Source organism: Neophocaena asiaeorientalis, unplaced genomic scaffold, assembly GCF_003031525.2.
Source record: "Neophocaena asiaeorientalis asiaeorientalis breed wild unplaced genomic scaffold, Neophocaena_asiaeorientalis_V1.1 scaffold156, whole genome shotgun sequence".
Classification (NCBI taxonomy): Eukaryota; Metazoa; Chordata; class Mammalia; order Artiodactyla; family Phocoenidae; genus Neophocaena; species Neophocaena asiaeorientalis.
In genome coordinates this window covers 864,309-929,515 of record NW_020173773.1, presented here as the reverse complement: position 1 = coordinate 929,515, position 65,207 = coordinate 864,309, and the positions used below count along the sequence as shown (strand labels likewise).

General features: G+C 40.9%; 2 protein-coding genes across 8 annotated transcripts in view; one reads left to right on the top strand and one right to left on the bottom strand.

Annotated features, from left to right (window-relative positions):
• The first annotated feature begins 5,549 nt into the window (after window positions 1–5,549).
• Window positions 5,550–40,736, top strand: SH2D1B (SH2 domain containing 1B). Of its 3 annotated transcripts, XM_024751645.1 has the most exons (5): window positions 5,550–5,585; window positions 8,811–8,980; window positions 34,934–34,997; window positions 37,259–37,424; window positions 39,125–40,728. In XM_024751645.1, exons 2-5 carry the CDS (start codon window positions 8,832–8,834, stop codon window positions 39,154–39,156), a joined length of 411 nt encoding a protein of 136 aa, XP_024607413.1. In that variant the 5' UTR covers window positions 5,550–5,585; window positions 8,811–8,831; the 3' UTR covers window positions 39,157–40,728. The 3 variants fall into 3 exon arrangements, with proteins under 3 accessions (XP_024607413.1, XP_024607414.1, XP_024607415.1); XM_024751646.1 differs by lacking the exon at window positions 5,550–5,585 and having other exon boundaries at window positions 8,761–8,980; window positions 37,259–37,415; window positions 39,125–40,732; XM_024751647.1 differs by lacking the exons at window positions 5,550–5,585; window positions 37,259–37,424 and having other exon boundaries at window positions 8,761–8,980; window positions 39,125–40,736.
• A 17,308-nt stretch (window positions 40,737–58,044) lies between these two features.
• The window catches only part of LOC112403901 (carboxyl-terminal PDZ ligand of neuronal nitric oxide synthase protein-like), a 301,211-nt gene continuing 294,048 nt past the window's right edge, over window positions 58,045–65,207 (bottom strand). For 4 of the 5 annotated variants that reach the window (XM_024751627.1, XM_024751628.1, XM_024751630.1 and 1 more), the window contains 2 exons: window positions 62,413–62,722; window positions 58,045–61,593 (listed from right to left, as the gene is read on the bottom strand). In XM_024751627.1, the coding sequence (XP_024607395.1) occupies window positions 61,095–61,593; window positions 62,413–62,722 (809 nt within the window). In that variant the 3' untranslated portion in view covers window positions 58,045–61,094. The remainder of the gene's footprint in view (window positions 61,594–62,412; window positions 62,723–65,207) is intronic. The other variant, XR_003004013.1, reaches the window with a different exon arrangement.

The window sequence follows — 65,207 nt, the reverse complement described above, 5'->3', positions numbered from 1 at the left end:
CTCCTTATTTCATAGTCAACAAATTTCCATGTATCTTTCATCTAATTGCAGGATGTTCACTTTATTAGTTATCCATAACTGGAATCAGGCTGGCTATCAACATCACTCTCAGCTGCTTCTGGGGCATCCCACAACATGTGGAGCAATCGAAGATCCTTAGCAGGTCTTATGAGAACCTGCCATTGTCTGATTTGTCTCTTGAGCCTCATTCTTACACCTCTTTGCCTTGCAGCTAACGCCCCAACAAGCTTAAAATGCCTACATCTTTCCCTGTGCTGTATTCTCTCATCTACATTCCTGGCTCCTGCTATGCTATCTGTCTAGAATGCTCTTCCTCCCACCCCTTATTTCTCCTTCCCCTACAAAGGGTAACTCTTAATCATTCTTTAAGGATTAGCTAAAAATAATTAAAATAGAAGCTAACATTTATTGAGGGCTTACTAAGTGCCAAGCACATGAATGTTCTCCTCAAATCCTTTCAGCCCTCAAATGTGGTAGGTTTTATTATTTTTCTCATTTTCTAAATGAGGAAAGTAAGGCTTTAAGAGTACTGGGACCTATCCTGCCCCTAGGTTCATCAGAACCTTTTTTTTTTAGATTCCATATATATGTGTTAGCATACAGTATTTGTTTTTCTCTTTCTGACTTACGTCACTCTGTATGACAGACTCTAGGTCCATCCACCTCACTACAAATAGCTCAATTCCATTTCTTTTTATGGCCGAGTAATATTCCATTGTATATATGTGCCACATCGTCTTTATCCATTCATCTGTTGATGGACACTTAGGTAGAGAATAGACTTGAGGACACGGGGAAGGGGAAGGGGAAGCTGGGACGAAGTGAGAGAGTAGCATTGACATATATACATTACCAAATGTAAAACAGAGAGCTAGTGGGAAGGTGCTGCATAACACAGGGAGATCAGCTTGGTGCTTTGTTACCACCTAGAGGGGTGGGATAGGGATGGTGGGAGGGAGGCGCAAGAGGGAGGGCATATGGGGATGTATGTATACATATAACTGTTTCACTTTGTTATACAGCAGAAACTAACACAACATTGTAAAGCAATTATACTCCAATAAAGATGTCAAAAAAAGAAAAAAGCACTGGACCTCTTTCTCCAGGAGGATCCCACCCACCAAACAGGTTCCCATATTATCCTATGCATATTTTGTTTGTTTATTGTTTTTTGTTTTTTGCGGTATGCGGGCCTCTCACTGTTGTGGCCTCTCCCGTTGCGGAGCTCCGGACGCGCAGGCTCAGCGGCCATGGCTCACGGGACCAGCCACTCCGCGGCATGTGGGATCCTCCCGGACCGGGGCACGAACCCATAGTCCCCTGCATCGGCAGGCGGACTCTCAACCACTGCGCCACCAGGGAAGCCCCTATGCATATTTTTATCATTGCACTTAGTACATAGTATTGAAATAATATTTGTATATGTTTTGTTTTTTCACTGGGCCAATGAATTCCTTGAGAGCAGAGATTGCTTCTTACTTATCTGAATTCTTGAACCTAGAAAGATGACTGGATCAATGAGTATTTGCTGCATGAATAGCTCACATTATGAATGGATGGATGGATGGATGGGTACCATCATATAGCCTGTTCAACTATTGTGGAAACGTAGAAGAGGTAGAACAAACTGCTTAGGAGCAGTAAAAAAAGGACTCAGGGAGGAGGTGTCCTTTCAAATGAACTTGAATAAAGAGTAGGAGATGTCAGACAAAAGTCTACCTAGTTCTCTCTTGAGGTTAAATTCCTAGAAATAGTATTGTTTGGTCAAACACCTGTACATTTAAAACTTCGATATGCATTTACAAAATTAACCTGCTGCCCAAATATTGTACCAATTTACCAGATGGAAAATTCTTAAAGTATTTTTATTGACTTGGATTCCCCTGCATGGGTCATGTCATGGAAAAATGAAGGCCACATAAATAACATCACACACACACGCATTCAATTTTATTTCCTCCAAGTGACTTTCCAAGTTTGTTTAGAACAAAAATTAAAAGTCAAGCATGAACATCAGAACAGAACGTGAGTAGGTTTCCCCTGAGATACTGGTCCTCTGCAGCTGTTGAGGAAATAAGCACAGACTCAGAGACACATGTACAGCTCCTACATTTACTCTATAGAAACAGGATAGACTTCCACCCCAAATGTGGTTCAAATGTCAGACTAATGGTGTCACACACATATACCAAGAGGGTCTGAAAGGCTTATTACTTCTATAATGAGACTTTCTGGCTAGAGGAGCAGTCTTCCAGAACTGGTCTGAAAAGGTGGAGAGAGCAATTAAAAGTGTTAAAATGAAACACAGAGACCAGACTTAAAAATTCCCTGAGCAGGGCTTCCCTGGTGGCGCAGTGGTTGAGAGTCCACCTGCCGATGCAGGGGACACGGATTCGTGTCCCGGTCCGGGAAGATCCCACATGTCGCGGAGCGGCTGGGCCCGTGCGTGAGCCACGGCCGCTGAGCCTGCGCGTCCGGAGCCTATGCTACGCAACGGGAGAGGCCACAACAGTAAGAGGCCCGTGTACCGCAAAAAAAAAAAAAAAAAAAATTAAGTCCCCAGGAATTTACAGAAACGCTGGAGAAATTTCCCCAGGGCACGGACTTGGGGAATTGAGGTCATTCTATCTAAATTTCGAGTGCTGGGGAGGGGTCCACTGCAAGCTGTGTTGTACACCACTGGAGTTATTCCTACATTAGCCAATCAGGCAGCTGTATCGTCTCTGAAGTCCCCAAGAAAAACATTTTATACTTGGAAAAAACCCCTTAGACCTCTGCCATTAGTGCCTTTGGGTGGACATTAATTAATTAAATTTATTGAACCAATGGTCTTGTGTCCAGAAAACCTCTCAGGACTAACCCTGCTGAGCACTCACTGCCTCGAGTTAGTCACACTGGTTTGCTGAGCCTCTGGAGGGACTGCCCTGACCAGAGCTAGCCAATTCCTAGAGATACTAAACAGCTCGCATCTCTTTTCAAATGTAAAGACAACCAATCCAGAGCCCATACTCCTAACCATCTCCATTATCTCACACTCCCAGCCACTATCCACCAGTCCTAACCACCCAGGGTGAGGTACCAGGCAACTAGGAACAACCCCTATGCTCCAGAGTCCACTGAAATGATTCAAACTAGCCAATTCTAGAAACAGGAAGCATTCTGTGCTTTGGGATACAAGGGGCCCTAGATAGTTAAGATGCATGTCTAGCGGAGAATTTCACTGACCCCAGATTCTTGCATCTTCCTATACATAGAAAAAGCACTAAAATCATTAAGTTGAGATATCTGCTCTTTATGATTAGCATTAATAGTTTTATGCTTGACTACATGTATTTCCCAGACCCCACCCCACCCCCCAAAAATCATATATATCCTGGCTCCTCTCCCACCTCTTCAGAGCAGTTCCTCATAGCTATCTGAGAGGCTGCCTCCCAGGTTCTAGTCCTCAGTAAGGTCCTCGTATAAAACTGAAACTCACTGCTCTTACATTTTGCGTTTTTTTTTCAGTTGACATTCTCTACACCAGTAAAGAAATGGACCAGCAAAACATTTCACTGAATTCAAGTTATGTGGCCAAAGAAGAGCATAAAGCTAATTAGCTTAGATAGAAAATTAGCTCATCCTTTTCAACTCTTTAGAACTATGGTCTAACTACTAACAGAGATAGTTAAATCATAAAGCAGTTCTTAAAACTGCCAAGACATTTGTTTTTAATATCAAGTGTAATCCATGGTTACCGTTTGAGATTCTATTTCTCACCTAACAGTTATTCAACTAGATAATAAACTATCTCTCAGTTAGAAAGCACCAACATACACCACACACACACACACACACACACACGCACTTTCTCTTCTCTGTATACTGTGTAGGCAAAAAAGACCTGTGATCTAAGGAATGTAAGTTAGAGGAGATGCAGATAAAATTAGTTTTATTTGGAATGAAGGATTGTGGGACTTGCACCTGACAAGTAATAGAGACTTCTTAGAAGAAATAAACAAACTAGCCAATTCTAGACCTGCTTACCCTGCCTCACCTATTCCTCCCCAGGGAAACCACAATAGAGGCTATGACCTCAGTTCCCCCCCACCCTCTCTGCTCTTGTGCCTGTGACCTATGTTTTCCCATGTGCCCCCTCCTCTTGGGAACTGTGAGAAAAAAGGTGTTTTTTCCATGGCAATGGTCTCCTGATCTGTAGGCCTTACTGATCTTCAAATTTTCTATGTAGTCACTATATTTTAGAATAGCACAGTACCTGGATATGCCAAGTTCCTAAGATGTCCAGGATCACAGGGAGAAGGGGCACTTGTCCCAGGAGAATTTACATCACTGGGCAGTAAGTACCTGCCACTGCCCTGACCTGAAAAAGAAGTGAGAGAGGCCAGAGCACCTATGTGGACAGTGGGGCGTGTGTGTGTGTGTATGTGTGTGTGCGTGTGCTAGGAATGGGTGTGTCCTTTTCTCAGCACTCCCTGACCTTCTCAGAGCATTTCCCAGGGGTCCTGGGGATGCCAGAAGGATCAATTACCTGCACAAGGTGTGTGGATGGAATACTTGGACCTTTGACAATCATCCTGGGACCACAAGAGCCAGGCTGCCTGCTGAGAAGGCCAAACTGGAAAGAGAGAAAAAATCTGGGTCCTCAACAGTGGCACTGAGCTGCTTTACCAATTGGCCTAGGAACCCATGCCTCCTCTGGACTTCCAGTGGGATGGAAGATGAATTTCATCCCTGTTTAAGCTATTTGAGTTGGGACTCATTTTTGCAGCAAAAAGGATCCTAAGAGATACACTGACACAGGGCATTGAATTGTTAAATTAGTTTAGATACTATCTTAATTAATCTGTTTTTTTTAATGTGGTAGATGTTACTCATCTACTAACAGTGTGTAGATGTCACTACAATGTTGAATTCCCCCTATTTTCTGATTTCCTCATATCTTGAACTATCAGCTTTCCTAAAGTCCCTCTACCACAGATTGACTATCTCTCATTTTCTCCTTATCATTCATCAAATAAAATTTTAAAAGCTGTGTTATAATTGTATTGAATATTGAAAATAATAACTTGGTGTTAAATTAATATGAGCATACCTATGACATCTAAGAGGTGAAAACAGATAATGTATCTGTCTTACTGCTTCAACTATTTTGTATAATGGAAAATAGTTTTACATGTATCACTTTATTTAAAAATTGAAATACTCAGAAGTAAACAAAAGGAAAAAGCAAATAATTCATCTGAGGTCATTTAATCTTCAGCCAGGATCTGTAGGTGAGTTTTATCACTGAGATAAATCCTTTCTCTGCTCTATAGTTTCTCTGGGGGCCTTGGAGCTCATTTCTACAGTTCGTATTTAGATGGTGCTCATCTCATAAACCACTCTGAGGTATTAGAAGAGGAAGAGGAGGTAGAAGAAGAGGGGAGTAGGAAAGTACACTGGGTTGGATAGTGTCCTCTGAAAATTCATGTCCAGCATGAATGAAAAAAGAAAACCCTGAAGAATGCAAACAAAAATCTCAAAAGCAGCTGAGACACTCCAATCACATATAAAAGGTAAACTTGGTAAGTATGAATTTTAGGAGAAGATGTGATTAGGACATTTGTTCATTTGGCAAGTAAACATTAGGTAACTTTTTTTTCATGCAGTTTGATTTAGATGAACAGGCTTGACTGTTCGTGGAGCAGTATGAGAGAAAAGGAAGTTAAAATGCTTTTCCTGCAACAAGGCTTTGTTGCTGGGCTAATTCATAGTAAACAGGATCCTACTCTTCAATGTAACTACAGATGAGTGAGGAGAGAAAAGTTAAGGGAAGCTGCTTCATCCTCCATGAGAGAAATCTGGATTTTCTTCCTGAGGGAACCAGATTTGTTAGGTGTATTAGTTTTCTATTGCTGCTGTAACAAATTACTACATATAGTATTTGTCTTTGTCTGACTTATTTCACTTACTATAATGCTTCCAAGGCCCATCCTCGTTGTTGTAAATGGCAGGATTTCCTTCTTTTTTAATGACTGAATAGTATTCCATTGTATATATTTTTACCACATCTTCTTTATCCATTATTACGTTGATGGGCACTTACGTTGTTTTCATGTCTAGGCTATTGTAAATAATGTTGCATTGAACATGGGGGTGCAAATGTCTCTTCAACATAGTGATTTAGTTTCCTTCAGATATATGCCCAGAAGTGGAATTACTGGATCATATGGTAGTTCTATTTTTAATTTTTTGAAGAACTTCCATACTGTTTTCCACAGTGCTAGTACCAATTTGCATTCCCACCAACAGTGCACAAGTGTTCACTTCTCTCCACATGCTCACCAACACTTGCTATCTCTTGTCTTTTTGATCATGGACATTCTAACATGTGTGAGATGACTTCTCATTGTGATTTTGATTTCCATTACCCTAGTAATTAATGATTGTGAGAACCTGTTCATGTACTTGTTGTCCATTAGTATATCTTCTTTGGAAAAATGATTGGTGAAAGATGTTACCTCAGTATGGATTTAATTTTCATTTCTCTTATGATGAGTGAGGGTGAAGGAACTGGGTTTTGAAACAGGAAAAAAAGGCATGAAAGCCCCTGTGATGATAAAGACCTTGAGTGTATATCCAATTATTTCCTCTGTTATGCCCCAAAATATCCTCACACCAAGCTCAGTACCCAATTTCCTATTTCATGAGTAAAAGTTCTCTCCTCAACTGCCATAATTCTCAAAAAAATTATACACCAAATGGCCTGAGTTCACACAAGAGAAACTGGAGTTTGAAAGCATATCTCTCTGATACAAGCTCCTCAGTTAGTGTCACTCCATTACACTACATTAAACCAAGAGCAGGGCAGTGGGACTTCCAAGGAAGAATAAAAATCTGCTACAGGAAAGTTCAATGTAAGACAAATCCCCAAGAGTGGGTAGACAGCTGGTAAGCAAAGCAGTAAGATAAAATAATCATCTGAGTTAAGAAGGAATTAAGGGAAGTAAGGATGTGTCCTGAGCACACGGTTCTATTTTTATAGATAGGTACTTGAGATATGTACAAATTCCTATAGATATTTGGATAAGGCAGGTGAATAGGGAGAGAAATTTACATATAGTTCATACTAATTGACATTGTGTGATGGTAATTGTTAAAGTTAAGTAAACGTAATTCAATTTAAAACGTTGGATTATAGATATGTTTACATGGCTTCTATCTGAAATTAATTAATTATAGCTAATTAAGTAATACTATGTAGGATGCTAATCTATATTGACACTAAATTTAGTCACATGGTCACAGATAGGAAAAATAGCCTTTAGCTAGGCAGTCATGTACTCAGTTGAAAATTTTACTACTCTAAATCAAGGATTGACAAACTATAGCTGGAGACCAAATCATGCCAGTGTCTCTTTTTGTAAATAAAGATTTATTTGAACATAAAACAACACTATGTAGGATGGTTTAGTTGCTCAAAAAGCCTTGGAGGAAATGGGGAGATATTGGTCAAAGGGTACAAACTTCCAGTTATATGATGAATAAGTTTTGGGAATCTGATGTACAGCATGGTGATTACAATTAATATTGATAATACTGTATTATATACTTGAAAGTTGATACAAGAGTAGATCTTATATGTCCTCACAACAGTAAAGAAATGGTAAGCATGTGACAAGATGGCAGTATTAGCTAATGCTACGGTAGTTATCATTTGCAATGTACCAAATTAACACGTTGCACACCTTAAACTTACACAATATTATATGTCAATTGTATCTCAAAAAAGCTGGGGAAAAAAGGCCGCAGAAATTACTCTCAAGACTAATTTTGATTCTCAGATAACAGAAACCATCTTTTCCAAGCATATCATCAGTTGACCAAGGTAGAAAAGGCTCAGCAGAAAAAGAGAGATTTTTCTCATCAACACCAGGTTGTCTAAAGGGGGCTAAGTGTCCCAGGCTAGATAGACTTTCCTTGGTCATCACTGCTGTCCTGCAGGATGCAAACTTCAAAGGACCTGAGACTCTTCAAACCCAAGCCTAATATATTCTTTTCTTCCACCTGGAGACGTATCCCTGCACTAATTTTGCATATCCAGATATCCCTTGCACATGGACCAGCTCCTTCCCCAAAAGGCACAATGCTTCAAGATGTTAAAAATGGCATTTGTTCACCAGTGGCTAGGAGCCTTAGCCAGGTTATATTCCCCCCCAGCCATCCTCCCCCGACAGCATCCAGTTGCTTTCTATTCCCATTGCTGTCTTACATTTTTCATGTCATTTGACCCATAGACCCATCTTACCTTCTCAATTGTTCCATTGAGTCTGGACATATTTGGATTCATTCAGCATCTGAACGGTTTGTGAGCACCTGTTCTGAGCTAAGCATAGCATAATCATAGGCAGCTTCAGCAGAAAATGGGCATCCATTTCAGCCAAAATCAGTGATGTGATCCCCAGAAGGGATGCAATGAGCCAGAGAAGGTAAAAACTGGTGATTTAGGGTGATATACAAGGCTGCAACCCAGTTCTGGGGGGCTTGTCTTTGGCATTGAGCTCGAGCCATAAATATCATTGATTCCAGTGTGTACCCAAATGCACTTTAACCCACTTCTATGAGTCATACTTGGTCTATTTACAGGCTGAAAAGTCTTGGTCACTTCACTACCCCACCTCTCACATTTCCTGAATCTTGTGAAACTATCTGAGTCCCACAAGTAACCTCATCTCACTCCCACAAGTCAGAGAAGGAAGAGGTATTTCCACAGGCTTCATTAGGCCAACTGCTTCCTCTTCTCTCCTCAGAGTTGTCTCTGAACTTGGAATATGAGAGTGCTCACCATGGATCTGCCTTATTACCACGGCCCTCTGTCCAAGCGAGACTGTGAGACCTTGCTGCTCAAGGAAGGGGTGGACGGCAACTTTCTGTTAAGAGACAGTGAGTCTATGCCCGGAGTCCTGTGCCTCTGTGTCTCGTGAGTAGCCTCATCTTCCACACATATGGAACCTTACGCTAAGTGTAGGACTGATAACCAAGTAGAAAAGAAATTCTACTTCACTGACTTCGCAGCCCCAGTGAGCAGAATGAGAAATAGTTAGACTGCCAGGAGGGGATGGAAGGAACGTGTCTGTCCAAGCTCCTCCACCTGCCCTTCTCTCCCTGGTGCAAATGCCATGCAAGCAATGAGCACACTCTGTGAAGCAGCAGAAATGGGGGTGGGGGTGAGGAGAAGAGTGCAGGCAGCATGGGAGCGGAGCGGGGAGGCAGAGAAGGTAGCCATGTGAGAAAGGTCCTCTCCTATAGAGGTTGATTTATTTGGTATGGAAAAGACTAGGTGCCCTTTATAAAATTTTTATCTGAGAGGCCAACTTTTTACATGGATTCTGCTGGCTCCACTTGTGATTCTTAAAATACTAATAATATTTCAAATTTCGTTGGATTTGTAAAAGCTTCAGCGTACATCATCTCCTTTCATCCTGCTTTTAGCCTATCAAGACAAGCCACCATTTTATAGATGAAGAAACAGAGACCTGGGATTTCTCAAACAACTTGGTTGTGTAACAATTCATCTGGTGGTTCCAAAGGGGCTGAGTTCTGTATGCAGGTCCAAGTCAGAGCATCAGAGCTACACTGCTGAAGGAACTTGTTTAGCCCAGTTTAGAAAGCAATCCTGAACAGATATCAGGGGAAATCTACTGTCTTTAAAGACTCTTGTTTTTGTGGAGACCACTGAAATTTTTCTTTACCTGTTATAGAAATTAAAATCCAAGTATCTCCATGGATGCGCTTCAGGGCTTCTTAGAATTCGGGAGCTATAAGGACAAAAGAGATTGTCATTACTAACAGAATAGACCGGGATATATTTCTTTCTCTATATGATATCAGGAATACAGATATAAGAAAGGCAGCCTTAAGGTGTTAGCAGTTTGAATTTTCAAGTCACAGGTGAGGTTGAGGGTGTTTTCATATATTTTTAGCCATTGTTAATTCCTCTTTTGAGAATTCCATAATCATATCCTTTACCCATTTTTAGCTTGAGTTGTTCGTCTTCTTACTGATTTTTTTCAATTTCTATGTATGAAGGTAAAACTTTTTTTTTCTAGAAAAAAGACACACACAGACACAAGAAAACTACAGACCAATTTCTATTTCATTTACTATCAATTTTCAATAAACTACTAACAAAATGGAAGCCAGTAAAACATTAATGGAGAAAATACACTATGCTCAAGTATGGTCCAATCCAAGAAATCAAGGATGGTTCCCTGATAGGAAAATTATTAGTTTAATTACATATTAATAAGTCAGAGGTTACAAACTGCATAGCTGATTCAAATTTGCTTAAAAGGTATTAGATAAAATTCAGCATCAACCTCTCAATTAAACACACACTCATGTGTGCATATGCATACACACACTTACATACTCTTAACCATGTAGAGCTAGAGAGGTGCTTCCTTAAACAAAGGCCAGATGAAGTACTAGAAGAATTACCCCCCAAATCATGAATGAGCCAAAGATGTTCATTATAAGCACTACTATGTAACATTTTCCAGGAGATGTTAGCAAGTGTAATTAGTCAAAGGAAATACATGTAAAAATTGAAAACAAAGATGCAAAATTATTATTATTTGCAGTTGACATGACTTTATACCTGTGAAATATAGATTTAACTGAAAAGAAAAACTACTAAAAACTAAGAAAATCCAATAAGAATATCTGCTTATATTATTGAAATCTAAAAAATCAATAGCTTTTTCATACAGAAACAATAGCCAGTAAGTAAATATAATAACACATCTTATTTACAACAGCAAAAAATTAATAATACCCAGGGATAAATGTAATATGAAATGTACAAAATTAAACAGCTCCTGGGGAGCTTACTAGAAGACTTCAGTGAAGGGAAGGATTCAGTTTGGAAGCATATCAGTTCACCATAATTAATCATAAATTCAGTATGTTTCCAGTGAAAAATCAACAGAATTTAAAATGTTTTCTTCAAAGATAGTAAAGTTTATCCAGGTGGGAAATGAAACACAAGGAACCTGTCAGAGAGCCATAAAATATTTAATTTAAAAAAAGGGGAGGCTTCCCTGGTGGCGCAGTGGTTGAGAGTCCGCCTGCCGATGCAGGGGACACAGGCTCGTGTCCCGGTCCGGGAAGATCCCACATGCCGTGGAGCAGCTGGGCCCGTGAGCCATGGCCGCTGAGCCTGCGCGTCCGGAGGCTGTGATCCGCAACGGGAGAGGCCACAGCAGTGAGAGGCCCGCGTACCGCCAAAAAAAAAAAGGGGGGACTAATACCAAATATTAAAATACATTATAAGACTGCAGTAACTACTACAGTAATTAAAAGAGTTTCGTACTGAGAGATCAATGGAATTGAATATAGAATCTGGTAGAAATGAATCCAAATACGTATGGAATTTAGCATATGTGTAAAAGAGCATTTCAAATCAATGAGGAAAAGATGAGCAATAATTGTGTTGGGACACTTGGCTGGTCACTTAGAATAAAATAAACCTGAATCCCTATCTTACTTCTTGAAGTAAAATTAATTCAAATTGGTTCTAATACAGAACTTATTTTTCTAAATGAAACTGTGTGTACTAGAAGAAAACGTGAACTATTAAAAAATATTCCTGGAATTGAGAAAGACTTCCTAACAAGATATAAAACACAGAAACCAAGAAAAGATTGCTAAATATGACCATTATAACAAAAAACTGTTGTTAAAAAAAACTTATTGACAAACAAACAGAAAAAAATCAAAACTTCATTAACATATAATGAAGCTTTTAAAAAACAATAGAAAACTAGGTAAAATGCAAGAGGAGGAGATTCTCTGAAATGGAATGTGAAAAAGAAAGATAAAAAAATGCTAGATCTCACTCATAACTAAAAAAACACAAATTAAAAGAATAATGTGGGCTTCCCTGGTGGCGCAGTGGTTAAGAATCCACCTGCCAACGCAGGAGACCGGGGTTCGAGCCCTGGTCTGGGAAGATCCCACATGCCGTGGAGCAACTAAGCCCATGCGCCTTAACTACTGAGCCTGTGCTCCTAGAGCCCACGAGCCACAACTACAGAGCCCAAGTGCCACAAACACTGAAGCCTGTGCACCTAGAGCCCATGCTCCGCAACAAGAGAAGCCACGACAATGAGAAGCCTGCGCACAGTGACGAAAAGTAACCCCTGCTCATCACAACTAGAGAAAGCCTGAGCACAGCAACAAAGACCTAACAGAGCCATAAATAAATAAATACATTTATTTATATAAAAAAAAGAATAATGTCATACCATTTTTACCTCTTCAAGGGTTTAGAATTAAAACTATGAAAATACCCAGAGGAAATTCAACTGCTGGGAAGCAGAAGTGCTTGCACATGCTAAATACAGCCTCTTTGAATAGAAATGTGGTCAAAACATAAAATGCACAGGTATAACCTTAGACTCAAAATTTCATTAATAAAAACGTATCTTATAGTTATTACTGCATACGTATGTGCAAATTGACATTAACAAGATTGAGTAAATCTGTATATGGTATGAAAAATACTCCAAGATCTATTGTTGTGTGAAAAAGGCAAGATGCAAAGTATGATCCCATCTGTGTAAAAAAAAAAAAAAAAAAGTATGCCTATATCCTTGTATATTCATAAACAATTTTTGAAAGTTATATAAAATTTATAATAGTGGTTACAGCTGGGGAATTTAGGAGGAATAAATAGGAAAAAAATGTTGTGGATTCATTCTTTTTATTTGATAACTTTTGCACACTTTAAATGCTTACATGCATGCATTACTTTGGTAATTAAAAAAAATGTTTATAAAAATGTAGTGAATCCCTACTACCTATTCAAACACTGTGCTAAGGCCTAGGGAGATTCTAAGGGGATTCCAATAGAGGACTTGCAATTTTTTTCAACATGTAAATAAATAAAATAAGGGTAAGACAATATTATACAAATTCAAGGACAGAGGAGATGAGCAGGAAAGTTTTCTTAGAGGAGGTGGTATTTGAGCTGGGATTTAAAAGAGTGGATAAGATTTGGTTACACAGAAGTGGGATGGAAGGCATTGTAGGTTGGGGAAAAGGCAGGAACATAGGTCTAGAAATAGGATATTTTAAAACACATAAGAATCATACAGGGTTCTGGAAAGGTAGTTTGGAAACCAACTTTTGGAAAAGTCAGTTTGGGGTAATATTATGGGGTCTTAAAAGAATGACTCTGTAGCTAATGGGGAAACATGGATGGTTTCTAAGCAGGGAAATGACAAGATTAGTGCTGAGTTTTAGGAACTCCAGTCTAATAAGGAGAGTGTACTGAAGCTGGCAGATGATGATGGCAATGCAGATGGGAGATGGTGAGGGACTAGCTACAGTGGGGCAGGCAGTGCGAATGGAGATTAGAAGAAGTTGCAGGAGATGTGGTAGAGACAGGAGAGACCTTGGTCAAGATTTCAGGGTAGATAGTCAACAGTGGGATTCTCTTTAAAAATTGACATTTATGCTCAACTGCTCTGTGATACATCATGTTAGCTTATATATTCATTCAAAGCAAAATTCATTGAGAAATGTAATACAAATAATAATAACTAATCAAATGGAGAGGCAGAAATAAATATTTGTTAAACACCTGCACTTGATCGGGGCTCACCCTCTTCCCTGCCCATGTCACTGAAAGGCAAACAAAATTTCAGGCACCCTCAGGCTTAAGGCTCAGATCAAATGGTCCCCATCAAAACGGCCTTTTTCATAATTCTTGTGAAATTTTGTTGTCACAAAGATCAGACAGACCATTCAGTTGTTATTGTTCAACACTTATTTAAAGTCTCCCATGTCAAGCACTATGGTAGACACTCAATTGATGCCTTCAACACAGCTCAGAGTCTAGTGGGGAAAATAAAGAAGTAAAAGGACCCTGTGACGTGTGTGATAACTGATGACTGAGAGCAAGGAGTGATTCATTCATCAAGGAGTAGAGCGCCTACATGGGAGCTGGGACTTGGAGGATGACTAGAAGCTTCATTCACTCATTCAACAAGCACACACTGAGCGCCTATTATGTTCCAGGCATGTTCCTATGCATTGGTGAGACAGTGATAAACAGTACAGGCACTAGTCCTGCCTTCATGAAATGACATTCCAGTGAGAGGAGACAATATAGTGAAAACAAAACATAGGGGTATTACAGGGAGGGACAAAGAGTCTTCTTGAGGTTGGGTACAGGACAGATTCCTCTGAGAAGGTCACATAAAGCAATTCGTATTCCAGTTCGTACAACCCTAAGTAAGCAAAGCCAAAATTATCTACAACACAAGTATTAGACTTTCTACATCTGTGCAGCAAGAGCCACTATGAAGGTGCTTTCTATGAGTCAAAAATTGTGCTAAGCATGTTACATCAATTACCTCATTTATCTTTTGCAAAGCCATCTTCCATAGGTGATATATCTCTATTTTGTGGGAAAAGAAATGGAGCTTCTTATTAACTAAAGTGTCCAAGGTCAACCTGTTAATATGTTGTTATGTTCCCTCTCTTATGAATGTCCCCAGTTCCACTGAAATGTGTTCAATGTGGTCCCCTTGGAACTGTGTTATAAAGTGCTCAAGCAGGGGACTTGAGGGCTTGGCAGTAGATCCTAATATGTAGAATTTGCATTCTGCTTCCTAGAAATGAGCTACCCTCTCTTCTTTGTTGTGTTAGAATGGCAATATGCCAAATTTCATGCTTTCACAGATCTAAATGAAGATATTATGGAGAAGGTTAGAAATAAAGGAAGGAAGTCACAGAGGAGAGTTGGCCCAGCAGCATATAGCACTGACCAGAAAGCTACATATATGGTAACCATGGACAGGAAATGTTACTTGATCTCACAGCCTGATAGAGCATGAAAACACCAATGTGCAAAACACTGTCTGTGTAGGCGACGTTGTGAGTGTTAGAAGTTGCAACTGGGTCTGGCTTTATAATCAGCAGAGTCAAAATGGAATAGATATTCGGAGATGCAAGGAATTCACCTGCAGTTATGAAGGCAAAGGAGGGACTTTCTGTAGTCACATATAGGAAGGCTGCAGATGAGAAGAACCCAAGCCCTGACTTAGGGCAGGTCCTCACTGAGGAGGAAACAACAGAAAGAGTGAATGAGAGAGAACCCAAGAGTCATTTCCAGCTCTCAGGTTCTGAGATCTTTGGAAAGACTTGAGTTCAGAAAGAAAAAAAAAATTCAAACTTTTTTGTTGTTTTAGAAAAATCAAATGTTGATAAAGGTATAAAAAAGAAAGCAGAAATTATCTCAGTCTCACCACTCAGAAATCACCTTTTCTAATCTCTCCAGACTGTTCTCTATTCATATGCATGTATAAACAAATATTATATATGTACATAAATGGTTCATTATATATATGATCATCTGCAACCCTTTTTTTCAGTGTATAACGGGTATCTTTCCACTTCAAAGAAAGCCAATACACATCATCCTTTCATGATTGCTTACTATTTTGATTGCATATATCATAATTTATATATAAACTATACATTTAGGTTATTTCCAGTTTGGTCCAATGGACCCAATGTAATTTGAGAAGATTAACATTTTTGTGCTTACATCTTTGAGAGTTTGCCCAACTTTCTCCTCAGGATAATATCCTAAACATTTTAACATTTTTACACACATTGACAAATTAGTACAACAAAAGGTTATATGGATGCACACTCCAATCAAGACCAGTGAGAAAGCCAGAAGTTAAAAGTCTTAAAACATTCTGTATTGACTTGTAACTGTTTTATTCATTGTCTTAGCAGTATATTTCAAAGAACAGAAGTTCTTGATTTTGATGAAGTCAAATTTATGATGTTTTTCTTTCATGAATTGTGATTTCAGTGTTGTATATAATAAACCCTTGCTTAATGCAATTCATAAAGATTTTCTCCTTGTTTTCTTCTAGAGTTGTATACTTTTAACTTTCACATTTAGTGTAGCCTATTCTGATTTAATTTTTGCAATCTGGGGTAAGGTTGGGGTTGGTGTTTTATTAAATATGGTCACCTATTTGTTCCAGCTCATTGTTGAACAGACTATCCTTTATACCAATAAATTGCTTTTGTGCCTTTGTAAAAAACAAAAACTATTGACTATATAAGTTTGGATCTATTTCTAAGCTCTCACCATGGATCTTTTTTTTGGTCTTTATGCAAATTCTGTATTGTGTTGATTACTATCACTTTATAATAAATCTTGAAATAAGATGGTTGAAATCACCCAACTTTTTCAGGGTTATTTTAGCTATGTTAGGCCTTTTGCATTTCCATACACATTTTAGATTCAGCTTTTCAACTACTCCCCCCCACCAACACACACACAGACTGATGACATTTAGATTGAGATTGCATGAATCTAGAGATCAATTTGGGGAGAACTAACATGGTAATATTAATTCTTCTGATCCATGAACATAGTTTAATCTCTTCATTCATTCATATCTTTTAAAATTTCTCTCAGAAATGTTTTGTAACAGGTCTTGTACATCTTTTGTCAAATTTATCCCGAAGATTTCACACACTTGATGTTATTTTAAATGATATCAGATTTTAATGATTTAAAATTTTAAATTATTTTATTTTCACTTTCCACTTGTTCAATGCAAGTGAATGGAAACACAGTTGATTTTCATATACTGAACTTGTATCCTGAAACTCATTTATTGGCCCAGTGGCTTTTTTTGTAGAATCTCTGTATGATTTTCTACATGCCATCTGCAATTAAAGATGATTTTATTTCTTCCATGCCAATTTTTCTGTTCCATTTTTTTCTTGCCTTATTGCACTAGCTAAGACTTCCAAAACAATGTAGAATAGAAGTGATGAGTGCAAAAAATCCTTGTCATTTTCTGATCTTGGGGTAAAAGTATTCAATCTTTTCCCACTAACTACATCTTTAGCCCTCCTGTTCCTAGTAGGGCTGAGAGTATTTTTCTGCATCAACTGAAATGGTAGTACGAATTTTTGTTTCTTGTCTGTTAATCAACAGATTAAATTTTCTAGATTCCACATTTAAGTGATACCATGCAGCATTTATCTTTCTCTGTCTAGCATGGTTGAAAAATATTCTATTGTTTATATATACCACATCTTCTTTATCCATTCCTCAGTTGATGGACACTTGGGTTGTTTCCTTATCTTGGCTTATGTGAGTAATGTTGCAATGAACATGGAGTACAGATATCTCTTTGATATCTTGTTTTCATTCCCTTTGACTGTATACTCAGAAGTGGGATTACTGGATCACAGTTTTTACTTTTTTGAGGAACCTCCATACTGTTTTCCATAGTGGTTGCACCAATTTACATTCCCACCAACAGTGCACAAGTGTTCCCTTCTCTCCACATCCTCACCTATATTTGATATCTCTTGTCTTTTTGATGATAGCCATTCTAACACATGTGAGGTGACATCTCATTGATTCTGATTTCAATTTCCCTGATGATTAGAGATACTGAGTTCCTTTTAAAGTACCTGTTGGCCATTTGTATATCTTTTTGGGAAAAACATGTATGTTTTATGTATTTTGAAACAAACATTTAGGTGCATAAACATTTAGAATTGTTATATCCTCTCGATTAATTGACCCCTTTATCTTTTTGAAAACCCCGCTTCTTTATTACTGGTTATAGTCATTGCTCTGAGCTGATATTGCTAGCTTTCTTTTTATTAGTGTTAATAGTATATACTTTCCCCATCAATTGACTTTTAATCTAGTTGTGTTTTCATTTTTATATCAGGTCTCTTGTAAGAATCATACCCCTGAGTCTTGCTTTTTTATCCAATCTGACAATAACTTCCCTTTAATAGGGATGATTAGGCCATTTGTATTTAATGTGATCATTAATATGACTGTGTTTAAATCTACTATCTTGGTATTTATTTTCTATTTGTCCCATCTGTTCTTATTTTCTCCTTTCTGCCTACTTTGGAATTGATTGAATATTTAGATTATTTCCAAATTATCTCTTTTGCAGGCTTGCTACCTATAATTCTTTGTTTTTTGGTAGTTTATTTAGTATTTATAGTATTCATGTTTAACTTATTATAACCTATATTTGAGTAATATTATACCACTTCACCTATAATACAAGAACCTTACAATAATATCCTTTCATTTCTCCCACACTCTAATCAAGCTTTTGTGCTCTTATTGTCATCCATTTTATTTCTATATATTTTATTACCCCTATAGTAGATTGTTATTACTTTTATTTTTAGCAATCAATTATCTTTTAAAGTGATTTTAAATATAAGAAAAATATTTTTTCCTTTACCCACATAATTACTATTTCTGGTACTCTTCTTTCCTTTGCATGTACCAGGGTTTCTCAACCTTGGCATTATTGAAATTTGGGGCCAGCTAATTCTTTGTTGAGGGGAAGGCCCTGTGCAACTTGTGATGACTAAAAATATCTCAAGACATTGCCAAAAGTCACTCCTAGTTGAGAAATATTAGTATTGTTTCAGATTTTCACCTGGTACCATTTTCTGTCTGTCTAAAGGACTTCCTATAACATTTCCTGTAGTGCATATATACTGGTGTAAATTATTTCAGTTTTTGTGTATTTGAAAATGTCTTCTTTTCACCTTCAGTTTTTGAAAGATTTTCCCTGGATATAGGTTTCGAGGTTAATTTTTTCTTTCAATACGCTTAAGATTTTGTTCCACTGTCTCCTGACTTGCAGCGTTTCTGATAAGAAGTTTGCTGTCCTTATATTTGTTCTTCTGTAGGTATGTATTTTTTTTCTTCAATTGATTTTGAGATTTTCTCTTTATCATTGGTTTTAGGCAATTTGATTGTGATGTACCTTTGTGTAATTTTCTTGTGTTTCTTGAGTTTGGGGTGAATTTAATTTTTTGTACATGTGGGTTTATAATTTTCATCAAACTTAGAAAATTTTTGTCTGTTGTTTCTTTAAATAGTTTTGTTCCCACTCAGGGAATTTAATTACAGGTATATTAGGCTACCCAAAGTTGTTCCACATTTCACAGGTTCTCTGTTTATCTTTTTCAGTCTTTTTTTCTCTCTGATTTTCATTTTGGATAGTTTCTATTGCTTTGTCTTCCAGTTCACTAATTTCTGTCTGCTGTAATGTGAAATTTGCTGCTAATCCCATCCAGTGAATTCTTCATTTTATACAATGTAGTTTTTATCTCTAGAAGTTTAATTTGGGTGTTTCTTTAATATCATCCATGTTTCTACTTAGCAAGCTCTCTTTTCTCTAGATTCTTGAACATCTGAGATAATAACAACTGTATTAATGTCCTTGTCTACCAAGGTAGAGCTTTATGTCTCCCTAAGTTGATGAAATAGAGCTAGGAGTCCAGGAAGGCCAAGGTGCCTAGAGTTTATGGGGGTGAGAACACAGAAGAAAAGATACACTAAGAAAGAGCTCCTGGGATCTGCAGAGGGGTTCCTTGAATCTTCAGCTTAGTGTTGAATAGCTCATGTGCATGAGGTAAATAACCAGGCTGGGTAAAAAAAATCACCCTAAAAGCCAAAGGAACAATCTCTGGAGCTCACGCTGGTCTGGAAATAGTTTGTATTCTCACCAGAGTAGAAAATTTTATAATTCATGGACCTCAGTTAGAATAATCAGAAGCATATTGACTCAGTAGTGGGATAGAATTAGCTCTGAACTAAAGGCTGCTCTTGTATCACCTAAAAAATATTTAAAACAAGTCTCCAAAAGATTGAACTATTTCCAAGTAGCTTAACTGCACCCTAGAAAAATGTTCAAGAATCTTTATAGGAAAATGAATATATCCAGCACCATAAAGATAAATTTGCTACTTCTGGCATCGAATCAAAATTTACCAGGTGTGGGGACTTTCCTCATGGTCCAGTGGTTAAGACTGCATGCTCCCAATGCAGGGTGCAAGGGTTCGATCCCTGGTTGGGGAACTAAGATCCCACATGTTGCATGGTGCAGCCTAAAAACAACAAAAACAAAATTTACCAAGCACGAATAGAGGCAGGAATTACAATCCATAAAGAGGAGAAACGTTAATCAATAGAAACAGACCCAGAAATGAACCAACATCATATTTTATAGGATATTAATATAATCAATGTCCTTCTGTGTTATATTATGCCACAGAAAGAGAACTGACACATCTGCGTGATAAGGCCATGACTGTGCACTCTTATTCTTATCAAATGAAGGCAACTGGTTCTGACTACTTTGCTATTAGGAATTTTAGCTAGATAGCTAGATAAGTTGATTTTGTTTGATCTACAGCAAAGCTTTTCTTAAATCTAGATGCCAGATCTGTGATTATTTTATCCACAAAAATATGCACAGTTGAACTGCAGTTGAACATACAATAACCTTTGATTAAGGTTGTAATAATCCATAGTCATTCTTCAAGATATATCTGGTGCTTGCACTGGCCAATAGGTCAGTCAAATGAGAATGTGGTAGGAATCAACACACCGTACATTTCATGATTTGATGGTGCCCTTAGTATAGAAATCTCTTCCAGGGATGTGAAATTGCTTTAGTTTACTGTCTCAGCAGATGAAACCAGTTATAGGAGCTTCTGCTTTGTCCTTTCCACTACAATAGTCCTCATTCTATGATTCAAAGAACCAATGAAAAGATTTTGACAATTCCTAAGTCTGTAAGTGCATTCTGGAACTGGGGAAATAACCATAGGATGGTCCCGTGGTCCCATTGGATCCACTTGAAGTAGACTCGGGCCAAGATTTCTTCTATCACCTGACTCCCATGAGTTCTACCTCTGACTGCTGGATCATGGGAACATTTGAGTCTCCAAAAATTACTGTCAGTTCAGAGCCAGTATCAAATAACCCTAAAAAACATTGGGTATTTTTCCTTTTCTCAGTACACAGTGCCCCTAGTAAATGTTGTACGTTCTGGAAAAGGCTTGGGGAAGTGTGGTCACATTCCTTCCTTAAAGGAATCCAGAAACCCAACACCACTCTCCATAAAAGGGATCTGAGTCTGTCAACTGGATTAAATCTGTAAATTGGGTAAGACATCCAAGAATCCCTACTCTGTGACTCAAGTCAGTGTTGTGCCACAAGACCTAGAAGTTCTCTGCTTACTTTATATCCAACAGAACTTTAGGCTGTCCATCATTCTATGCTTTGGAATCCAGTGAATCAATTAAACATCACCACAGATCCCTGTACAGCAAATTGCTCTTACACTGTTACATCCCTCTGGCTTATGATAATTGTGCTGTCTTTGTCTCTCATTGAGTGCTAACACCTAACCTCTACTATTCCTCGATCCCATTATTTCCACTAAAATCAGGGCACCCAACCATTTCAGGATTTCCCACTGTCAACTCCAGCTTACAGCACAGAGATACAGTTTTCAAAGATGCTGGTTCTCTCCTCACAATTTATTTTTTAGTTCATCATGAAGGTGCTGACCTTCAGACACCTTGAGTGGGGGTGAGGAATAACTAGACAGTTTGCATTAATAGATTTATTATAATATTCCCATCTTCCTGAGTTTTCATATTCCTTTCTCTATAGAATTCCAGGGAAGTTTTGGCATTTTGATCTCCATTGAATGTGAGCCATCATTAAATCCATGCTTCAATTAACCAGTCTAGCAGAATGTTTATGTCACTCCCCAGTGCATGAGCTAGCACATTAATTCCGAATCCTGGGTGAGTGTGCCTTTATTTATGAATTCAGCCAACAAATCTTCTATTTTATCCTTCTTGGTTTAACATCCTAATATCCATTTCTGTATATACTCTTTTTTATAAACATCTTTATTGGAGTATAATTGCTTTACAATGGTGTGTTAATTTCTGCTGTATAACAAAGTAAATCAGCTACTTTATCCTTGGTTTAACATCCTAATATCCATTTCTGTGTATACTCTTTATATATGTGTCTCCCACTGACTTAACCCAATCAGAGGCCTGAGAGCAAGGGAGCCCATAGAGGTCAGAGCACAGAGCAGAGTGGGGAAAGTTAGAAAGAGGATCTGGAGATACAGAAAATATCCGGCACATGTATATACTAGTACAGTAAGTCCCCTACATAAGAACCTTCAAGTTGTGAACTTTCAAAGATGTAAACATGTGTTGGCATGTCCAATCACGTAAGTTAGTTCACATGTCTGGTGTACCTTGCCACATGCGTGCATCCTCTACAAGTGGTTGTGCTTTTGTGTACTTTACTGTACAGTACTGTATAGAGTATAGTAGTACAGTATCTTTATTTCAAGCCCAGGATGTCTGGTAGCAAGCATAAAAGCAGCGGTGATGTAGGTGGTACTGCTAAGGAGAGATTCACGACACAGAAAATGGCAAGGGAATTTTCTTTATTTGAGGAGGCACTGTTAGTTTTTGAGGCATAGGACCTGAATGTAGAATGGTACACGAAGGTTGCAGCAGCCATTCAGAATGCAATCCAGTGCCACCGTGTCGTCTATGGTGAGAAAAAAAGAGCTACCCAGACATCACTGGATCATTTTTTTCAAGAGGGTAGATAGAATTGAATCCAGCAAGGAACCAGAACCTGTGCCATCAACGTCAGGCATGAGTGAAACTGCAGCTTGCCCTCCGTCTCCTGTTGCTGACGATCCTTCAGCTCTACCATCTCCTACCCCCTCTCCCTCCTCCAGTCAGTAACTCTTCTTGCCTGTTCTTTCGATGCCAGCCCCTGGAAGCCAGCAATTGTACTGTACTACTGTACTTTTCAAGGTACTGTACTGTAAGATTAAAATTTTTTGTTTATTTGATTGTTATGTGTTATTTGTGTGAAAAGTATCTTAAACTTATTACAGTACAGTACTGTATAGCCGATTGTGTTAGTTGGGTACCTAGGCTAACTTTGTTGGACTTACGAACAAATTGGACTTACAAACAAATTGGACTTATGAACGCACTCTCAGTACAGAACTTGTTCGTATGTAGGAGACACTGTTCTGGACACGTTAAGCTTGAAATATCTAACATCCAAGAGGAGGTGTTAAGTAGTTAATGTTAAGTAGTTAATGTTAGGTAGAAAAAATGAGTCTGGAGTTCAGGGGCAGGTTGGAGGTAGAAATACAAATTAAAATATAATTTGATAAGTAGTTTCACTTATCATATTTTCACAGTAGTCAGTCTTTCCATTCAAAAACATTCCACCTCCTTTTATTTTGTTCATTTATGTCTCTTGGTAAGATTTTTCATACACACTTGGCACATTTCTTATTAAGATAATTCAATGCAACTCAGCAAACAGTTATTGAGAATGTATTGTAAGACTGGCAATGGTGCTAGAGTGAACAAAGCAGACATGATTCTGGCCCGAGTATGAAATACAGATGAGGAAATGGATAATTAAAAATCGGTATGATAAGTATGTTTCGATAGTAATGGACTACTTTTTCCAAAGGTTCCCCTCCTTTCCCCCTGATGGAATGCCCCACCCCAGGGTGCCTTACCTGAAGCACTAGGTGCCTTGAATCAATTCAGCTGCCTTTCTCTGCCAAGTCTTTGAGCAAAGCCTGGGTGGCAGAGGTGGCATGTGGCTGGTTATCGTGGTATGTAGTATGTAGATAGTGAGGTTCTTGTGATATTATCACTTGAGACCTGTTAAGACAGGAATACATACACCGATTAAACCCCATCTACCCATCATTCCTCTTCTCTCCCCATGAGAATCAGCCTGAAGTCACCCCATCCCCCATTCCATACTCTTAAAAGCACAGGGGGAAAATCAGGGATACAAATTTTAAGACTATATTCATTTTAGGTCTGTTTTTTGAAAAACATAAAAATTTTCTTGAATATTGAAAAAAGTAAAACCACTCTAAAAGAGAATTATTAGAGAATTAAAACATAGCCTTTACCACAAAATAGTGTACTTCAAAAGAAGTGAGGTTGTTGGCAAAAATAACAAATACTTAGTGGTGAGCACTTTTTATCTGTTTAATTGTTTTGCTTTTGTGTTTGGATAAAGGCTGTTTCAGAGCAGTCAGTAAGCATCTGGAATCTAGAAAGTTAACCACTGTGATTACTAAAGTCTTAAATAACAAACTCTGTAGCTTGTTTTCAGTAAAGAGATATCAGCTCCCACAAAGAGCCAAAATGTTCATAATAGATTTTTTTCAAAGTTGCAGAACAAGAGATGTTTGTTGAAGATCAACAAATCATAGGAAATTTACTTAGCCTATTCTTACATCTTTAGCATTTCCCAACTAGTGTAAACAGATAGAACTTTTCCAAAAGATGGAAAAATTTGCACCAAAACCCCTCAGAACTCAGTGAGGACACCACTGATACCCCTTCCTCCCCGCCTTCCTCCCTCTCCCTCCCTCCCTTGTTCTTTTATCTTTAATCTCAAAATTGCACTAAAAAAGCTATTTTACTTTAAACTTTCATTATTAATTATAATTTAGTAAGTTTTATAGAGTATGTGTTATTTTTGAATACTGTATTTTGATTAAGTTAATCTAATAATCATTCATATTAGAAAATATGTATTTTTCATTAATTTACACTTTTATTTGTACTTTATAATATACTTATTTTTAAAGTATATTTAAATGTAATAAATACACAGTTTCACTGATCTTTGTTTTGTAATAAGGAATAAAATATTGGCATTATCAGTTTTGTTTCAATAGTGCCAATCCGAAAGAGTAGACACTTGGGCTCATGGATTATACACATTTCAACTTTACTAAATTTTGCCAAATTGTTCTCCAAGATATTCATATCTAATTATACCCCAATTCGTAGTATATAAAACCTTGTATAGCTCCAAATCACAGCCAATATTTTGAATTAGTTAACTCTTACATCATTGCCAATCTGGTATGAAATTATATCTAATGTGGTTTCATTTCTATTTCCCTGATTGTTAGTGAAGTTGTCTTTTTCTTATTGTACATTAATGTTCCCATTTTATCAATATATTAGGGTTGCAATTATCTTCTCCCAACTTGCAGACTTCTTCACTTTGTTAATAGTATATTTTGATAAATAGAAGTTTTAATTTTAATATAGTGAGTTTATTAATCTTATCTTTTGGCTTGTACTTTTTGTGATTTAAGAACTCCTTCCTTAACTCAAGGTCATTAAGTCGGTCACTTATATTTCTCCCAAGCTTAGTGTTTTGTTTTTTCATAATTGGATCTTCAATTAGAGTGTGAAGCAGGAATCCAATTTTATTTGTTTACACATGAAAACATTACCATTATCATTTAAAAAACAGTCTATCCCTTTCTCATTCATCTGCTATGCCAGCTCTGTCCTATATCAAGTTTTTATACATATATGGGTCTGTTTCTGGGCTATTTTAGTCCATTAATGTCTTCTTGACTCCAGAGCCAGTTCCTCACTTCTTTTTTTTAAATACATATTTATTGGAGTATAATTGCTTCATAATGCTGTGTTAGTTTCTGTTGTACAACAAAGTGAATCAGCCATATGCATACATATATCCCCATATCCCCTCCCTCTTGAGCCTCCCTCCCATCCACCCTATCCCACCCCTCTAGGTGGTCACAAAGCACCAAGCTGATCTCCCTGTGGGATACAACTGCTTCCCACTAGCTATCTATTTTACATTTGGTAATGTATATATGTAAATGCTACTCTCTCACTTCGTTCCATCTTACCTTTCCCCTTCTTCGTGTCCTCAAGTCCATTCTCTACGTAACCATCTTTATTCCTGTCCTGCCCCAATGTTCGTCAGAACTGTCTTGTTTTTTAGATTCCATATATATGTGTTAGCATACGGTATTTGTTTTTCTCTTTCTGACATAATTCACTCTGTATGACAGAATCTAGGTCCATCGACCTCACTATAAATAACTCAAATTCGTTTCTTTTTATGGCTGAGTAATATTCCATTGTATATATATGCCACATCTTCTTTATCCATTCATCTGTCAATGGACACTTAGGTTGCTTCCATGTCCTGGCTATTGTAAATAGTGCTTCAGTGAACATTTTGGTACATGACTCTTTTTGAATTATGGTTTTCTCAGGGTATATGCCCAGTAGTGGGATTTCTGGGTCACATGCTAGTTCTATTTTTAGTTTTTTAAGGAATCTCCATACTGTTCCCCATAGTGGCTATATCAATTTACATTCCCATCAATAGTGTAAGAAGTTTCCCTTTTCTCCACACCCTCTCCAGCATTTATTGTTTGAAGATTTTTTGATGATGGCCATTCTGACCTGTGTGAGGGTGATATCTCATTAGTTTTGATTTGCATTTCTCTAAAGATTAGTGATGTTGAGCATCCTTTCATGTGTTTGTTGGCAATCTGTATATCATCTTTGAAGAAATGTTTATTTAGGTCTTCTGCCCATTTTTGGATTGGGTTGTTTTTTTCATATTGAGCTGCATGAGCTGCTTGTATATTTTGGAGATTAATCCTTTGTCAGTTGCTTCATTTGAAAATATTTTCTCCCATTCTGAGGGATGTCTTTTCATCTTGTTTATGGTTTCCTTTGCTATGCAAAAGCTTTTAAGTTTCATTAGGTCACATTTGTTCGTTTTTGTTTTTATTTCCATTTCTCTAGGAGGTGGGTCAAAAAGGATCTTGCTGTGATTTATGTCATAGAGTGTTCTGCCTATGTTTTCCTCTAAGAGTTTGATAGTGTCTGGCCTTACGTTTAGGTCTTTAATCCATTTGGAGTCTATTTTATTTTTCTTTTTTTTTTTTTTTGCCGTACGCAGGCCTCTCACTGTTGTGGCCTCTCCCATTGTGGAGTACAGGCTCCGAACATGCAGGCTCAGTGGCCATGGCTCATGGACCCAGCCACTCCGCGGCATGTGGGATCCTCCTGGACCGGGGCACGAACCCGTTTCCCCTGCATCGGCAGGCGGACTCTCAACCACTGCACCATCAGGGAAGCCCTGGAGTCTATTTTTGTATACAATGTTAGGGAATGTTCTAATTTCATTCTTTTACATATAGCTGTCCAGTTTTCCCAGCACAAATTATTGAAGAGGCTGTCTTTTCTCCATTGTATATTCTTGCCCCCTTTATCAAAGAAAAGGTGACCATATGTGTGTAGTTTTATCTCTGGGTTTTCTAGCCTGTTCCATTGATCTATATTTCTATTTTTGTGCCAGTACCATACTGCCTTGATTACTGTAGCTTTGTAGTATAATCTGAAGTCATGGAGTCCGATTCCTCCAGCTCCATTTTTCTTTCTCTAGATTGCTTTCGCTATTCAGGGTCTTTTGTGTTTCCATACAAATTGTGAATTTTTTTGTTCTAGTTCTGTGAAAAATGCCATTGGTAGCTTGATAGGGATTGCGTTGAATCTGTAGATTGCATTGGGTAGTAGAGTCATTTTCACAATGTTGATTCTTCCAATCCAAGAACATGGTATATCTCTCCATTTGTATCATCTTTAATTTCTTTCATCAATGTCTCATAGTTTTCTGCATATAGGGCTTTTGTCTCCTTAGGTAGGTTTATTCCTAGGTATTTTATTCTTTTTATTGCAATAGTAAATGGGATTGTTTCCTTAATTTCTCTTTCTGATATTTTATTGTTAATGTATAGGAATGCAAGAGATTTCTGTGCATTAATTTTGTCTCTTGCTACTTTACCAAATTCAAACTACTACTAGCTCTAGTAGTTTTCTGGTAGCATCTTGAGGATTCTCTATGTATAGTATCATGCCATCTGCAAACAGTGACAGTTTTACTTCTCCTTTTCCAGTTTGGATTCGTTTTATTTCTTTTTCTTCTCTGATTGCTGTGGCTAAAACTTCCAAAACTATGTTGAATAACAGCAGTGAGAGTGAGCAACCTTGTCTTGTTCTTGATCTTAGAGGAAATGGTTTCTCTTTTTCACCATTGAGAACAATGTTGGCTGTGGGTCTGTCATATATGGCCTTTATGATGTTGAGGTAGGTTCCCTTTATGCCCATTTTCTGGAGAGTGTTTATTATAAATTGGTGTTGAAATTTGTCAAAAGCTTTCTCTGCATCTATTGAGATGATCATATGCTTTTTATCCTTCAATTTGTTGATATGGTGTATCATATTGATTGATTTGCATATATTGCAGAATCCTTGCATCCCTGAGATAAATCCCACTTGATCATGGTATATAATCCTTTTAATGTGCTGTTGGCTTCTGTTTGCTATTATTTTGTTGAGGATTTTTGCATCTATGTTCATCAATGCTGATAGTTTTCTTTTTTTGTGACATCTTTGTCTGGTTTTGGTATCAGGGTGATGGTGGCTTCATAGAATGAGTTTGAGAGTGTGCCTCCCTCTGCTATATTTTGGAAGAGTTTGAGAAGGATAGGTGCTAGCTCTTCTCTAAATGTTTGATAGAATTCACCTGTGAAGTTATCTGGTCCTGGGCTTTTGTTTGTTTGAAGATTTTTAATCACAGTTTCAATTTCAGTGCTTGTGATTGGTCTGTTGATATTTTCTATTTCTTCCTGGTTCAGTCTCAGGACATTGTGCTTTTCTAACAATTTGTCCATTTCTTCCAGGTTGTCCATTTTATTGGCATAGAGTTGCTTGTAGTAATCTCTCATGATCCTTTGTATTTCTGCAGTGTCAGTTACTTTTCATGTCTAATTCTGTTGATGAGTCTTCTCCCTTTTCTTCTTGATGAGTCTGACTAATGGATTATCAATTTTGTTTATCTTCTCAAAGAACCAGCTTTTAGTTTTATTGATCTTTGCTACTGTGCCCTTCATTCCTTTTTCATTTATTTCTTATCTGATCTTTATGATTTCTTTCCTTCTGCTAACTTTGGGTTTGTTGTTCTTTCTCTAATTGCTTTAGATGTAAGGTTAGGTTGTTTATTTGAGATTTTTCTTGTTTCTTAAGTTACAGTTGTATTGCTATAAACTTCCCTCTTAGAACTGCTTTTGCTGCATCCCATAGGATTTGGGTCATCGTGTTTTCATTATCTGTTTTTAGATATTTTTTAAATTTTCTCTTTGATTTCTTCAGTGATCTCTTGATAAAAATATGTTCTTATTTAGTAGCGTACTGTTTAGCCCCCATATGTTTGTATTTTTTACAGTTTTTTTTCCTGTAATTGGTATCTAGTCTCATAGTGTTGTGGTCGGAAAAGATACTTGATACGATTTCAATTTTCTTAAATTTACCAAGGCTTGATTTGTGACCCAAGATATGATCTAACCTGGAGAATGTTCCATGAGCACTTGAGAAGAAAATGTATTCTGTTGTTTTGGATGGAATGTCCCATAAATATCAATTAAGTATATCTTGTTCAATGTGTCATTTAAAGCTTGTGTTTCCTTATTTATTTTCATTTTGGATGATTTGTCCATTGGTGAAAGTGGAGTGTTAAAGTCCCCCACTAACCGTATTACTGTTGATTTCCCCTTTTATGGCTGTTAGCATTTGCCTTATGTACTGAGGCACCCCTATGCTGAGTGCATAAATATTTACAATTGTTATATATTCTTCTTGAATTGATCCCTTGATCATTATGTAGTGTCCTTCTTTGTCTATTGTAGTAATCTTTATTTAAAGTCTATTTTGTCTGATATGAGAATTGCTACTCCAGCTTTCTTTTGATTTCCAATGGCATGGAATATCTTTTTTCATCCCCTCATTTTCAGTCTGTATGCGTCCCTAAGTCTGAAGTGGGTCTCTTGTAGACAGCATATATATGGGGCTTGTTTCTGTATCCTTTCAGCCAGTCTATGTCTTTTGGTTGGAGCATTTAATCCATTTACATTTAGGTAATTATCGATACGTACATTCCTATTACCATTTTCGTAATTGTTTTAGGTTTGTTTTCGTAGGTCTTTTCCTTCTCTTGTGTTTCCTGCCTAGAGAAATTCCTTTAACATTTGATGCAAAGCTGGTCTGGTGATGCTGAATTCTCTTAACTTTTGCTTGTTGGTAAAGGTTTTAGTTTCTCCGTTGAATCTGAATGAGATCCTGCTGGGTAGAGTAATCTTGGTTGTAGGTGTTTCTCCTTCATCACTTTAAATATGTCCTGCCACTCCCTTCTGGCTTGCAGTTTCTGCTGAAAGATCAGCTGTTAACCTTATGGGGATTCCCTTGTATGTTATTTGTTGCTTTTCCCTTGCTGCTTTTAATATGTTTTCTTTGTATTTAATTTTTGATAGTTTGATTAATATGTGTCTTGGCGTTTTTCTCCTTGGATTTATCCTGTATGGGACTCTCTGCACTTCCTGTACTTGATTGACTATTTCCTGTCCCATGTTAGGGAGGTTTTCAACTATATCTCTTTAAATATTTTCTCAGATGCTTTCTTTCTCTCTTCTTCTTCTGAGACCCCTGTAATTTGAATGTTTGTACATTTAATGCACTCCAAGAGGTCTCTGAGACTGTCCTCAATTCTTTTCATTCTTTTTTTATTTATTCTGCCTTGTGGTAGTTATTTTCAGTATTTTATCTTCCAGGTCACTTATCCGTTCTTCCTCAGTTATTCTGTTATTTGTTCCTTCTAGAGAATTTTTAATTTCATTTATTGTGCTGTTCATCATTGTTTGTTTGCTCTTTAGTTCTTCTAGGTTCTTTTTAAATGTTTCTTGTATTTTCTCCATTCTATTTCCAAGATTTTGGATCATCTTTACTATCATTACTCTGCATTCTTTTTCAGGTAGACTGCCTATTTCCTCTTCATTTGTTTGGTCTGGTGGGTTTTTACCTTGCTCCTTCATCTGCTGCATATTTCTCTGTCTTCTCATTTGGGTTAACTTACTGTGTTTAGGGTCTCCATTTCTCAGGCTGCATGTTCGTAATTCCTGTTGTTTTTTTGGTGTCTGCCCCCAGTGGGTGAGGTTGGTTCAGTGGGTTGTGTAGGCTTCCTGGTGGAGGGGACTGGTACCTGTGTTCTGGTGGGCGGGGCTGGATCTTGTCTTTCTGGTGGGCAGGGCCACATCCAGTGGTGTGTTTTGGGTTGTCTGTGAAGTTAGTATGATTTTAGGCAGCCTCTCTGCCAATGGGTAGGGCTGTGTTCCTGTCCTGCTAGTTGTTTGGCATGGGACGTCCAGCACTGGAGCTTGCTGGCCATTAGGTGGAGCTGGGTGTTAACGCTGAGACGGAGATTTCTGGGACAGCTCTCGCCGATGGGCAGGAGGTCTCTGGTGGCCCAATGTCCTGAACTTGGCTCTCCCACCTCAGAGGCTCAGGCCAGAGCACCAAGACCCTGTCAGCCACATGGCTCAGAAGAGAGAGAAAAAAAGAAGGAAACATAATAATAAATTTAAAAATTAATAAAATAAAATTTTTTTAAATAATAATTTTAAAAAAAGAAAAGAGCAACCAAACCAATAAACAAATCCACCAACGATAACAAGCGCTAAAAACTATACTAAGAACACGTCCTCAAGTCCATTCTCTATGTCTGCATCTTTATTCCTGCCCAGCCACTAGGTTCATCAGTACTTTTTTTTTCTAGATTCCATATACATGCATTAGCATACAGTACTTGTTTTTCTCTTTCTGACTTACTTCACTCTATCTTAATTATAGCTTTAAAAGAAGACATGACTTGTTAAGACAGAAGCACCGCACTGAGTGCACACACACACACACACACACACACCAGTTTTTTCTTTTTCAAAATTGACTAGACCAGATATTTATGCAGAGGAGTGACATGATCTGACTCATAGTTTTTAAAAGGAGCACCCTGGCTGTTTTGTAAAGAATAATAATGACATCAGAGAGAGAGGAAAAATTGCTAGAATTATGTCCTTGAATAGATGAAAGCAGATGGCAACCAGTGGAAATAAGAGGGATTAGCTTTGCAGAGTAGCATGCAAAGTTCAACCACAGTAATAAAGGCAGAGTCTATGTGTGTAGATGCTATTATGCTATTATGGTGATGGGAATCTGGAGATTCTCTTCTGATTGTTTTAATCTTTTTGGTGAAATCATCAGTTAAGAATGAGAGGTTGAAGGTTTAAGAAGAAAGGAAATGGTGTAGAATCATTGTTGAGGAGAATAGGAAAATCAATGATCACCTGGAGGCATTAAGAGCCTACTTGAGGTTTGTGGTCATTTAAAGAGAGAACAGTGAACATGGCTGTCTCCCAGCCACATACAGCTGTAGAGATTTGGGCTTAATCAGGATTCTGCTAATTAAGGAAATAAAGTGAAAGATGATAAAGGAGTTGAAGGGAGTGATTGTAATGGTTGACAAGCAATCTAAACTGGGTAAAAAAGGGAGAGAAGACATGTGAGTGAGAACACTGAAAAGTGGTAGGATCAATGGATTGGAAAGTCTATGGGGTCAAGGGAATGTTGGAGAAGGGATCTGGAAAGACGGGAAGCAGGAGAAAGAGAGTGGGATGCATGAAATTCACATTATGAGAGGGTTGCCCATATTGGCAATTACAAGGTCAAAGTTATGAGTGGGGCTGGCTTCGTGGCATGCAACCTTATGCAGCCACCAAAGGCCCTACACTCAGAGGGCCCCGCACTTGGTTTACTGTTCTGCTGTCACCATCTCAAAATTCCTAATAATTTTTTAAGAGGGGTGTTAAATTTTCATTTTTTCTATGGGCCCCACAAATTATGTAGCCAGTCCTGGTTAGGAACATGGAAGTGAGAAGGTGATGTAGGTGGAAGACAAGATTATTGAAGGAGAGAAATTCGAGGAACTGAGAAATTGGGATGTTAAACGATAATCTACATGTGAATTGAAACTGCCAACAATTTAGTCAGGAATAGTACTGAAGACAGTGACAGTGAGCTAGGAGCTAAATCCTGAAGAAACGAGTCGCAGTAACACAGAGCTGAGGAGCTGTCAGCATAGTGACATCTTGATTGGGTAGGAGGTGATATAATCTACATGAAACTCAAAGCTGAGGGTTTGGAGACAGGAGACAACATTGAAGAGCTGCAAAAGCAAGAACACGGGTCTCCCCTCCAGGCCTGCAGTGAGGAGAGAGCAGCAGCCTTTTAGTGGGGTCCCGGGGAAGCAGTGTCCGTGAGACAGAGCCAGGTTTCCCTTAGAGTGAGAAGGTGACAGGGATGATTAGAGAATAGGTTGAAGACATAGGAGACTTTGATGATGGCAGACCTTGAGTGCTAGAGAACACAAGGAAGGATTTCAGGAGCTGGGGAGAGGACACAATACAGGCTGTACAGAGCCTTGTAGGATTAGAAAACAGGAGAAAAGATATCCTGAGAGACTGGGCTTCTTGCAATGACTAACAAACAGGGATAAAGGGCATGATGAGATTAGCCCAGTGGATTCCAGGCAGAGGGTGGAGAGAAGACTGTGAGTGTTGGGGGATAAAGAGGGGCTCCCTCGTCACTGTGGTGACAGGAGCCGAAGGCCCAGGGGAAACATGGTCTTTATAACTGCCTTGAGTGTAAATGCACACTGAAAAATCATGTATCTTTTAAAAGTTTTATAAGTGGCATCTATAAAATAATAATTAGGATAGGAGGCATTACAGTAAGTCTTTATGTCGACCCAATAATATTGCAATTGTATAAAGTAGATAGTAATCTCACTGCTCTGTAATCTCTTACAGCACTTTTTGGGGTAAACATTCCAAAATAAATGCATATAGGTATCACAAGTTCAGTAAATCAATTTCTTGTAAAGCATCACTGCAATGTGGCTTATTTCATTAAAAATACTTTGCAAAGAATAAGACTATATTTGAGCAATGTCCGTCTTTCTAACTTGAAGTATATGGCTTTTGGATTAATTAATATAGAACCTCCATTTGTTTTATTCTTTCAAACTCCTCTAGTAAATATTTTCTTAGGCTGATAATACAACAATGTAATTAAAAATAAAGTCATTTATTTAAGAATTTAAGTTAGGCTATATGATAGTTGAGTTTCAAGAAACCATGTGAGCGACGAAAAGCAATGAATGGACCTTGTTTGGATCCCGATTTGAATAATACTTCTGTGAAAAGACACTTGTGAGACCTCTTCCCAGACTGTGGAATACTTTAATTTGTCACATCTAGACAAGGATTCATGTAAAAACTTTTTGTTGCTTGTCATGTGATTTAAAGACACCCACTAGCTTCTTCTGGCCTCAGGAAACCCCACAAAAAGGATTGGGATTTGAAGTCAATTGTCAAAGCCGACAGACAATCAGCAATGACGTCTCCTGTACCTTAAATCTATAGCTATCTGCCTTCCCAATTCAGTCAAAAGATGGGTCATCTGATTCTTTGGCATGGGTGCAAGTGAAGGGGTGAGGAGTGATCAGTCAGATAATTTGAACTTCATGTCAATGTTTATTAGCCTCATTTTAAACATTTTAATATTTCTTTGGAATCAGAACATAGTTAACAGTTGATAGAGACATTTAATGTATGCATTTTTCTCCTCAAAAGCTACTACTAAATTGACTGTATCCTACTATTGATGACATCTTGGAATTGAGGAAATATGGTAATGTATGCTATTTCCTGTTTTGGAAATTGCTCAATTGAGTCTGTCATCTAAATTCTAGTTAGATTACTTATCCAGTGGCTCCTGTTCCAGTGAGGAAAAAGAGCACAATACATCACTTCCTTCCTTGCACAAAATTCCCAACCTTCTCTATTTTAGTTACATTAACTAGCTCTAATGAGGTCAATGACCTGTCACTTAATAAACAACACAGGAATGGCTTGATGGTGTTTTGTATGTTGTATCAACTTAGGGCTAAGTGAAAAAACTAGAGAGAAATACCAAGACAATGGAAACTGTAAAATTTCTCTCCTTATTCTCTTTGCTACAGCCCAGACTTCCACCATAGAATAAAGGTCTCCATTTTAAAACCTCTCTTTCAAATTCCCACCGATGAGAAGGTCTGAAAATGATCAGTTTCTTTTTGGGATCCAAGGTTGACAAAGCCATTGCATACAAAATACAGTGGTAGATATTACCTGGATTTGCATATAAGAACATTGTGGTTCACACAGTCATCTTTCCACAGGTTTAAAAAGTTGGTCTACACATACCGAATCTTCAAAGAGAAACATGGGTATTACAATATACAGGTAAGAACATATAAGAAGTCCTATAACAAAAACAACACAAGCTGGGGGGAGTAAAACCTGAGAACATCTCTCGAACCTGAGATGCCATGAAGAGGCATTCTAAACAGGGAAGCACTGCGGAGAGTTAGAATCAGATCAGTAGTTAACCTTGTCTTTCTTTCAGAGAAATAGGAATGCACTAGAGTTGGGTTCCATTTTCAAGAAAAACAAGGCAGTTGTTCAAAAGTGTAGAGGCACAAAGTTCCTCCAGGGGTCAAATATACCAACCTGAACTCCATATAAGACTACTGTCAAATTATAAGACTAAACAACGAACAGGATGAGTGGAAAGGGAAGGTGGGGAGAGGTCCGAATGTTTAAGAGGTCAACATTCGGGGACACCATAGCTGTATGAAAATGCAAAGGGGAGCATCAGTCAACTGGCAATTTAGGGATTTCTTTAATGTTTCTGGTTTACTGAGAGCTAAGCAGAAAAACCCTTTTTTTTTTTTTTGAAGTTACTTCTCTGGCGGGAAATAGAGTATAATAAATTTCACTGAATCTTTAATTACTAACATAGACTCCTGAACTAATCTTTCTGAAACACTTGTATAAATGTTAAGCAGATTTTTTTACTGCAGGATTTCTCAGTATCTTCAATATGCTAAAGTTCATTGTGACTGTCTGAAAGAGATTAGAATATACAATGATCCCCAGACACACACACACATACTATATATGTAATGTTTCTTTTGTCACAAAGGACATTATTGAGGCAATTGACAAAATCTGCATCAGGTCTGTAGATTAGTAACAGTATTGCATCAAGATTAATTTCCCCATAGGGAGGGTTGGAGGGAGACACAAAAGGGAGGAGATATGGGGATATATGTATATGTATAGTTGATTCACTTTGTTATAAAGCAGAAACTAGCACACCACTGTAAAGCAATTATACGCCAATAAAGGTGTTAAAAAAAAAGTTCCCTATAATGGCCATTGATATTCTAAACTGTCTTTGGTCAGGTCTGTTCATTTAGTTAGAAATGTACCTGAAAAAAAAAACCGATTAATTTCCTCATTTTAGTGTGGATATGTAATGTTCTTGCTTTTTAGGAAATATGAAGTATTTAGGGTCAAAGGGATATCATGTCAGCAACTTACTCTCATAATTTTTTTAAAAAGAGAATACATATATGTATACATATATACACACACATATATATTTAGAAAGAGAGAGAATGAAAGACAAATAAAATTTTAACATTTGGGGTATGGGTGAAGGTTATATATGGAAATTTAAAAAATATTTTTGCAGCTTTTAAAGCAACATATTTTAAAACATTTATTTCTTTGTTGTGCATATTTTGGGAAATTCTGGATAATTCCTTAATACCCCATTTTGTCTCTTGTCTGAACAAAACAGAGAGGCATCCAAGTCAGTTATAACAGACACAGAGGGGCATTTCATTGAAACAGAGGGGCATTTCATACAGCAGCTCTGTATCAGGGTCTGTGCTGGATGCTACCTTGGGCTGAAGTGACAGCCTTTCGTAGAGCCGTCTTCCATGTCAGCCTGCATCTCTGTCATGGAGGTTAACTACACCCCAGGTCACAGAGCCTTCCTGTCACCACCCCTCTGTAGACCAACACTGTGGTCCTAAGAGAACTACAGTGATCATTAAGAAAATCAAATACATAAGAGCCAAGGAAGCTCTTGTGTTTTAAAATTATTTCTATAAGATTATATTAGAAAATTGTACTTGGTTTGTAGGTGGTAAAGAGAAAACAACTATTCACAATTTACCTGAGTCATGTTGACATTCCCATTTTCAATTTAAATCGGGACTTTTTCGTCTTGTTTTGCTCTCATGGAGAGTCTGAATTCATCAAGTATGTAAGTTGCATATTTTGCATTTCCCATCAGAAGTCCTCCCGTATTAGTTCCCCGCACTCTGACATAAGCTCTTAGAGGGGTACCCTCCACAGTGTACCTACAAGAACTGTCCCCAAATTGCCAAGAATGGGGGCTCATTCGATACTGCAGACTGAGGTGGGAACCTTTGATTGTTAATCTTCTTTACTCAGAGTAGCTCAAGTCAGAATTCCATTTTAAAAAGGAGGGTTTCTGGTTATTGCGTATGGTGTGAGCTCCCACACAAGAAGTGTCGGCCACCTGTTTTCAATTTACCGCTCAGAGGCAGCCCTGAAAACCACTGTTATGAGAAGTGTCATCTTTCACACACAATTGCACGATGATGAGTGATCTCGCATTTTTGCAGACCGTGGAAGGTGCTCAAAGACAGATCTTTCCAAACCTAGAGGAACTGATCTCCAAGTTTGAAAAACCAAATCAAGGGCTGGTGGTTCACCTTTTAAGGCCAATAAAGAGAACCTGTCCCTCCCTGAGATGGAGAAGATCGAAGATAGAGCTGGATGGTATTTATGGTAAAAAACTTTCACACGGGTGCCAGACAGGAACCTTAGTCCCATTTCCACCACTGGGCTACTTTGCAGAACCGATACAGATAATTTCCCCTTTCTATGATGTTAGCTCTAAAAAGCTTCATCCTATGAAGAGCACTTTCCATTTTGTTGGGAAGTGGTGCCTTCAAGCTCCTGGAGGTGGCAAACACATAGAGCTCTCTGTGCTTGCACAGCCCGGGGAGGAAGAGTGGCTCCTGAACATTCTCCAAGAGCTGACTTCAGATTCATTCTGTGACCTTGTGCAAACAACACAGGTTTGGGAATAGATAGCCAACAAGCAGAATTTTCAAATGAGAAAATTGCTTCAACCCTCTCCCCAAGCCTCATCCTGTTACATTTTGCTCAATATTTGCTAAGCATTCATTTATATAATGTTAGGGGAATAATTATTCCAGATACACCCCAAAAGTTATTAAGCCATGGTGGAAAAGGAGAAATGGTCCGTAAATCTGAGTGAGGAGAATCCAGATCATATCCAAAGCAGCTACTCTTGCTTACATCCCTGCAAGTCTGCTCTCAGAAGAGAATCTAGCATCTGTCAGTTACAACATAGTTCGAATTTAACTCAGACTTCCTGAGACATTTACAGTTTAACCCTGTCTTCTCAAGGTGGGATGTGTGGTGATAGCCCCATGAAAGGGATTTCAGTCATCACTGGGTAGGTGATGGGGATGGGACCAGAAGTGCTAGCTAGGGAGAAGGGTGGAGGACAGAGAGTTCTGGGGAGCCTGCAATCACCCCACACCCATTGTACTCTGTCTACAGCAAAGTTTCCCTTTAGACTGCCAGAGCAAACTTCTCACCTCCCCAACAAGACTAAGCGTGGTTTTTTAATTATGGGAAAAAGAAAACCCCAAAACCCTCCTCTACCATTTTCTCTGTCCCCCTTCCCCCACATAGAGGAGTATGCACCCAGAGGAGAAGCGACCCATGCACCCGCTTCCTGTAGGCTCAGCTGCAGATGTAGTCCCACGGCCATTTTCTACCATAACTTATAGATTTTGAAGGTGTGGTTCCTGTTCCCAACTAGGTTTTAAAGCATGGTTGGGTCTTCCCTGAACCCTCCACGGCATGTAGAAGAATAAAAGGGGGCAGAGTAGAAGCCCAGGGATGTACATGTGCTGCAGTCCTCAGGCAAACCCAGATGAGTTGCTCAGGATGCTTGGGGTGGCGGTAATATTTGTCTCAGTGATGATAAAATAACCACAAATTCCAACAGGAGAACCCTTTAGAGTTCGTCCCCAAGAACGGGCGAGAGTCTCACCATACCAGTTGTCCACGCTTGGCCAGCCTTGGCAGAGCAAGCTCCCAAATCCTCAGCTACCGAAGTGGGAACTTCCTCCCATTAGCTCACCTTCTTCCTCCCTTTCCCTTGGCCTCCTTAGAACAAGCCTTAGGTGTTCTCACTCTGAGGAAGGCACAGGTGTTCTGCTGGTGAGTGGAGGCATCTAGTCCTGGAAACTCTGATGTTCGACTTATAAACAGACCCCCTGTTTTGCCAGGAGAGCTCCCTGTGGTACCCCAGCCCTTGAAGGTGTCACTTTGATGTGGCATCAAGATCACCCTCTGCCTGGGGAGAAGTCTCTCCCTTGACTGGTGTTGGTCAGTGTGACTCCTGGGTGTTGAGCCTCATGGCTGGTCTTCTGCTTTTTTTTCCCCAGAGAACAGCGATTATGTGGATGTCTTGCCTTGAAGATAAGGAGACTGGACAAAGCACTTATAGAAGAGATGGGGTGATAGCTCTCACCAGTGACCCTGCTTCTCCTGCAGGTGTAGATCTGTAAGGCCAAACTCTAGGGGAAAATTTAGACTCTCTTGGTGTGAGTGACTGTCCACCAGTCTCAGAGAAATCACTCCCCCTGCCCCGCCTTCCATGCATACACCTTGAGCAGCTTCGAAACCCCTTTTCCCCTCTCACTCTTCTTTCTTGCAATAGGACAGCCTGAACCTATTCTCCTTGACTTGTTAAAGGTGCCACCACTACATCACAGTTGACATCCCCCTTTCAACCACGTGACCAGAGGGGAGAGAAGAGAGAGCGTTGGCTGCTAGTTAGGAGCCTGAGTTCCAGTCCTGGCTCTGTGACTGCAGACCAACCTCTTCCTCTTTCTCTTTCTCTGTTTCTTCATCTATAAAACAAGTGGCTAAGCAGAAGGGTACACAATGCCCCAGCAGAGTTAAGACCTGATTAGTGTGGAATGTACCAAATTCTATGCCCATTCTATCACCCATCTTCAAACCATAGTGATTCATTTCACCCCACTAGACTTACCTTTTAGAGTTATTAAAGAGAGGAACTTAGATCTCTAGGGAACATGAGCAGACATTGTGGCTGGAACCCCAAAGCACGAGCCGTTCTGACTTTTGGGTCACAGCAAACCACAGTAGAGAAGAAGTGCACTGTAGCCATATTGAGAGAGCTGAGGGGGCCAAATCCTTCTGGTTGGTTCGGTAAAGGACACCACAGCAAACCTGCTCTCCAGGATCCTGGGTCTTTGATCCTTTCTCCATGGTACAAAGAAGCATGTTCCAGTTGTCAGAGCCTGCAGCAAGCCTTGGCACAGAAAATACATTCAGTGAATATTTCTTAAATAAATGACTGAATAAATCAATATACATAAAATGTGGCCACTTATTCTGGATAGCAGAGATTTGTTTGAACTTTCTACATTTCAAAATCCAGTAGAACGTGACTATTAATTCAAGACCTTTCAGTTGTAACTCTCATGGAAGTGATCTCCTTTTTTCTGAGCATCTATGCGTAGCACCTTACATGAGGCTTGGTCCCAGTGGGTTTTCAGCATATTTTTCAAACGAGCAAGCCACATTTAATAGCTGATGTGGATGTCATGCTATAGTTCCCTGAAATTTAGAAGACCCTGAACAGGTCATATGAAGAACAGCTGAAAGTTCTGAGTCTGTGGGACTGGATGAGGGAAAACTTAAACTAAAGCAGTCGTTTCAAGTGTCTGAAGTGCTGTTCTGTGAAAGAGCCTGAAGATTCACTGGGTACAATGCCAGACAGTGGAACTCAGACCAATGGCTGGGTGTTTATAGGAGGGCAGTTTTAGCCAAATATAAGAAAGAACTCTGAACCCACTGGAGCTATCCTACATTCAAACAGTCCTCCCTCTGCTGTGGTCCAAGTGACTTAGGTATGGAGAGTAATCACATTCCTTTGTTCATAACTCATTACCACCATCAAACCATACAAGACTCTTGTTTTATTTCATTTTTCTTCCCTTCATCCCTAATTCCCATTTCAATGGAACCAGCTCTGTACTATTTGATACATGCCCTTGGTATGTATGCACCCTTGTAGAATATACAGAATTGGTTGTGACTCTATATATCTTTTGTATTTACCTGCATGATATGGTGCTATTGCTCCAATTCTGTTATTATTTTTTTTCACTCAATAGTATGTTTAGTTCTATTCCATATTGTTGAGTGTACATCCAACCCAGTGCCTCTAACTGATGCATGGTATTCCACAGCGTGCATCCACCACATTTTGCTTCCCTCTAGAGATAGAGATATCTAAGTTGGTTCCAACTCCCTGCTATACCAGGAACAAAACTGTGATGAGCAACCTTGAGCAAGTCTCTTTATGGAAGTGTAAAAGACTTCCTCTGGATTATATGGGTGGGTCATAAAGTGTACTCAGAGTTAATTATGATGCAATCAAGCCCATTAAGTGTTTTTGCCTTATGATTTGTGCTTTTTGATCTTTGTTTTACAAGCCCTTCCCCACTCCAAGATCGTGAAAAAAAAAATTATCCTACATTTTCTTCTACTGACTTTTTATACTTTTACACTCTGCAGTTAGGGTTTTAAAGATGGCAAGGACTTTTGCTTTTTTCACTGGCATATATCCAGTGTCTAGAAAAGTCCTTCACCCATAGTAGATGCTCAATAAATATTTATTGAATAAATGATTAATCTGGGGTAACCTTTTTCATGGTGAGAGGTAAGAATCCAGCTTTGTATTTTTCCATGTATATTTAAGTGGTTTTCTGATTTCAACCCACTTAATAATTCATTTTCCCCCCTCTGACTTATGGCATCTCCTTTATATCACAACTGTTCTAATACTCTTGCTTTTAATTGTCTGGTAGGATAGGCACTCTCTCTTATTTTTTAAAACCAATTTAGCTGTTTGTGGACCTTGATTCCTCCACATACATTTTAGAATAAATAAGTTTCTCAGAACATCTTCCTCGAATTTTGTGTAAAGTTGCAATGAATTTGTAGAGTAATTAGGGGAGAACTGATATTCTTGTGATGTTTTCCCATGCATAAACATGCTACATCTATTTTGTCAGGCTATCTTTTCTGGTCTTTAATGCAATCAAACTTTCATTCAGAAGTCTTGTATATTCTGTTAGTTTAATTGCTAACTATTTTTAGTTGTTATAAATTTAAGTCATATGTTTTATTACATTTCTTTTTTTCTTTTGATTTGAGGTTTCCCTTTTTTTTTTATATATATTGGGGTATAGTTGCTTTACAGTGTTGTGTTAGTTTCAGCTGTAGAGCAAAGCGAATCAGCTATATTATACATATATCCCCTCTTTTTTTGGATTTCCTTCCTATTTAGGTCACCACAGAGCATTGAGTAGAGTTCCCTGTAGACTACAGCAGTAGCAAACTGTTTATGCTCTGATTAGATCTACCGGTTTATCTGTTGATTCTATTGTAAATTAGATTGTAAATTCCATGTAAATGATTTTGTCAGCTATAAATGATAGAATTTTGTTCTCCTTCCTTTCATCAGTTATACATTTTATTTATTTTCTATGTTTACTTGGTTGGCTAGGACCTCCGGTATACATTAAATACTAGCCATGAAGGTGGGCATTCTTATGTTGTCCCCATATTATATGAAATGCTTAGAAATTTCCCCATTTAAGCACAATGTTTGTTTCAGCCTTTAAGAAGGCTATTTTAGTTTTTATCAGAAATGTTTTGAAATTTATTAAATGATTTGTTTCTGTATCTACTGAGATAGTCACATTACTTTAATCTTCATTCCATTATAGAGATAAATTACATTAATTAAATTTCTAATATTATACCATCCTTGCATTGCTTAACTTGATCATGTTACATTATTTTTAATAGACTGTTGGATTCAGTAAGTTAGTATTTCATTTAAGATTTTTGCATTAAAACTCATAAACCAAACAGAACTATAATTTGCTGAATCATGGTTATACTAACCAGATCAATATAAAGTGAATTAAGGAGTCTTTCTCTTTTTTCTATTTTTTTGCAGCAGCTTTGTAAGGTGAAGATTATCTGTTGCTTGAAAGCTCATTAATACTCTCTTGTAAAACTGAGTTTGAAGTTCTGGTGAAGAAGGAGAGGGTGCCTTTTATTACTATTTAAATATCTTTTTTTTTTTTTTTTACAAAATTTAGAGAGTTTTATTAAGTGTCAGACACATGCATTATATCTCACACATGTTAAAATTTGTATTTGAACCCCAAATTGATTTTATTAAGAATTTCTCCCCCAGAGCTCTCATGTGAGCTATAGTTGGTCCCATAGGAAGAAGAACAACAATAAAGACTTTAATGGGGAAATCTAGTTACAAATATATGTTTTTTAAAACATAGTCTGATGAGAGGGAATTAAACATATAATTTTTATTATGACTGGTTTGTTCAACAAAAGAACTTGCTTATTACTCTCTTTAATTCATATTGGTTTATTCAATTCGCAGGCTCAGTAGTTGAGGCTCACGGGCCCAGTTGCTCCACGGCATGCGGGATCCTCCCAGACCAGGGCTCGAACCCGTGTTCCCTGCATTAGCAGGCGGACTCTCAACCACTGCGCCACCAGGGAAGCCCCCAAATTTGGTATTCTTTATTTTTCCAAGAATTTATCTATTTTGTCTAAGTTTTCTAAAGTATTAGCATATAGTTAATAACACTATTTTATTATTTTTAAGAATATGTTGTGACAGTCATCATATCTCCTTCACTCTGTATCTTATTTGCATCTTACTCTTTTTACTAATCAATTTTATGTATCTTCAATGGTCCTTTCAAAGTCAGCTTTTAGCTTTAATTTTTTGTTATTGTTCTAAGATTGCTATTCTCTATTTCATTGACTTTTATTCTCATTTTTGAGCTTATTTGGCTTATTTTCAATATTTATTGTTTTCTAATAAATATACTTAAAGCTATGAATTTATCTCATAGTACTACTTTAGCTGTACCCCACAATTTTTAACATGATATTATTGCTGTTCAGATCAAAGTATTTTTAATCCCTGTAAAAATGCCCTCTTCAATCCAAAGAGAATTTAGTAGTTTGTAATTCTTTTCAAACATGTACAGTACTTTAGTTTTCACTTTAGTACAGATTCCAAACTATACAGCATTAAAGTTAGATAGCATAGTTTGACTTGATGAGGCTTCCTTGATGACCTAGTATATGTGAACATTACATTTGTTTGGAAGAAATGTTTTTTTCTACCCATTTTAAAGCTCACTTTCTTCACAACTGCCGCCAATGTATTCAAGATTATAGATCATATAAACCAAACTTTTACATATTTTCTTACTTTTCATTTATTTGACCTATCAAAGAGAAATAAGTCTCTCGCTTTAACCCAATATATAATAGAGTTTAGCTTTCCAATTACAATAGTTGTACAGATTTGTCTTCATAGTTCTGTCATTCTTGTTTTAACTATTTTGAGGTTATATTTTTAGGTGTGTATCTTTTTATAATTATTTCATCATCTTAATATCTTTCTTTTATGAAGGGTTTCTCTTTGTCTCATAAATTTATGCCTTTAGGGACTTCCCTGGTGGTGCAGTGTTTAAGAATCCGCCTGCCAATGCAGGGGACACGGGTTCAAGCTCTGATCCGGGAAGATCTCACATCCCACAGAGCAACTAAACCTGTGCTCCACAACTACTGAGCCTGCGCTCTATAGCCCGCAAGCCACAACTATGGAAGCTCGCGTGCCTAGAGCTCATGCTCTGCAACAAGAGAAGCCACTGTGATGAGAAGCCTGCTTACCAAAACGAAAAGTAGCCCCCATTCTCTGCAACTAGAGAAAGCCTGTGTGCAGCAATGAAGACCCAACGCAGCCATAAAATAAATTAATTTGAAAAATTAATTTATGCCTTTAATTTTATTTTATCATATTAAAATTGATATCCTGACTTTCTTTTTTAAATTTTATTTTTTTTTATACAGCAGCTTCTTGTTATTGATTTTATACATATTAGTGTATATATGTCAATCCCAATCTCTCAATTCATCCCACCATCACCACCACCAACCTACCCCCACCCCATTTTCCCATGTTGCTGTCCGTATGTTTGTTCTCTACATCTGTGTCTCTATTTCTGCCTTGCAAACTTGTTCATCTGTACCATTTTTCTAGATTCCACATATATGTATTAATATATGATATTTGTTTTTCTCTTTCTGACTTACATCACTCTGTATGACAGTCTCTAGGTCCATCCACGTCTCTACAAATGACCCAATTTCTTTCCTTTTTATGGCTGAGTACTATTCCATTGTATATATGTACAAAATCTTCTTTATCCATTCGTCTGTTGATGGGCGTTTACATTGCTTCCATGACCTGATTATTGTCTGAGTACAGGTCTTTTACCTCCTTAGGGAGATTTATTCCTAGGTGTCTTATTCTTTTTGTTGCAGTGGTGAATGGGATTGTTTCCTTAATTTCTCTTTCTGATCTTTGGTTGTTAGTGTATAGGAATGCAAGAGATTAACTGTGCATTAATTTTGTATCCTGAAACTTTACCAAATTTATTGATTAGCTCTAGTAGTTTTCTGGTGACATCTTTAGGATTATCTATGTATAGTATCATGTCATTTGCACATAGTGTTACATACTTTTTTTTTTGATTACCTTTTATTTATTTTTAACAACTTTTTTGGAGTATAATTGCTTTACAACTGTGTGTTAGTTTCTGCTTTATAACAAAGTGAATCAGCTATACATATACATATATCCCCTATCTCCTCCCTCTTGTGTCTCCCTCCCACCCTCCCTATCCCATCCAATATATATACTTCTTCTTTTCCAATTTGTATTCCCTTTATTTCTTTTTCTTCTCTGATTGCTGTGGCTAGGACTTCCAATACTATGTTGAATAATAGTGGTGAAAGTGGACCTCATTGTCTTGTTCCTGGTCTTAGAGGAAATGCTTTCAGTTTTTCACCATTGAGAATGATGTTTGTTGTGGATTTGTCATATATGCCTTTATGATGTTGAGGTAGATTCCCTCTGTGCCCATTTTCTGGAGAGTTTTTATCATAAATGGATGTTGAATTCTGTCAAAAGCTTTTTCTGCATCTATTGAGATGATCATATGGTTTTTATTCTTCATTTGTTAATATGGTGTATCACATTGACTGATGTGCGTACAGTGAAGAATCCTTGCGTCCCTGGGATAAATCCCACTTGATCATGATGTATGATCCTTTTAATATGTTGCTGTATTCTGTTTGCTAGTATTTTGTTGAGGATTTTTGCATCTATATTCATCAGTGATACTGGTCTGTAATTTTCTTCTTTGGTAGTATCTTTTTCTGGTTTTGGTATCAGGGTGATGGTGGCCTCGTAGAATGAGTTTGGGAGTGTTCCTTACTGTGCAATTTTTTGGAAGAGTTTGAGAAGGATGGGTGTTAGCCCTTCTCAAAATGTTTGATAGAATTCACCTGTGAAGCCACCTGGTACTGGAATTTTGTTTGTTGGAGGATTTTTAATCACAGTTTCAATTTCATTACTTGTGATTGGTCTGTTCATATTTTCTATTTCTTCCTGGTTCAGTCTTGAAAGGTTATACCTTTCTAAGAATTTGTCCATTTCTTCCAGAATGTCCATTATATTGGCATAGAGTTGCTTGTAGTGGTCTCTTAGGATGCTTTGTATTTCTGTGGTGTCCACTGTAACTTCTCCTTTTTCATTTTTGATTTTATTGATTTGAGTCCTCTCTCTCTTTTTCTTGATGAGTCTGGCTAAAGGTTTATCAATTGTGTTTATCTTCTCAAAGAACCAGATCTTAGTTTTATTGATGTTTGCTATTGTTTTATTGTTTCTATTGCATTTATTTCTGCTCTGATCTTCATGATTTCTTTCCTCCTACTAACTTTAGGTTTTGTTTGTTCTTCTTTCTCTAGTTGCTTAGGTGTAAGGTTAGATTGCTTATTTGAGATTTTTCTTGTTTCTTGAGGTAGGATTGTATTGCTATAAACTTCCCTCTTAGAACTGCTTTTCCTCCATCCTATAGGTTTTGGATCATCGTGTTTTTGTTGTCATTTGTCTCTAGGTATTTTTTGGTTTCCTCTTTGATTTCTTCAGTGATCTCTTGGTTATTTAGTAATGTATTGTTTAGCCTCCATGTGTCTGTGTTTTTTACGTTTTTTCCCCCTGTAATTGACTTCTAATCTCATAGCATTGTTGTCGGAAAAGATGCTTGATGTGATTTCCATTTTCTTAAATTTACCGAGGCTTGATTTATGACCCAAGATGTGATCCGTGTGCACTTGAGAAGAAAGTGTAACCTGCTGTTTTTGGATGGAATGTCCTCTAAATATCAATTAAATCTATCTGGTATATCGGGTCATTTAAAGCTTGTTTTTCTTACTAATTTTCTGCCTGGATGATCTGTCCATTGGTGTAAGTGAAGTGTTAAAGTCATCCACTGTTATTGTGTTACTGTCAATTTCCTCTTGTGGCCTCTCCCATTGTGGAGCACAGGCTCCGGATGTGCAGGCTCAGTGGCTATGGCTCATGGGCCCAGCCGCTCCGCGGCATGTGGGATCTTCCCAGAATGGGGCACGGACCCGTGTCCCCTGCATCGGTAGGCAGACTCTCAACCACTACGCCACCAGGGAAGTCCCAATTTCCTCTTTTATAGTGGCTAGCATTTGCCTTATGTATTGAGGTGCTCCTATGTTGGGTGCAAATATATTTATAATTATTATATCATCTTCTTGGATTGATCCCTTGATCATTATGTAGTGTCCTTCCTTGTCTCTTTTAACATTCTTTAAAGTCTATTTTATCTGATAAGTGTATTGCTACTCCAGCTTTCTTTTCATTTCCATTTACAAGAAATCTTTTTCCATTCCCTCACTTTTAGTCCGTATGTGCCCCTCGGTCTGAAGTGGGTCTCTTGTAAACAGCATAGAGATGGGTCTTGTTTTTGTATCCATTCAGTGAGCCTGTGTCTTTTGGTTGGAGCATTTAATCTATTCACATTTAAGGTAGTTATCAATATGTATGTTCCTATTACCATTTTCTTCATTGTTTTGGGTTTCTTTTTGTAGGTCCATTTCTTCTCTTGTGTTTCCCACTTAGAGAAGTTCCTTTAGCATTTGTTGTAGAGCCAGTTTGGTGGTGCTGAATTCTCTTAGCTTTTGCTTATCTGTAGAGCTTTTGATTTCTCCGTTGAATCTGAATGAGATCCTTGCCGGGTAGAGTAATCTTGGTTGTAGGTTCTTCCCTGTCATCGCTTTAAATATATTGTGCCACTCCTTTCTGGCTTGGAGAGTTTCTGATGAGAAATCATCTGTTAACCTTATGGGAGTTCCCTTGTATGTTATTTGTCATTTTTCTCTTGTTGCTTTTCATAATTTTTCTTTGTCTTTAATTTTTGTCGATTTGATTACTATGTGTCTTGGCATGTTTCTCCTTGGGTTTATTCTGTCTGGGACTCTTGCGGTTCCTGGACTTGGGTGGCTACCTCCTTTACCACTGAAATCATCTGTTAACCTTATGGGAGTTCCCTTGTATGTTATTTGTCATTTTTCTCTTGTTGCTTTTCATAATTTTTCTTTGTCTTTAATTTTTGTCGATTTGATTACTATGTGTCTTGGCATGTTTCTCCTTGGGTTTATTCTGTCTGGGACTCTTGTGGTTCCTGGACTTGGGTGGCTACCTCCTTTACCATGTTAGGGAAATTTTCAACTATAATCTCTTCAGATATTTTCTCGGGTCCTTTCTCTCTCTCTTCTCTTTCTGGGACCCCTATAATGTGAATGTTGGTGTGTTTAATATTGTACCAGAGGTCTCTTAGGCTATCTTCATTTCTTTTCTTTCTTTTTTCTTTATTCTCTTCCACAGCAGTGAATTCCATCATTCTGTCTTCCAGGTCACTTATCCGTTCTTCTTCCTCAGTTATGCTGCTATTGATTCCTTCTAGTGTATTTTTCATTTCAGTTATTGTATTGTTCATCTCTGTTTGTTTGTTCTTTAATTTTTCTAGGTGTTTGTTCTTTAATTCTTGTAGGTCTTTGTTAAACATTTCTTGCATCTTCTCAATCCTTGCCTCCATTCTTTTTCCGAGGTCCTAGATCATCTTCACTATCATTATTCTGAATTCTTTTTCTGGAAGGTTGTCTATCTCCACTTCATTTAGTTGTTTTTCTGTGGTTTTATCTTGTTCCTTCATCTGGTACATAGTTTTCTGCCTCTTAATTTTGTCTGTCTTTCTGTGAATGTGGTTTTCTTTCCACAGGCTGCAGGATTGTAGTTTTTCTTGTTTCTGCTATCTGCCCTCTGGTGGATGAGGCTAAGAGGCCTGTGCAAGCTTCCTCATAGGAGGGACTGGTGGTTGGTAGAACTGGGTGTTGCTCTGGTGGGAAGAGCTCAGTAAAACTTTAATCCACTTGTCAGCTGATGGGTGGGGCGATTTCCCTCCCTGTCGGTTGTTTGGCCTGAGGCAACTCAGCACTGGAGGCGACAGGCTCTATGGTGGGGCTAATGGCAGACACCAGGAGGGCTCATGCCAAGGAGTACTTTCCAGAGCTTCTGCTGCCAGTGTCCTTGTCCTCATGGTGAGCCACAGTCACCCCCCACCTCTGCAGGAGACCCTCCACCACTAGCAGGTAAGTCTGGTTCAGTCTCCCATTGGGTCACTGCTGCTTCCCGCTGTGTCCTCATGCACACACTACTTTGTGTGTTCCCTCCAAGAATGGGGTCTCTGTTTCCCCCAGTTCTGTCGAAGTCCTGCAATCAAATCTCACTAGCTTTCAAAGTTTGATTCTCTGGGGATTCCTCCTCCCATTGCTGGATCCTCAGGTGGGGTAGCCTGATATGGGGCTCAGAACCTTCACTCCAGTAGGTGGACTTCTGTGGTATAACTGTTCTACAGTTTGTGAGTCACCCACCCAGTGGTTATGGGATTTGCTTTTATTGCGATTGTGCCCCTCTTACCGTCATTGCAGCGTCTCCTTTGTCTTTGGATGTGGGGTATCTTTTCTGATGAGCTCCAGTGTCTTCCTGTTGATGACTGGTCAGCAGTTCGTTGTGATTCCAGTGCTCTCACAAGAGGGAGTGAGTGCACACCCTTCTTCTCCGCCATCTTGAACCAATCGAGGCAAAAAATCTATCCAGACTTTTTCATCCATACTTTTAATTATATAATTTTCCATCCCTTTGTTTTTAAGTTTTTTCATATCTTTTGTTTTAACCCTGTCTTCTGTAGACAAAGTATTGCTGAATCTATTTTTTTTTCCAACTTAAGTTTTCCTTGTTTTGTTTGGTGAGTTCAATACACTTATATTTATTATAATTTGTTCTATTTGAATTTATTTCTGCCATTGTTATGGGCCAGATGTTTTTGTCCCTCTGAAAACCATATGTTGAAGCTCTGACCCCTGACATGATAGTATTTGGAGGTGGTGCCATTGGGAAGTAATTGGGATTAGATAAGGTGGTGCCCTCATAATAGGTTCAGGCCCCTTATAAGAAGAGGAAGAGACACCAGAGCTCTCTCTCCACCTAAAAGCGCAAGGAAAGGCCTTGTGAGAACACAGCAAGAAGGTGGCTGTCTGCACCCCAGGAAGTATCCTCACCAGACACAGGTGCTGGCACCTTGACCTTGGACTTCCCTGCGAGAAAGTCGAGTAAAATGTCTGTTGTTTAACCCACCCATTCTATGGTATTTTGTTACAGAAGCCTGAGCAAAGATAGAAATCTTATTCCATTCTTTCCATTTACTATACATTTTGTTTCTTTTTTTTTTTTCTCCTCTTCTGCTTTCCATTGGATTTCCCCCTGCTGATTTGAAACCTCTATTAAAAAAAAAAAATTATGGTGGTTATCCACAGCCTATTAAAACCTGTATTTTTGTTTTTCCCTACCTAAAACCTTAAAATACGTTGTTATAATTAAGCATACTCTCATTTCCCTTTTGTCACCATAATTAATCCCACCTCATTTTCTGATCTAAAATTTGAATTACTATTATCTACTCCTTTTGGGTCCTTTACCATTTAAATAACAGTAAGCTTTAGTGAATCAATTACTCATTCTTACTTCCTACATATTTACAAACACATAGAACTCTTCTGAGTTCACTTCTTTTCTTACTGCAATATTTCCTCCAAGAATATTTTCAAAGATGGTCTTTGAGAAGTAACCTTTTGCTGTCTTATATGCTTCATAATATTATTTTACACTCATTCAAATGATAGTTTAACTGAATATAAAATATAGGTTTAGTGTTTTTTTTTCTTTCAACAGTATCAAATCTTAAGCCATTATTATTTTGTATCTAGAATTCTTATTGAGATGTCTGATGTCAATCTGATTCTCCTTTATAGCCAATCTTCTTTTTCTGGAAACTTTAAAGATGGTGGGTTTTTTTGTTTTGTTTTTGTTTTTTTTTTTTTTGACAGGTAAGAAGTGAAAGGTGGTTTGTCTTTATGATCTTAAATTTCCCTGTAAATGTGTCTGAGTTTTTCCTCCTCTATCCTGTTTGAAGGTCTATATGTCATTTTATTCTTAAGATTTCAATCTTTCTGTACTTTTGGAGAATTCTCATTTTTTTCAAAGATTTCCTCCCCTTCTGTTTTCTCTCTCCTACTGGAATTCCTAGTAAAGAAGTATCATCTGTTTTATTTCTCCTTTCCCATATTATTTGTTGAATGATCTTAGGAAAATTACAAGCCTTTCCAAAGGAGGTAGTACTTATCTCATGAATGTACGTTATTTTCATCACTAAAAGCTGCCTCTTGGCAGAAATTAGCTGCCAGAAACTGTAATGCCTAAAGTCAGCCACAAGAGGTCAGACAACCACCAAGAAAACAGGTACTGAGCTGAGGGTTTTTTGTTTGTTTGTTTAACGCTGCTGAGGAACTATGGTAGCTACAAAAACGGAAACATTCCTCTCACTAATACTCATCTATCATTTGAATGCTTAATCTCCAGTGTCAATAGCAAGATTAGTGTATGAGCCAGCCTTCCCTGAGTTTGCAGTTTGAGATGCAATAGAAATACTTCTGCCACTCCTGCTGGGGCTGAAATTCTTGCAATTCATAGAGCAGATTTACACCAAAACCACTCAGAATGGATGTTTTCAAGAGGCACCAGAGTCAGCTCTGTCACTTACTGGTAGAGTAACTTTGGGCAAGTTGCTGAAACTCCCTAAGCCTCTGGCCAGCCTCGTCTAGAAAATGGGGTTAATGATTCTTACCACACAGTTATTGTGAGGAATCAGAAACCATGCCAGCACAGGTTAACACTGAAAAACTATAGCCTTTGCTCTTTCCTCTTCTGTAAAATGAGGGATTGGTGAATGGGTCTCTAAATTCCCATCCCACATGAATATTCAGTGCTTAATGAAATTGCATTCACCCCTGGAGATGGTCCAATTCAACAAGATGTTTCTGGGCCACGAACATCTCCGGGAAATTTTTATCAGACTGGTGTGATGGAAACAGAGAAGAACCATGTGGTGGTGGGGAAGCTGTCTGCTCCTCGGGTCTAGAAACCTAGGCCTACACATCTAGCTCTGCTTTTTATGAGTTGTAAGACTCAGGCAAATCTGCTTAGTCATTACCTCAATCTCAGTTTACCCATCTATAAAACGGGGCTGAAATAACTACCTCACAAGATACAAGGATTAATGACAGCATGTGTGTGAATTATCTGAATGCAGTAAGGTTTTGTCTGTATCTAAAGAACGGGCGTAATAGGACTTCTCTTGCAGGGCTATTGAGAAAAACAAATGAGATAATGAATGTAAATTGATTAGCACAATTCCTGGAATGTATAGGAGCTTTGGAAATATAATAAAGCATCAATGAATAGCAAAGCCCAAAATAGTAAAGTACGGATATTAAGAACTGGACCTGAGCGAAGCTGGAGGAGCAGCAACCAGAGGTGGGCAGGTGCCTGGCACTGGAGTGCGACCCTTCTTACAAGTGCCTGCTTCTGCCGGCTCCATGGCAAGGTGTCACTCGTCCGGGAGGCAGAATTAATGAAGGCTCTGTCTGGAGAGAAATGAGCTACACACTGGCCCATTCATCATTTTCCACTTTGAAAATGGCCTTTCTCAATCCTTCTCTGCAGTGGGTGATCAGGTACAGAGATTGCCTGTGGGTGAAGGCCCTGAGGAAGGAGGCTGAAAGGGGTGGGGTTCACTTGGCACTAGATTGTGTGTGTACACGTATATAAAAGCTCCCAAATCAGATGACACGTTCTGTGAGTTTAGTTCGGCTCAAAGCACATCCTTAACAAGCGATGTGCCAGGTGCTGTGCCTGGGACCGAGGAGTCAGAGATGAAGAGGACAAGGCCCCCGCCTTTCAGGAGCTCAGAGACTTGTGGGAGAGACAACAGGAGGCAGCTCTTGATAATTCCTATGTCACATGGCATGTGCCAGCACGGAGGAACGCACAGGGTGCTACCTAGGCGCAGGGGATGGGCTGGGGGTGGTATCTGAGCAGGGACCCCAGAGGAAGGGATGCCTGAGCTGAAATCTGAAGGATGAACTAGGATAGCCTGGAAGAGTCACAGGAAAAAGAAGGAAGTTGGGGGGTGATGGGGCCGATGGACATTCTTGAACAAAGATGTGGAGGTAATTCTAAGCAATTTGGGGTGGTGGGGTACTGGGACATAGAGGCAGTGGTAGCAGATGAAGCTGGCAAGGTCCGCTGGGCAGGACTGTGGACGGTCCTGAGCACAGACAGCCCGGCTCCCCCTCCCCCACGCGCTTCCCAGAAGAGTCCCCAGCCTCGTGACAATCTATACTACCTACATAACTGCTGATTGATGAATGAGTGGGACATGGGGAGAGGCATGGGCAGGGCTGCTGACCATGGGCACAGCCTCCTCCTTCAGCTTTATTACACGTGGGATCACCTTCCACAAGGCCTTTGCAACCTCTGCAGAAGACTCAGTTCCTAGAAATGTCACACCTTGGCCCAGCCTACAGGGAATTTACCAGGTCTGCTGCAAAGACTTTCTGACAGTTCTTGACACAGAGGACCCAGGATTTAAATTGAGCAAGGAAGGTTGACAAACACAACTTACCAGATACCCAGAGACTGACCGGAAGGTAGTACAAGCTTGTTCTGGGTTTTCCTGTCCAGGAGCTGGGTCCATGCAGAGGGAGCGCATCCACTGGCTGAAGCTGCAGGGCTGATGGAGTTCCAGTCCCTCTATCTCAAAGGCCAGGCTGCCCCTTTGCTGCCATAGTGGCCTGGACTAACCAGAACCACCCCATGGTAGCCATAGGGAGATGCTGTAAGTTGCCATGAGTTAGCCCACGAAGCAGGCTGGACACTTGGCTGTGCTTACACACCAGACCAAACCGGTGGGAGTTTTGTAATAAACAGGAGTGTAGAGATGCTACTGGCGGCAAACACGGAGGGTGCTCTAAGGCAGAGGTCCCCAACCCCCGGGCCACAGCTTGGTACCAGTCCTTGGTCTGTTAGGAACTGGGCCACAGAGCAGGAGGTGAGTGGCGGGTGAGCGAGCAAAGCTTCATCTGTATTTACAGCCGCTCCCCATGGCTCGCATTACTGCCTGAGCTCTGCCTCCTGTCAGATCAGCCGTGGCATTAGATTCTCAGAGGAGCGCAAACCCTACTGTGAACTGCATATGTGAGCGATCTAGGTTGTGCACTCCCTATGAGAATCTAATGCCTGATGATCTGAGGTGGAGCTGAGGCGGTGATGCTAGCACCGGGGAGTGGCTGCAAATACAGATTATCATTAGCAGAGAGGTTTGACTGCACAGAGACCCTAATAAATCAATTGCTTGCAGACTCCTATCAAAACCCTATCAGTGAGTGGCAGGTGAAAACAAGCTCAGGGCTCCCACTGATTCTGCATTATGGTGAGTTGTAGAATTATTTCATTATATACTACAATGTAATAATAATAGAAATAAAGGGCACTTTTTTTCTCTTGGCCAAAAGAAAGTCACTTGACAGTGTTTACTTCATTAGTCTGAATGCTACAGAAGACCAAAAACAAAGAAACAAAAAAAAACCAGCACACGCACAGAAACAAAAACCCCAAACCACTAAAAACTGCTTAAACACTGATTTGTTAAGCAGAGCAGAGATGAAATTTCTCTAGCAGAGAAAGAGTAAAAAGGTAATGTGGGCCTTTTAAACCTTCAGTCCGTTTAGCCAGGCTTCAGTTGGGATAAATGGAATATCAAAATCAGGCTAGTCTAGACGAAAACTGCATGGCTGTTTAAAAACCACTGAATAGGAGGAATGTGTTAGAAGGAAATAGATTAAAAACAATTAGACAATCGTTGACCCGCACCTATTTTTCTAATAAATTTCTATCAAGCGCCTCAGTCTAAAAATCTAATATACCTGGACCATTACTACTACCAGCAAGTCTTATTTATTTCTGGCCATTTATTCCTGAAGTCTCGTGAGAAGACATGGTGAGGAGTAAATCCAACCGCACATAGGATGGTGGACAAGAGAAAACATGCGTGATGCGCTTGAATCATCCCCAAACCATCCCCCACCCGCCGCCGGTCCGTGGAAAAATTGTCTTCCACGAACCCAGTCCCTGGTGCCAAGAAGGTTGGGGACCTGGTGCTCTAAGGAAGAAGGTGGCCAAGCAGATGGCACTGGAAACCGCTGACTTGTTAAACAGTAAAACGCAAAACAGAAGTTGCGGTTCGTTGGGTGACTGCCTTTTGCTTTGGGGGATTTTCTTCTTTTTCCTTTTTTTTTGTTGTCTTTTCCAAGAGAGAGAAACTGGCAGCGTTTCCTGCTCCGAAAAGGACAGATTCCTCAGGCACCTCCCACGAGGGAGAAAGTAGCCTGGTGTCTGAGTTTGTCCTTAAATATTTCCTCAAGCTGGCTTCCCTGTCTGGTCAGTAACCAAGTGATTCGTTCCGTGGGGTAGAGCTTCCCTGGGCTCCCTCGAGCTGGACTATTTATCATGGCAGCAGCTGGAGATAAGCTGGACACAAAGAGGATTTGTGTCTCCACGGGTCGGGCCCTAGATACGAACGTGGAGGAATTTTCTCATTAGTAGTAAGTCATGGAGGGGACTCCGGGCTTTCATCGTGCGACCCGGTGCAAACAGCAGCAGGGAGGAGGGCACCCTGGAGGGGCAAAGTCCTTGAAGATGCTTTCACTGGACAACTGAAATGAAGGTTTCCAGAGTGGATTTCCTTGGGAGAGAGGAAAGACACTGAATGTTGTCTGCAAGCTGTTCGGGGTTAGGTGGGGCTTCATCTAGGAGGGCTGCATTTCTTTGTGTGGACTTAATTACTTGTTCCCGCTCAGAGGGGAGCCACAGTGGGGGCTCCAGATCGGGCACCTCAAACCCAGCGGTTGGCTGGCAGGGGCAATGCTGAATGAAGCCCAGGGGACCCTGAGGGCCAAAGTCTCAAAGGCAAGGAGGCGTAACCAGCAGCTGGCAGGCTGATCTGGGGAGCCCAGCGGTGGTGGAGATGTGGGTAGAGAGGGGACAGGGAGTTGAAGCACAGACGGTTCTAGAATACTCCCAGGATTCGCAGACTTCAAAGGGATTCGGAAGATGTCCGAGAGCAAACTGACCAGGAAGGAATTCTCTGAGCCTGGAGCAGTATCTGAGGTGCAGTCCCAGACTAGCTAGCTAATTCCATAAATTCTGAATCCCAGCTGGGGTTCCTCACCAGCACAGACACAGACTTTAGGAATGAAGTGGGCTTCCTGATGACCTCTGATTTGTTCGTTTCCTTCAGCAACCACTATAGGTAGATTACGCTCAGAGTTTGAAAAACACTTAGTTGAAATTACTCACCCACCCCCACCCCCCCAATTTGGTACTTCACTGCATAACAGGCTACGCTAACATAGCCTGTTAGCATAACAGGAAGGCAGGTTCCGTGGTGTGCTCACCCATCGTGGTTAGTGAGAGACAGAACCAGGTGTCTCTTCACCAGTGATACCACTGTGCCCCAGACAGCACTCAGCTCACAGACAGGCTTGGATATGTTGTCTGAATACATGCCTCTTTCTATCCCAGCTTCTAGACCAAAGGCTCAGAGCACAGCATTAAAAAATGTGACATATTCACATCCTTTTTCACACTTAAAAATTTCCTCAGAAGTTTTTAATTTTTGCATTATAGTTTTTCATATTTGATCTCAGCCAAAAATAACTCCTTTGCATAATAGTGGGAAAGAAAAGCATACGAAAGGCCCATTTCACACCTGAATGACTGCAGACGTTGATCCTGAAGCCAATCCAACGGGAGAGGTCGCCCCAAGAATAGTCACTGGACTTACGCTTAAAGGAAGAAGTTGCTACTGTAAGTACTTTCAATGCCTTTTCCCAGGCATGGAATATGCTGGACTGGGTTTTGTGTTACTCCTGCTTTCCTAGAGCAATACGCCGCTCCCCACTCCAGAGTGAGTGAGCAGTGTGAGTGCCCGTGGTCTTTGTGCTCATCCTCTGAGAAAGGAAGTGCAGGAGTGCGATTCAGTGCAGAAAAGGCTGGAGACAGCCTCATGCCTGAGACATTTCTGATGCGCCCCCAGGGAGGGACCCCTGGCACATCATGGGGGCGAATGACAGGGCTGGGCAGAAAGGTCCCATCCTTCCCCCTTTAGAAATGTGTATGGCTTCTTTTCCTTCCCCTTCCTGTCTCTTCTTTACTTTGTCCCTTTTAAGGAGGTTAAAGGTCTGGCCAACTCTCAGCTGGGAGTCCTCTGGGTCTCCCGGTCTGACACCAGCCAGGGGCAGCAAGGGGGTTAAAGGGGCTTCAGGCCAGCGCTGCTCCAAGCCACGCTGTCTCAGTAAGGAGCATCTGGGTTGCCCCAGTCTGGGGTAAGTGCCTACGTCAGCAGCTTCGGGTTTTTTCCCAACATTGCTAATGACTCCGAATCTGATGGCAGCTCTGATCCCTCTCTGAAGAGTGCCCGTGTGCACTCCTAGCTCTGTCCCCTCCTTGATGGGAGAGGGCTATGGACCCCAGGTGGACACTCTGGTGGTCACTCGCATTTCCTCCCTGCTCCCTTCTGAGGGGGAAGGTTGCACCTTTGCACGTGATGTTGATGCCCTGAACCAGACGTAGGTCTGGTTGGAAGAGGGACACTTCCACAGCAGCCAGCCAGTTAGAGGAACGTATGAGGGCACATCCCGAGAGATCATTTCCTCCCAAGGTCTCGTGCTGGAGATCTGTCATCAGTGCCCATCATCCTCACGTCTCACTCTTCCAGGCTCACAAAGCAAAAGGCCAATGCTCTCCGCTCAATAAGGCAGCCTTCAGAAAAACCAACCACTCTGCATCAGTCAGGAGCAAAAAACCAAACCAGCAAAACCAAACCAAATCATTTTATTGTGTAGTTTCCTTCTACCAGAAGATTACTAAAAATATAAATATAAAATCTCTAGAAAACACTTGGAATAGCTCTGTAATATTCTTCTTTCCCCAAACTGGGGCCAACCTCTTTGTTCTTTAAAAGTTGATGGACTACACGAATGTCTTCATATCACCCACATTCGTTAACACAGATACATTTCTCTCCATGCAGGGGAATATGCCACCTTCCTGCCAAGTTCTGGAAGCTCACCTTGCATCTATCAGGGTAAAACTATTGCTGAATATGGGAATACAGGACAGTGGGTAACAGGGAGAGAAAAAAACTCTGTGGCCCCAGCTTCCTTCTGTGGACACAGAAGACAGGCCCTTCATTTCTCCTCAGTACCCTGTCCTCGAGCAGACTGGGCCAAGCTTCCAGAGAAGCTGGATTCACCATGAGGGGCGTGTCGGGGGGTGACTGCCATGCCGCAGTCATGGGCAGGTCAGGCTGTTGACACGGACACGGGAAGTCAAGTGGGGCTTTGCAGAGAGAGCTGGTCTGAGCCGGGGCCCTCAGCAGGATAGAAGTCGCTGTTCCTACTGGCCTCTGGGCTACACTTAGCCCTAGCGCCAGGCACTCTCTGTCACATCTAGGACCTGAATTTAGCCTCAGAGAGCTCCTCCACCCCGGTAGCGGCATCACCCCTCCTGTAGAAGGATGGCTGAGATGGAGATCACAGAGAGGCCACCCAGACATTGAAGCAGGGTCCCATAGCTCCTTGTTTGGTACTAGACACGAGTCCAAGGAACACTGGGACCACCCTGGCCACGGTCCTGGGACGGCCTGATAGGATCCCTGGGCTAACCCTGGGTCTGAGGGCCAGGACCTCAGCAGCGGCTGGGTGTGGAGCGGAGAGCAGGGTGCTTAAGCCAGCCCGGGCCTGCCACCTCTGCACCTACGGCTACGATAACACCCGGCCAGAGCCACCCTGGTCTCTGGGAGAGGAGCAGCCCCAGAGTGCAGGAACCTGGTAAGTTTCCCATCAGAGAAGCAAACCGAGCTTCTGGGATGGAAGCACAGATGAAAGTGGGCTAGCTGCCAGCACGTGGGTTTAGTTCTCTGCCCCCAGCTCTGTGTTTTGTGCAGAACCCCAAGCCATTGTGGGAAAACTCACGGGCCCCCAAATGCTAGTCCTGAGAACTTCTGAGCATCAGGGTCAGATATCAACATCTTTGTGATATTCCTGGAGTAAGTCGGGATCGACTCAATTCAGTAACAGCCCTCCTCGCTTCACCACGGCCTGCGAGGTGCCCGGCGTGCCTGGACGCTCCTGAGGAAGATGAGACAAAGCTTCACTCTGAGGAAGCAGGGTAGCGGGAAAGCTATGGCAAGGCCCCCGGCTGCAGAAGCAAGGAGGCGGGAAGGGCACCTGCATCCCGGTGGTCCCCCGAGGCTCCCGGGTCTACAGGAGTTAGCTTGGACATTTTATAAGGCAGGGTCTACAGGAGTTAGCTTGGACATTTTATAAGGCAGGGGTGGTTCCTGGGGAGCAGGAACTGGGTGATGAGATAAAGTGGCCAGTGAGCTCTGGGGCACCCAGAGTGGGAAGCCGAACAAAGAATAGAAGAGGGGAGGCGGCAGGAGTCACAGAAGGAGAACTGAACAGCCCACTCTGGCCAGATGTGCCACTCCCAGCCTTCTCCCCGGGACCCAGCCACCTTGCTCAAAAAAAGGCATGTTCTCTTCTTGCTGCAAAGGCCCCCGGGGTTGGGATCACCCCCCGACAGGGTCTCTTGGCCACAGGAAAACAGCATGACAGGACCCCTGGTGGGAGACAGGAACACAGACGTGGGTTAACCCAGGAGGGCAGAACCAGTGGGGCTGTGTGAACCGTCAGTCCTTCACAGAGACCCCAGAGGCAGGCAGGTAGACAGCACCTTCTGTACAAGAGCGGAGCGCCTCCTACTTAAGCGTGGCCTGCTCCACGGTTCCTACCACATTCCAACCTCTCACACTTCTCACCTGGCTTCCTGCACTTACCACGCCTAGACCCTAGAACTACATCACATCACGCTGTGGAAACCCCGAAAAGCTGCTCTGAGCCCTTACGACTACTCTTTCCCCATCCCGTTTTCACTGCCTTCCCCACTACTGCTCTGGGTTCTCTCGGGACCAGCTCCCTGGACGCCAGGTTCCTGGGCCCTCCCCGCCAAACAAAATCAGAACTTGCTCTGCTGCTTCTGCCAGGGCCTGCCTAGCCCTGTCTTCACGCACAGCGAGGGAAGCCCGGGTCTCTTCTTCTGTGCAGGGAGCCCGAGCGTAGCTGACTGCATCATCTTGCCCAGTGCCTCTCCACACTCCCACGCTGGGCAGGCGCTCTCGGTGGCTGGCTCCGTGCCCTGCCTCAGGCTAGACGAGACACACCCTGTGAACCCGGGGTGTCGACAAGGCTGCCCGAGGTCTCAGGTCCGGTAAGCACTGCCCCCGGCTTGCATCCACACGGGCAGAGGCGAGGTAACAACTCAAGGGCCTGTGCTGTCTTGGGGTCAGGAGGAGCTGTGGCTGTGCTGTGCTCAGGGTATGCGGCTTTCTGGGCCTGGGCCCGTCATCGAGCCAAACCCATCATCCCTCAACCAGCCCGATTCCCCTGGAGGCAGGAGGCCTCTGGCCCCCAGGGAGGAGAAGGAAGGAACCAGGAGGGCATGGGAGGGAGAAGAGCAGGCAGCATGTGGGAGCCAGGCAGAGAGAATACCCTTCATCCTGGACTGCTGGCCTTGCAGGTCGGTGGGAAGTCAGGGCAACTCGGAGCAGAGGCGCCCTAGTATCCAAGGGCTGCAGCCAGCACGCCAAGGAGCGGGCATGGCACCCGAGTCCTTTTGCCATTCCACAGACGGACTCTTGAACTAGGACTACACGTGGACTTATGGGCCTGCAGCAGCCCGTGTGGAAGAACTGGCTCTGCCGAGCCTTGTGCAAGCAGGACAAACAGCAGGGTGGAGCTGGGGCAAGGGCCAGGGTGCACAGTGGAGAAGCGAGCAGAGGGGAGGGGGTCTCAGCAGGAGCAGAAGAAGCTCTACTCAAAGGACAGCAGGTCTGGGTGAGGGCCCTCCATGTCAAGGCTGGAGGTCCGTGCCCGAGGAGGCGGGCTGCTGTCCTCCAGACGCTCAGCCAGGCTGACGGGGCTCAGGCTGAGTTTGAGGCCATTTCTCTCGATGAGGCCAGGGGAGGAGGCCCTTCGGCACTCAGTCACCTTCAGCTTCGGTTCGTCCTGGTTGTCCTTGTGGATTAGGTCAGGTACCGACAGGGAAACCTCTCCATTGGGCAGAGCCTCGCCCCTGTCCACCATTTCCATGATGGCCTCTGGCTGTGAAACATCTGCTGGGCTGGGCTGGGCAGTGGGAGGGGAGTCCTGGGGCTGCCCAGGTGACAGCTCTGTCCCATACTCCAGACTGCTTAGGACTGGCTGCGATGAAATCAGCATGTCCTGGGTGGTCTTCAGGGCCCGAGGGGTTCGCTTCCTGGTGGTAGGAGGCGGGGGATCCAGCCGAGGGAATGCTTCTTGCAGGGATGACCTATAAGGTTGGTGACATAAGCTGTCATGAGGCTGGCGAGACACCATGCTGCACTTTCTACTCACCCACCCGGGAAGTGCTTTTCGCTCTGGGCCCTCGTTCTTGGTTTAGCGTGCGAGTCTCGGCAGTCTGAGCACAAGTGGCTTTGGGCCTGTCACATCCTCACTCGGTGTTCGCAACAGCACGAAGTGTTAACACTGGGACCACTGGTGAACCGCGTCCCGTCAGAACCTACACAATAGCCCGGAAAAGTGCAGCACCACTTGGGGAGTGTAGGTGTCTAAAACGAGGCTGGACACGGGAGGGCTGCCAAAGCAGGCTCCCCTCTCCCCTGACCAGTGGGTTCTGCCAGACGCCGGCTTCTCCACTACCAACAGTCAGGGCAGCACTTCTCAGGTGTGGCTGGGTGTCAGAATCCCCCCGGGGAGCTTCTGGCAATACCTGGGTTTGAATCCAGCTCTGCCAATTACTAACTTTGTAACCTTAAGCTCCTCACGTTACCTCTCTGAACCTGCTTTACCTGCAAAATGGAAATAATATACTTCATCTCAGAAGGCTGTTTCAGGGTTAGGTAAAATAATGCAGCTGAAGCATAGCACGGTGCTAGGACATGATGGGCACGCCGTAAACTTCAGCCATGGTGGGAGCGTTGAAGCCGGCTCCCACAAACATGGCCCGATCCTTCAGCTGTTCTTTATGTGACAACCTCCGTCCCTACCCCAAGGCCATTCTCCCCTCTAGACACTAGTTTGTCGCAGGCCTCTTCCAGTGGGTCCAGACCCGTAAGGATGTCAGGGCGGGAGGGAGAGATGCACTCACCTTCCGTCATCCACGTCAGCCCCGCCGGCCAGCTGGGCCCCTGCAGTCTTGTTGACCTCCATCGTGCCCACGCTGCCCAGGCTCGAGGGCTCTTTTCTCCGCAGGAAGTCGTTGACTTTGGCCCCCATGGCTTTGCCCAGGTTCTTGAGGTGCTGGCTGCTGCCCACCCAGAGTCCAGGCCCTCCAGGCTCCACAGATCCCAGGGCGGCAGAGCTGGGGGCCGCAGGCCTGGACACGTGGGGGAAGGAGCGGCTTGGCTGGAGCTTTGGAGTGAGGGCCGTGTTCAAGTTCTCAAACATGCTGTGGTCGACTACAAAGAGGGAAAGACAGAAAGCCGGTGAGGGGAGGGGAGGGGGGCCCTCGACCCCATCACTTTTGATCTTCTCCTTATACCACACCCACAACTTGTAACTTCATGAGGCTTTGGAAATAGTCAAGAGGGAGGCAGCAAAGACACTCTTGAACCTTCCGATCCAGTTGTTCTGATGGGATGTGGGACCAGAAATTCTAGTTTTGCCTCACCCGGGTTAATCAGTGATGAACTCTAGCCACAAAAAAGCTAACTTACCCCTTTAAACATGCCTCCTTGACTCATGGCTTAACCCCTTACCTTGGGGTCACCAGGCCCTTTGAAGTAAAGACAAACAAGGATGAAGCAATGAGATGTGACATTTTTACACTGCCGTGAGCACATGTGGATCTCTCTGACTCAGGCGCTGGGGTAGAAGCTGGTGGAGGGATGGCAAGTATGAGGCTTGGAGTTGGAAGCCCCCTGCTAAAAAGCCACATGTGTAGCACGTTTTCTCCATGAAAAATGCTCACTTCTCTTGGGGGTGGAACTTGGGAGAATGGGACAGCTGCATGCAGAGAGATGCTAAGTGGTGCTCCAGAACCAGTTCACGCCAAGTGGACAGAGCACTTGGTGCCAAGGAAGCAGGAGGAAGCTGACAAACGCCAGCTCACTTAATCCTCACAAGCTAGTACGGTGGGGCATGCTAAGATTTCTCTTTACAGAGGAAGAAGACGGGGCTCAGAGTAATGAACTGCTGGGCCCGAGGTCACAGCCCAATTACTGGCATGGTGGGAACTGAACCCAGGTTCTCTCACCTAAAGCTCAGGGCTCTTGCCACTACTTCTCCTGCCTCGCAATGGAATAAATGCCTAAATATGCCTCGTGCACAGTCTGCCTCTCGGGGATCTCTGTTCAGCTGGAAAGATTAACTCAAAGGGCTGGGAGGAGACCCCCTGGGTTGTAAACACTTGCAGGGCAGAAGCCACGTTTCACTCATCTTTGTGTCTTTAACAGCTAGCCTGGGTGTGGCACACAGTAGGTGCTCAGTAAATATCCTGAAATGCCAAACCCATTTGCAGATAGAGAATCGTGGAGACCGAGACCACAGTAGCTCCGAGGTCTGTAGTTGGAATGGCTAGAGCTCAGGGCTCTAAGCCACGCTGTCCACACACCTGCACAGAGGTAGCCTCTCCCCACCAGGAAATCCAGCTCAGGCCTCAGCGCAGCCAGACCCACCCTGGGGCCTTGGAAGCAGGCTTGAGGTTGCTGTCCTTACCAGCTACTCCAGATATTTTGTCGGTCTCAGAGGAGGAGAGTGATTTGGGCATAGGCTCTGCTCCTTGTCAATATCTCTGCGAAGTGCCTACTCCTGCCGAGCCTTCCTAAGAGTAACTGAGGTTAGGGTATACGTTTTCTTCCATTGAACTTTTGCATAAAGCAATTCTCTGCCCTGCACTGCTGAGTCCTGGGCACTGGGGAGCATTTCTCTTTATTGTGGTTTTACGCAGAGATATCCCTTCTGAGCCAACTACTTCAATAAGCCACATGCTAAGGGTCTTCGGGCAGCAGGAGGAAGCTGTGGGAGGAGTGGAGATCTCCCCCTGTGATGCACCCCACAGTCTTCACCTCTGTAACTGCCCCTAACCCACGTGCAAGAAAAGCACCACTGCAGGGGACATGCTGGGAACCCGATTAGAGCACCCCTGGGACACGGGACACAGAGCTGACTGGTTCAGGCTGGCTGGGTTCCAGATGTAGACCCACCACACTAGGAGGAGATCCCGGCCCATCCCACGACAGGGGTATCAACTCTTGAGTCTTCTCCTGAGAGTATAAATCTTGCCATGTCATCCACTTTTGCATAATTTACCTATCATGTCCCATATCCTTCTAATTTTTCTTTAATCGTGAACTCTGCAAACTAGCAGAGAAGCCTTTGGAAACTAAAGCATTTAATGATTTCCCCCCAAACCAGAAAGTATTGGGGCCACCATGAAACTAGAGCAAATGTTCAAGAGATATATGCCAGGGAAGAGGGCCAATCCCCACCACTTTCGGGCTCACATAGTTCTGTGGCTGTTTCCTTACTGGTTTAATGTGAGTCTTCAGAGCAGACACATTCACTTCTAAAAGTGTTAAGTACCAAAAACACCTGGCAAAGTGACTTGTAAATTGTGAGCCCCTTTGATTATAATTATTGAAGAAACACATTCTAAGAAACATAAATAACTTTTGGGTTAAACACCGTTTTAGATTTCCTGTACTTCTTGTTTCTCTACCCTTCAGGATGTATACACTGAATTCTTAAGTAATTTAAAGATAGCTCATCATATACTCTCTTCATAATTCTCTTAAGTCTTCTGGTAAATACATCTTGTCTTTAATAATAAAATAAGTCCCTTGATGGGAAGAAGCATCTTAAGTGACATTTTTTGTCTATAATGCTCAGCATAGGGTCTTGCATGACAGTAGGCATTTAATAAATTCATTGCAGACTTTTGAT

Coding starts and splice junctions, on each gene's coding strand:
- SH2D1B (XM_024751645.1), top strand. CDS start 8,832: ATGAGAGTGCTCACCATGGATCTGCCTTATTACCACGGCCCTCTGTCC. Junction 34,998..37,258: donor ATGGGTATTACAATATACAG/GTAAGAACATAT, acceptor GCATTTTTGCAG/ACCGTGGAAGGTGCTCAAAG. Junction 37,425..39,124: donor AGAGCTGGATGGTATTTATG/GTAAAAAACTTT, acceptor TTTTTTCCCCAG/AGAACAGCGATTATGTGGAT.